This window comes from Lonchura striata, chromosome Z (assembly GCF_046129695.1).
Source record: "Lonchura striata isolate bLonStr1 chromosome Z, bLonStr1.mat, whole genome shotgun sequence".
NCBI classification, from domain to species: domain Eukaryota; kingdom Metazoa; phylum Chordata; class Aves; order Passeriformes; family Estrildidae; genus Lonchura; species Lonchura striata.
Genome location: NC_134642.1, coordinates 59,776,886 through 59,848,040, shown reverse-complemented (window position 1 = coordinate 59,848,040; position 71,155 = coordinate 59,776,886).

Here is a 71,155-nt window from a genome sequence, read left to right as displayed (position 1 = left end):
ATAAAAATCACGCCCCAAAACAGCTAAACAACATGCAGTGAGTGAACATACATGCTGCTGGTTTAGTAAGAGAGCCAGGTTTCTGAGATCAATCTTCAAGCTATTTCTGCCAGGAAGCATTCGTGGGGACAAAATGCAATCTCCTCCTACGCCTCGCAATGGAGTAGGTTGATGTTAATTGAAAGATCCATCTTCTGCCAGAATACTGACCTTTCTAGGTAGGTGACAATATTGGGGTTCTTCATTTCATTCATGACCAGGATTTCCTTCAACACATCCTCGCAGCCCTGGTGCTGGACATTAATTTCCTTTATGGCCACCTACAATGACATGGAAAGCCATTAAGAGCAGACATTACGAGAGCCTCTTTCTCCGTGCACTCACGGGCCTTGATGCCTTGTCACCTCACTAGAAATGACACTAAACCATCAACCACAAAGCGCCAACAGCACTCTCTGCACCTGCAGACGTCTGAAAGCGACTTTTTTTATCCCGACTATTATCATTGACACATGGTTTGCAAGCCAAAAGTAATTTGGCTCCTGTGAAGATAAATTGAAACCACTGGAAATTCATTAGCATTTCTAGGGGCTTTGACCCTAGCCTTTCAGAGATGGCTGCCATTCTTGACTGTGTGCCAAAGTCAATGCGCACATACATGACATGGAAAATGCTGTCCAAAAAAGAAACTCCAAGGCGACTCAAAGTAAAGTTACAACCCTAGCACATCCTAACTTCTTCACTTTGGGTTTTGCAACTCTGAAGAACAACCTTGAAGGTGGTTTACAACATGTAATTATTGTAATTTGTAATTCTTTAGTGGGTTTAAAAATGAATAATCCTTCTGTGCTATGCTACAGGTCATAAAGCAGGGCTTAGGGCTTTTGGACACCTCCTCGACCTCCCTCCAAGAGCAGTTCCTGAGCACAGCACTGCAGGTGGATAAGGAACTACCAGGAAGATGGAGTTGTATTTACTGAGAGCTAGAAACGAGGATTCAGGACTTTGAACTTATAGCCCCGAAGAGCAGCGGCACTCTCCAAGACACCACTGTGTCTGTTCAGTACAAATAGCATCTGTGTAGCGGAATGCCTCCGACACAGGATCAACACAAGGTTGTAAGGTTGTATTATTTAAGGCTCTTCATCAATTTCTTCCCATTGGTCTGTGCGCATGTGTGTGTGTGTGTGTGTGTGTGTGTATGTGTGTGTTTGAACTAGGCTCCCTAGGACTGAAAGACAAAACTGTGCTCCAGGCAAGATCTCTCCTTCTTTAGCTCCTGCATGATATTTGAAAACTGAACCATATGGTGGAAAACAATGGGAAATCCTTTCTGTGTCTGAAGCTGGGCTTAAGAGGAATTGAGACGGAATGATGGCTCTTGCCATCAGCTAATCTATGAATATTTATCCAGTAAATCCAAGCCAGCGCATCCTTCTCTGAAAGACACCACCGCCATCATTGCATTCATTCAGGTAGGGAGGAAGGACAAAGTCTGTCCTCTGCAAGGCCTGCACAGCAGGACAGCCTTTGCAGCAAAGTCAGGTGGCCCAAGGCTTTGGCCATAGATCTCATCACAAGGGAAAGCACTCAAGAGCTGCAAAATCTGCATGGGCTGTTGGCACTTACCGCTCGTCCTGTGGCAGCGTCGAAGGCCTTATAAACGGTCCCAAACCCCCTAGAAACAGAAGAGTGGCAAAAACAGAGAAGTTGGTCAGTGCTGAGAAACAAAAGGCAGCCAAGGCAGGAGCTCTCTGCTTCCTGCAGTGTCTCTAAAACACCAGGCTCTGTCCACTCTTCAGCCAACGGCCCAGCAGCCCAGCAGCCCTCTGCCATGCAGAGTGCCCAAGAGAAAAGCTGGCTGCAAAGGAAGGAGAAGGGCTGCTACAAATCTCAAATGTACACTCTAGATGAAGCATGCGGGCTTTCCTTTGCCTTTCCCTTCTTGTGCCTGTGCCCGTGGGGTGCCTTTCCAATCAATGAAACATACAGTCCTGCTGGGCCTTCTCACCGCTCTCTTTTAATCCTGCCTGCAAAACTCCGGCAACACCACACAGCCTTTCTTCTTTTCCTGACCACTGAAGATTGTTTTCAGCAAAATACTGGAAAGCAATGCTACTGAGAGCTGTTATCTGACGGCTGGCATGTGGGAAGCTGCTCTCTCAGGTTTTTCTTCCTTCATGAGTGTGGCCAAATTACTTTGAATCATACAAAAGCATGGAAAACCTGGGCTTGCAGATCCTGCTGCTGGAGGCAGGCAAGCCATTGTCAGCAACCAGTTATCTTTCGTGATGCCTTGTTCTGCCTCAGCACTGAGACAGGGACAGTCTAAAGCCAGGGTCTGAAGATGCTTGCAGCTTGCCTGACTTCCCACATGATATTGCACCACCAAAAGACCTGGCCCATGGTTCTGTAGAAGTAAGCGTGGCTGCACTCACCCACTGCCAATACGTTTCCATCCAGTGTACTTCTTCTCTGGATCTCCCACATTGACCTCCTGCCCTGAAAGAAACCAAATGCAAGGAGCAAACTTCAAAACAGGGATCCTGGCTTCCGCGAGATCTCAAACCCAGCTCCACTCTCTGGGCCTCTGAGCAATTGATGGTCGCTTGGCTAACAACAGCATCAACAAGAACAACAGCAGCAGCAGCCCCAGCAAGACAGGCAGCTCGGTGGCACAGCTGGCCTGCACAGAGTCTGATTCTCCACACTCCTTTGCAGGGTTACCCTGAGGGGACACTAAGCCCGTGGGAAAACCATCAGAGCAGACAGAGACCAGAAAAGAACAGGCCCCAAGGCAAGTGGTTGTCATCTGCAAACAGGAAGGAGGGCTGAAAAATCTTGACACTTCATTTTCTTGGGAAGAAACACTCTCTTGTGAGATTCAACAGAAGGTTTCATACTTCCACAGTTACAATGCACCCTGGGATCTGGATGAATTTTTAGCAACAGCTGCTTTTTGCAGAGCAGAAAGAAGATTGCAAAGTGAATTCCAGGAGAGGAGGGGACCTTCTCTACCTCTCAGCGGTTTGCCTAAAGAACGCCTTGACATTTTTAGAGAACAGCAGCTCAGTCTCTAACCAAGAACAACGGCTCTAGGAATTAGGACCCTCTTCATTTCTGAGCAGGCTGAGTTCTGGAGATGCCTTTGCCCATTCCCCATTTAGTGAAGAACTACAAGTCCTTGTCTTCAGCCTGGGCTGCAGCAGTCACTAGCACTGGACTCAGCTCCTTGAACACCACCCACGTGCCCCATCTCCCCAAGTGGGCGCAGCCAGGCGGGTAACAAGGACAGCGCCGCTCTTCAGGCGCTGCCGTGACACAGACACCTGCACAAAGGAGATGCTGATCCTTCCACGAGTCCAGGGGAAGCTGCAGCAACGGGACGGCAGCTGAAACCTCACAGCTAAGGAAGGCTCCAGCCTCTGCAGTCACACCGGCTGTCAGCGGCAGGGCAGGCATGACAAAAAGCTTGGCAAAGCCCACAAATGGCCACAGACAGCCGCTGTGAAGAAGCTAGAGCCACATCAAGCCCTGTTTCAAGGTGTTGACCCCTCTCAAGACAGAACATGATTGTCCTTGCCTTCAGGCCCACGGAGGAGTAGATCAATCCACCTTTTGTCCAATGGCAGCTGATAGCAGACACAAAGTAAACTGGGCTCTGTGCTGTACCTGAGCGGTTATTCTCTGGCAGCACTGCACTGGCAGCTATTACCAGTTGCAAGAAGCAACTCAGTTGTACTGCACACTCAGCAGGGCCTTGGTGTGCTTTCCTAGAGTACGATCTGTGCAGGGATTGAGGCCAATGCTTAGTATTCCTGGAGTATTTACCAGCTGGGCATTAGCAGTGACAACGTGCCTGGTACCAGAGGAACATGCAGCAGAGGGGCTGCAGGCTTCCTCCTGAGAATTGCCTGCAGGGCAGCTCTAGCTGACCTGTGTCTCTTTGATGCATCTTCCGAAGAATACCATTAAAATATCAAACAGGCATTGTAAGAAGAGTATCCTGTTCTTCTTCTTTTGGGGCACTTTGAAGAGAGCTCTTCCTCTCTGATTCCTTGAGATTGTTCTAAGAATATATTTTTTTAATTTTTAGGGCATATGGAAAGGATCTCTTCCTCTCTTATTTGTGCTGTCAGCTGCTGTTGTTTTCAAGGAGGCCAGGCTAACCAAAAGGTAGGATTCTTATCAAAACCAGCTGTAGAAGGAGTAGGAGAAGTACTAAGAGTCATAGAAACAACAGCAATATGAAAGCAGCCCTAGAGCAAATCAATTTCTCGGAAGTATTTTGTCTCCAAGGACTGGTGACAAGTCAGGAGTCCACAGGGAAACTAGCAAGCCAACTGTTCTGCTCAGTTTGGCCAGACTAGCACACACAGCTCCTCTGAGTCATTGGCTAGGTGGCAGTCTTCTGCTGCTCCCAAAACAATCCCTGCTTTTGTCTTTACTGTAGAGGGAAGCTCAGGCACAGCCCACCCACGCCCAGCTGCCCTCAGAGACAAAAGGAAGGCCCCAAGCGCTCCCTGCCTGCATCCAAGCACCACGGTGGCTTCTGTAGGGAGTCCAAAATTCCTCTCCCAGCAGCAAAGCAAGGAGGAACATGTGCTACAGTTCTTGCTGAGGCACACACACTAGAATCCACTGCTGGGTCGCACGAAAAATCCCCAGGACGTACTCAGCAGCTTCAGGAACTGCTTCTCTCTTTCCTGGCTTGAGCGGGACGAACCGCTCATGCTCGGGTTTTCAGGCTGCAGAGAGGAGGCTTCTTCGGAGGATGCTGCTGCAGCAACAGCTTTGATGGCGTATCCTGCACTCGTCTGGGACAAGAAATTTGTTTGTGTCAGAAAGGTGCCTGGCAGAGATGCCCCAGACAGAGTATTTCAAAGGCAAGCCCTTAGGAGCAGCACTGGTGTTAGGCTGCAAGTGGAGCTGTCAACTCCTCCCCCTCCAGTCAAACCCAAACCAGCAGTCAGAGACTACAGCTTGTCACAGTCAGCCGTAGTAGAGACTGCGAAAGGGAAAGAACAACTGTACCCTTCACCCCCTTCTGAGGACTGCATTCACCACGGACAGGGACAACTTGTTCAGAATCTGCATGGGTCACCATGCTCGCCTGAACAAACCCCTCAGAAAACAAAGGGAGCACTAAGAGGCCAGCAGAAATACATTCCAAGGATTGCTGGCACACCAGCCCCAGCACTAGCCCTGCTGCCCAGGGCAGCAGCTGAGATTCAGCAAGCCAGCAAGTGTCCTTCTGAGCAGCTGCCATGGAGACCACAGAGCATGGCGGTCAGAGACCTTGGCCCCATGCACCTGCAGCTCTGCAGGGGAAAGGCAACAAGGGCAGAGACCACTTGTTGCATGACTGCAGTGCTTCCTCCTCTTCCACTCACCCGCTTTTGTTCAGCCAGCCTGTACTGCAGCAGGACCTTGTGCATCCTTTCCATTTCTTCATTGTGCCCCTTCTCCATTGCCTTCATCTTGCTCCGAGCTTCCTGCAACTCCGCCTGCAGCTTGTCCTTGATATTCGATCAAGAGGAATCTTACTGGCATCTGCAATCTCACTCAGGTTTCCTCTGTTGCAGTCTCAAAAGCACTTGTGTTCAGCCACTTCCTTCTGCTTCTCTACCCAGCTCTAACCCTTCCATCCTAGCTCTTCTTCCTGGTGCTCAGCACTGGAGCCTGCCAGGCTCTGTGCTTCCAACATGTGTAAGGAAAGGAGAGGTCACCTTCCTTCCCTGCTATCATGGCTGCCTGTCCTCTGGCCCCCCTCTCTTCAGGATTTCTGTCTGTTCTCAGAGGCTCTGTTCTCAAATTCCCCTGCCCTTTGATCAAGGAAAAGCTGCAGATGGACTGCAGGATGAGGACGAGGCCAGCACCTAGATGACCCAGTCACAAGACAGGCCACCAGCTGAAGTACCAGCACCACGGGGCCTGTTGCAACTGCTTCAGGCTCCAAGGGAAGACCTCTGTCCACTGTGGGAGGACAGAAAGCAAGGAACCCAGTTGCTGGGACTGCAGTTGGCAGCAATGTCAGCAGCAGTCTGCTGCATGGCATGTGGCTGTGGGGAAGATGCTGCAGCTTCACTGCCATGCTTTGGGTGGTGACCACCCAGCCTCCTGGGGAACTTGGCTTATGCCCACGCTGAACCTGTGGCTGCCTATACTGTCCCAGCATTGTCCTCTGGCTCTTCACAGGCCATCAAGTATGAGCTCTTGAACTTCTCTGCTGTCTGGCCCAGCAACGTGTAGCCTACAGCAGATGCCTGTGACCATGTCCCATACTCGGGCTGCTCTTCTGCTAAGCCAGCCCTCCAAAGTCACCTGAAAACTTCAGCCATGTATTGTTCCTTACCAGTTTTTCCACCATCTTCCTTTTCTCCGCTTCCTCTGCAGCTTGCCAGAGTCCCAGAGCCTTGCTGCACTGCTCTTCTGCCCAGCGCAGCTGTTGAGCCATGGCCTCACACTGCTGCTTGCTGAAGGATCTTACAGCCAGCAGCTCACCACGAAGGCCCCTCACATCCTCTGCAAACATGACACACGGCAACAATCAGAGGCTACACAAGCAGAGGAATCTGCTGACCTTAAGCCCTTTCAGTTTCAGGCAAGGAGGTACCTGCCCTCAGCTCCTTCACTCCTCACAAGCCCTGCAGACAGAGCGGCCTTTGGGGCGACTGCACCAGGCAGGGCCATCAGCAGAAACAAAGCGCACGAGGCTCTCACCCAGTATCAGCTCCTTGGCCTGCGTGGCTGCGCGCGCTTGGGCTTCCAGGCGGCTCCTGGCCGTCTCCAGCTCTGACACGTGCTGCTGAGCCTCCAGCAGGCTGCTTTGCAGGCTCTCTTTCTCTGACCTACAAGTTGTCAACAGGGAGAGCAATTGTTCCTGGCACACAGGGGCACTTTCTCCAGTAAGCCACATCTTCAGATGTGCTTTAAGATCCCTTTACCTGGCTTCTGCCAGCTGCTCTGAAATGCCTTGTAGCTCCTGCTCCGTGGCTGCCAGTTGGGCTTCCAGGGCAGCGTTCTCTTGCACCAGCACCGCCTTCTCTCTGCACACCTGGGACAGTGTGTGCCCTTGGCAAGAGAACTCCTGGAGCAGCTTCTCCAGGCCCCTGTGGGCTGGCCGCTGCGGGCGGCAAACCTGCAAGTGGGGGGCACCATTTTTCATGTGGAACTACAACAACAACAACTCAGGCTCGGTCTTAACTTGCTGCCACAAGCAGCAATCAGGGGAGTCTGGCTAGGACAAATCCCTCTGCCACAAGTGCTGCCTAGGAATAAGGTGAGCGTACCTTTGGCGCTGCCAGAGGAACCGCTTCCTTCAGCAGATCCCTCTGAGGCTGCGATTCCTCCGCTCTCTGTGCCGCCACTTCAAACACGCTCTCTAGTGAGGAGTGGCGCTTTCTCTCAAATGCAGCCAACTCCTTCCATCTGCGACAAGGGGACAGACAAACAAGCCTTTAAGTGCAACACAAAAGGTTTTGCTCCTTGCAAAACCATCACTGCATACCATGCGCCACATAAGGCAGTCTCAGGGCCTTCCAACAGCCCTCTACTTCCACCTCAAGAGAATGCTGCAATTCCTTCCCTAGACCAGCATCTCTCTTTGACATTCGTGCAGGTGAAAGAGTCGCCACTGAGGAAGTCAAACAAGCTTCCAGAAGGCACAGAACATTTCCAGAAAGCTCAGCTACTCTCAGCGCAACAGCTTCCTGCCTGCTGGCTCTAATGCTCCTTTCTGATACAGTGGGTACCAGACTTGGAAGAGTTTTTCTTTGGCTAAGACACGCTTGGTAAGTCCAAAGGAGCAGTCCCACAATTGCTCTTGCTTTCACTAGTGAAACAAGGAAAGAGCCTGCAAGTGATAGCTTGGGGAGGAGGTGGGTAGGATTTTCCAATTCAATCATCAAAGGATCCCAAGACAGTTTAGGCTGGCAGAGACCCCAGGAAGCCTCTAGCCTGGTCTTCCACTCCAAGCAATTGGGGCCAACCTCTGGACAGGCTGCTCGAGGCTCTATCCACCTGGGGCTTCCAAATTTCAAGGGTGGAATCTGCACATGCTCTCTGAGGCACTTGTTCTGCTGCATGATTGTCTTTGCGGGCCAGTGCTTTGCTGTCCTTAAGCCCAGCCTGAACCTCCCTTGCTTTTACTCTGCTCTACTTCAGAATGCTTTTTGTCAAGGTTTGACAAGTGAGTCCCAGGAGGCAGCTATGCTCTAGGTCGGTCGGCAGCCAGACCTGCCCGTGGCTGCCTTCTCCCGTCTGTGCTGAGCAAGTCAAAGGGTGAAAAGCCAAACTTGTTCTTTGACCCTGGGCCTCCTAAAGCCCAGCAATGCCCAGCCCTGCGCAGAGAAAGTGAGAGAGCTTAACACACACCTCAGCTCCCGGGCGCCGCGCACTCTATCCGTGCTATCGTGCCGCTCTGCCTGTCCTGCCTGGACCGAGGAGTCCTGACTGGCAAGAACCTCTCCTAGCGGGACCTGCAAGGAACGGGCAGGAAAGAAGCACAAACCAGCAATAAGGAGCAGGGAATTTGGCTCCTGCGAGCTGGCAGAAGCAGCAAGCAGAGACAAAGCCCACCTGCAGGCAAAACTTATTGTGTGGGGCTGTTTAGGTGGTGTTTAGGTGGTGTTTTTGTCCCAGCTAACTCTTGAGTTGCTTTGGAAATGTCTGAGTAGAAGCAGGGAACACTTCCCTGCTCCCCTCTGGTCAACTGGCTTCCCCTCAGGATTTCAGGCTTTGGAGAGCAGCCAATAGGAACTGCATTCCAGCCCTTCAGAGACGGACCTTGTCGTGTCAAAGTCAAGGGTGGAGTTGAAGTAGTGACTGTAGCTACCTAGGTAGGGCGTGGACGGGGGTAGGTCCCTGCAGGCAGCAGTGGCTCCTCCGAAGCCCACAAGGCTGGGAAGTGCGCCTTGGCACCTCTCCCTCTGCTGCCAGCAGGGAGCCCGCACAGACTGTGTGCACAAAGGGGCTGACTTTGGCACCAGTAGCACTAAAGGGCATCGTGCTACCGCTTCTCTCACAGCAAGGGAAGTTCACAGTCCCTGTGAGAGTGCCAGGAAAATGATGCCTGCATGTGAAAGTTCAGATCCCATTTGCCACGGGTCAGTGGCTGGGCTGAAGAGCTAGGTCAGGGCAGGACTCCAGGCCACAGCATCTTCAGCCACAAAGGGCAAGTGCGGCCTGCTCAGAAACTTGCAGCTCTGCAGTGCACCAAAGCTTTGCACTGCACCAACCAAAGCTGCCACTTCTCGGTGCAGGGTGCTCAGGCCCCGGACATGCAGGTTTGTCTTCCTTTGACAGGACACCTCCCCTTTAGCCTCTGGAGGAAGAGAGCGAGCCCAGAGGAGGTTCTGCTGCTGCTCTGGTGCTCTGCAGACAGGCAGCAGCCTGAGGGACAGGGAGTAACCTGTCATTTAGAGCCTTACTTCTCCTGAATTCTATCCTCAGCTCTCCTAAGCAGAAGTCAAGAATTTGGAGACAAGTGGGATGCTCAGTCATTAAAACTCAGTTCAAGTGCACTAATGACACTAATGTTTGGATGGGATTGCATATGCTTCTGAAGGAGCTATTTTAGCCTGCCTACAAGCAGCATGCAGCCTCCTGTCTGCAAAGCTTGACTTTCATTAGCTAAAACCTCTTCAGTGGCAAAGGAGGAAACGGATGGACTCCTTTTGGTGGTGTTCATGCACACATTGACTTTGTGGGCTTTCTTTCAGCCTGCCAGGCTGGCGCTCTACTGCAAGGGGCCAAGGCCACAGCTTTCTCCACAATCCTCAGACCCCAGGAATGTCAAGGGTGCCGTCCCACTCACCGAAGCGGGCACTTGACTCCTTCCACCTCTGAGGCGACCTGCCGGGAACAAGGGAAAACCAACCAGGTGCTGTTAGAAATCTGTTGGTGCTGAGGAATCCCACAGAACAAGTCCACCCAAGCAGAGAGCATTTTCCTTCCACAGCATCCCTCCGGGAGCAACACTTCTTTAGCACAGCAAGCGAGAGTGCAGGCCAATAACCTAGGCTGTGTCTACCTTTTGCTCGGCTTTGCCACTAAGGAATTAGAAACTTGGCCGAGAAGATGCAAATTGTTCCTTAGCAGTCAGGGCCTACGTCGGAGCTCACTGTCCAGCCTGCAGCTAAAGCAGCTTTCTTCTCCTCCCTTTCCTGCACTTGCTGTCTCTTTTTGTAAATTGCACGCAGCCTGCCCCCCGCCATTGCTGGAAACAACTCCCCACCAAAGCTCCCACCAAACCCTTCTTAGCGCTTGCAGTTCTGTTGGGACACAGCACAGGCCAGCTCCGGGGTTCAGGAGCTCACACCAACTGCTCGGCAGTTTGCCCTTCAGCGCAAAGCCAATCCCTCTCGTAGCACACACTGCGTGTGCACTTAGACAGGCGCATCCTTGAGGGATGGAATGCAGAAACAGAGATGCCTTTCCTCAGTTCTGAAGAGAACCGAACAGTTTTTAGAAGAACACCTGCAAAGCTCTCCCAGTCGGCATTTTGGAAGTTCCCACACCCTGCTAGGTAAGAGACACCTCCTTTTGAGGTGAAGCTGTTGACAGGAGCTTTACCAAACCTATGGCAACTTTATGACATTTTTGTTTCATTGTGCTGCCCCAAGAAAAAACTTCTATTTACCAGTCAAACGACGAAAAGCTTTCCGAGAAGCCACCAGTGAAAAGGCCCTGCTGACTGCTCTACGGACTCGCTCCATCGTTTGAACACTGCTGCTCACGCCCGTAGGCCAGGGACAAAATAAAGGAAAAAACGCCCTCTTGCACAAGTCCCCAGACTGTGCAAGGAAAAAGGGGAGAAACAGGAGACTTGCACCACTCCACCGACTGTGCAAGAAAATACAGGAACAAAAGGACACCTGCTGTGATGGGAGAACAGCACAGCTGAGGTGATCCTCCTGCAATGAGCGCGCCAAGAGCTGCTCTGGACACTGAGACCTTGCGGGCACCAGGAAAACCTCCTGCTGACAACGCTGTGACGTGGCAGCCCTCTGCTGACATCACAATAGCAGCCATTCCGGCTGGGTTTGTGAATTCATCCATAGCAACCAAGCATTCTCTACAGCTGACACAAAAGAAAATCCCAGAAAGATCTCCTCTGCCTCAAAGCAGCACAAAACTCCCTTGCAGTCCATAACCCACAGCTCAAAGGAACAAGAGTAACACAAAACAGGCACCAAGCCCATACACCCTGTACGCCAAGCTGAACACTGAGAGAGAGCCAGGATGTGAGGAAGCCAAAGGCAATGTGCCCTTTTGGCCACCAGTGCTTCTGACTACAACCAATTTTAAATTTGCTTTGAAATTCTGTGGATGAAATCGTGCTTTGCTAATATCCCAGAGAGTTCCCTAAATAAGGATGCCTGTCATTCCTGCCCATTTACTGTATGGCTAACATCAACCATTGTAGGGTTCAAGGAAGAATGACACCTAAGTGGGGAGAAAAAGCCAAGTCACCAACCTGTGGCACACACAGCACACTGCTGCTGCACAATCACAGCACCTCCAAGAAGCCTTTGGGGCCTGAGACTCACTTCTGGCAGCTTCCTTGCGCACACATCTGGGAGTCACAGACATCTGACTCTAATGGACGCACAGAAAGAAGGGAAATAAAATCAAATCCCCTATGGGGGCAACATAGAAGCTGTTGTGGGGGGGGAACCAATGCAGCAAAATGGGCAAGTCCCACCTAGAAGGGAGGAGACCATGAGGCAGAGACCAAAGAGCTCAGCTGGAGGGCACACCTTAGGAAAGCAGGCTCAGGAAAACAGAGCAACCACAAGCCTTCAAAAGTTCAGAAGCTTCCTTCCAGGCTGTGTATTGTCCTGATGCAAATGCCCTCTGTGTGTCAGACTGAAAGTCAGGGCAATTCTCAAGAAATGTCTGATTAGATGACAAACGCCTTTGGATCTACACACACCGCATTTGTGCCTTACTAGTGTCCTAATCCCAAAGCTTTAAAATGTTGGTGAGTGAGCCTAATTTCCTCAGGGCTGGAGATCAGGGAGTAGTCTCAAACATGCACTACTTACAGAACAGTGCGCAGAGCTATGCGTACTGTTTTCTGCCCACCATTCACAAAACCCTACTGTTTCCTCAAAGGAAAGCAGCAGAAAGCTCTAGCAGCCTGCCCCCACCCCAAGAGTTTCCAACCAATTTTTTCCTCCACTTTCTACATCCTGCGTCTCAGCAAAAGTCCTTTCTGCCAACACAGTGAACTGGAGACGGACCATTGGTTTGTGTGCAAGAGCACGGCTTGGTGTTGCAGCCTGAGAGCTGGAACACAGGAGCTTGGGCAACTGAGCTTTGAGATGCAACAGCAGCCAGAGAATGACCCTGGGGGTGACAGCATGGGGAGGAAAGTGGCCCAGCCATGGCATTGCACACAAGCTGTGGAGGAGGCACTATCAGCATGACAGCCCTAATAAGGCCATACAAACCCTCATAGTTTTACACATGTATTGGAGGCATGTTGCAGATGATAGATAGATATGATTGTTCCCTCAGCTAGCCGGATGTCACTTCTGCCCTTAGATGAATCCTGGAGTGAAATGGACTGTTCCATCCCACCCCCCAAAAGATTGTGGCTCATCCCACACCTCTGTACCTGCCCCTAAAACATCAGCGTCTGTAACCCCATTGGGCCATGCCTTGTTTCGGCCCACATGGGAGCTCCTGATAGGGGGCTCCGAGCGGCCATGCGGTCTCTTGGACTTCCTCCCTCTCTTGGACTTCTGTCCCCCGTGGAAGGGAGGCTTCCCCTCTCCCACCTTTTGTCTCTCCCCTCCCCCACCCTCTTAGGCCCAGCCACGTGCTATGCCTGGGAGAACGAAGCTCGGGCCCTCCTAAACCCATAATAAAACTCTTTTCCCAAGAGCAAGCTTCAGAGATCTCTGCTTCCCTCCACCCCCACCGTGCAGGAGAATAATCTTCACTCAGACGCCGGTTACTCTGCATGTATGTCCATTTTCCTGCCTTGATAACCTTTTGGAAGCAGTCAGAGCTAGCAGGATTCAGCCAGCATCAGGAGCTGATGCAGCCTGGCAATCTGCTGATTTACGGAGGCTTCTGGCTCCCCAGGTGAAGCCAAGGCAAGCCCTGCTGCTGCTGCTGCTGCTCTGCTGCTGCGAAGCAGCGCGAAGGCACCGACGGCACCGTCCGGCCCCAACGCACAGCGCCAGGGCAATGGACAGCGCCCGGGCAAAGCACAGCTGAAGCGCAGGCTGGCCCGGAAGGGAATCCTCCCATGCAGTGCAGGATTTGGGCGTTTTGATTCCACAGCCCTGCCCTGAGCTGGCTGGGCACAAAGCCTCCCCAAGCACGGGTGCCTCCTCTCCAGGCTTCCTGCAGTGCCTTTGCTGACAGGGTCCAGTCAGCCAGGCTGCGGCCAGGCTCAGCTGATGTTACCAAGCAATGCTGTCCAAAAGAGAAGAAGACAAAAGGCAAACCAGAAAGGAAGTATTAGTTGCCATGCTGAGTTCCTGACAGGCAGAGGCAGGATTCCTCTGGTTCCCAGAAAGATGCAGAAACAGGACATCGGGACACTACGTGCCCCTTTCCTTCAGGTCCAGGACCTTGCTATTGCAGGCCAACGTAGCTCACCATTGTATTCAGCCCTTTATCCAGGTGTCATCAGCTTGCTGGGATTTTCCCCCTGAGAGCAGCCTGGGAATGCTGCTTGCTGTCACAGGGCTTTGTTCCTCCCAGGAAACTCCACAGACTCACTCAGCTTCCTCCTTCCTAACACATGGCCCCACTTAACTGCCAGGAGGATAAGCAGTGTAAGCCGTTCCTCAGCAAATGCCAATCCCTTTAAGAAATGCTGATTCCAGTGGGACTTAGGCCCAAGTGGTGTTCTCAAGAGCACTGAAGTTCAGAGTTTCAGCAGCAAGACAAGAGCAGGCAGCTTGGCAGATCTACATCATCTCCAGCAGTCACCTGCCTTGCAAATTCCTCTGCTTCCTGTGGCCATTGGCTGAACTCCTGTTCTTGACCTGCGGCCTTCTCCTGTTACCCCTGAGACTGGCACCTGAGGCAATGAGGCACCTTAGGAGGAAGTCTAGAACAAAATGACAGAGGAGAATTCCACAGAACCTGCACTTTGGATCGTTTGCCAGTTTGGTGCGTGCAGCTGTCCGCAGCAGACGTGGAGTTTGTGGTTCAGCGAGCTGTATGGCCCAGAAAAGAAAAGACTAAGCTCAGGAAAACCAGGATCAATTCACTCAGCTCCTGCAGGCCAAAAATGAGAGTGCAGCAAATGACTGAAAAACACAGTACTACTATGCAGCACACATCTGTGTCAGCGTGGGCATGACACAGATTTCAAACCCACATCCACGGAAGAATCTGACCTGGCAAGTGTCCCACAAGCCAAAGGGAGTGGTTTTTTGCAAAGGCACCAGGAGCTCCGTGGTGGACAGAGAACTTTGTCAAGAGAAGGGCTTACCTGGCAGCTGGTGGGAGTGGAGAGAACAGGCATGGGTGCACCCACAATGTGAGGGCTGCCCCAGGGGCCCCCCGGCCATGCACAGGACGTGGGCAGTGCCCCGTGCACAGGACGTGTCCCTGCCATATTGCCAACATCAACACTGCTCCAGTGTCATGCAAACACATATGGGCCATTTGTTCCTTGGCATCTTTTCCCCACTAAAAAATCGTTCTTCCTTCAGTGAGCCCTACAATTTGCTGGTTGATGTTAGCCATGCAGTAAATGGGCAGGAATGATAGGCATTCCAATTTAGGGAACTAGTTTTAGTCAGAAGCACTGGTGGCAAAAATACAGAGTGTGTGGGCTTGGTGCCTGTTCTGCGTTCCTCTTGGATCCTTTGAGCTACGGGTTGTGCACTGCAAGCGGATTTTGTGTTGCTTTGGGACAGTGTGTGCCCTGTCAAAGGAGTCCTTTTTGTCGCCTGATGCTCTTAAGTCTGTGGACAAATGCAGGCATCCTGGTTTTTTTCTCCTGCAATTGTACGCTGTGCAGGCCTGTGCAGTTGTCTTAATTTTGCCTTCTTCTTATACAGTTGGCCGATTGCTGCGGGTGACCCCTTTTTCCCCTTTTCCTTGCACAGACTGGGGACGTGTGCAAGTGGGTTCTTTTTCCATTTTTGTTTCCTGGCCTGCAGTCGCGAGCAGCACTGATCAAATGATGGAGTGAATTCTCAGAGCAGTTGGCAGGGCTTTCTTGTTGGTGTCATCCTGCAAAGTTTTTAATGGTCTGACAGGTAAGTAAAAGATTTTTGCTGGGCCGAAACAAAAATGACATAAAGATGCCATAAGGTTGGTAAAGCTCCTGGCAACAGCTTCAGCTCAAAAGGGAGTATCTCTTGCCCAGCAGGGTGTCTGAAGGCATTCGTTTTTTTTTATCTCTGTGCTTGTAAGGTCTGCAGACACATGCACGTGTCCTTTTTTCTTCCTTTTTCTTTTACAGTCTGTGAATTTGTGCAGGTGTCCTTTTTTCCCCCCCTGCTTTGCTGTACAGTTAGAGAACTCATGCAAGTGTCCTTTTATCCTCCTTTTTTGGCACAGTCTGCAAACTCATGCAAGCATCCATACTTTTTCATTTTAATTGCATAGTCTGGGGACTTTTGCCAGGGTCCATTGTTTTCATCTTTTCACTGCACACTCTGGGCATTCTTGCAAGCGGGTGATTTTTCTCTTTCTCTTTCACGGACAAGGTGTCCACTGGGTTCCATTCTGTTATTCATCTCTTGGATTGGTGGCAGCTCCCTGACAACTTCTTGTTGGTGATGGAGCAGCCTGAGCACTCTCAGAACCTCTCTGACTTCCTTCTGCCATGGGGGCTCCATGTCGGAGGAGGTGGTGCGGGACTGTTCCTCTGGTGCTGGAGGCCATGCAATATTGCAGCAGCTGTGGGGTCCTGCACCAGGATATCCAAGCAGAGACCATCCTCCTTGACCTGGCCACCGGACAGGCAAAAGTGATGGACTTTGCCTGTGGCACTGACCTGCAAGACACAGTCTGCCCAGACTTAGCAGGTCAGCCTACCCAGGGCTATGCTCCCGGCTGCTCCCAGCATCTCACGGCCCAACCTGGCTATGGCTCCGGGGATTCCCCCGTTTGCTGCCAGTCAGGGGCACACCTATGAGCACAGAGATCTGCCTGTAGGAGACAGAAGGAAAGATCATTAGAACCGTTCCACCTTCTCTCACTGCTAAACCAGTTCTTCCCTTCCTCATAAAGACAAAATGCAGATTTTCTGTGCATCAGTGGCAGCTTATTGCACCTGCAGAGCTGAAAGCCTTTTTCCCCTGCTGCTGTGCTACAGGCAGGTTTAGCAGCATTACCTAACACAGAGATTCACAGAGGGACCACAAGCAATTGACTTTGTGCCACTTATTCTCAAAGGTCACCACCACTCTCAGTGGACACAGATGGAAGAGAGTTGTACACTCACTCCCTGTTTGCCCTGCTGACACACACCTGGCAGGCACAGCTTTACCTGATGGGGAATAACAAGAAGGGACAGCTCCCTCACAGCTGTGCAGCCCAGAGATCTGCAGGGCGCCATCAGCACCTGGCTTCATAAGTGACCAGTTCTGCTGGGATGGAAACCAACCACCAAATCCTCGCTGACTTCAGCAGCGGCAGCAGCAGTGCCTGCATCTGATCCCTAGGTCAGGGGCTGGGCTGCATAAAGGACACACGTGGCACACTGCCCCTGAAGGATGTGATTCTGGAAACAACCACCTACCACTGTCTCCTGTTGTTTGTGCTAGGGTCACACCAGCCTGAGGCACTGGGTAGCCCTCAAGGCCACCTGGGACTGCAGATGACAGGCCCTGGCCTCCGGGACCAAACACAGGGGAGGAAGTCACTCTCCAGATGGAGCTTGCAAATTGAAAAGGCTGCCATGAGCAGGTACCTCAAAGGGCAGACAAATGAGGCCCTCCTGCACTTCAGCTGTGCCACGCAGCCACACAGCCTGGGCAGGCACCGCAGAGCACAGGGACAACAGAAAGCACAGAAAGAGGGACAAACCCAGTCAAGCACAGAGACTTTTCATGATTGCTGAGCCAAGCCAGATACCCCAAGCGTGCCATCACCCACCAGTCCTTTTCTGTTGACAAAGAGCAGGTCCAGCGGGTGCCTTGCCTCGCTGGCCAGGGTCCTGCCAGGCCGTTTCCTCTCTGCTCTCCTGTGCTGCCAGCAGACGTGCCCACCTTCTTCCTTCCACTTGCAGAGCCTCGTACCTATGAGCCATGGCCAGGTGGGAGGCAGGAGCAATCCCAGAGGAGAGGTGCCAGCTACACCGAGCAGGAACCAAAAGCCTCTGAAAGCACAGCTGAAAGCCTGTATCTCCACAGCATGTTTTGCTGCCCTGCTCTTCACTGGGAAATGCAATTGCCCTTCTTCCTCATCCAGAAGTCCACAGCTGGACACAAGCTAGCCAATGGGCAGCATTCCAAAAGCAGTGAAGGTTGGAGCTGATCAAGGAAGAAGAGAGTTGCCAAATCCAAAGCACACCCAAATGCCCTTAAGAGGGACTTTCCATCTTGAAGAAAGAAGGGCCAATTCACAAGTGAACGTAGAGCCTTATTCCATGGCTGACAAGGAAGGGAATTGTCCAACAGGCTTGATGGTGTTTAGGACTTTTATTGTGAGTCCAGTTCCAAGCTGCATTTGGAGGAAGTAGTCCTGAAGTGGTTTCCTCGTCATCTCTTCCGCTTCCTCAATTGCTTCACTGTGAGTTTCCTTTGTTTTCTTGTGAAAAGCCCTTACAGTGGGGATTTAGATGGCAGGGGCCCATGAAATCTGAGGAAGGAATAACAGACGTACAGTCATAGCAACAACAGCAGTATGAAAGCAGCCTAGAGCAAATCAATTTCTCGGAAGTATTTTGTCTCCAAGGACTGGTGACAAGTCAGGAGTCCTAAGGGAATCTAGCAAGGCAACTGTTCTGCATAGTTTGGCCAGACTAGCACACACACCTCCTCTGAGTCATTGGCTTGGTGGCAGCCTTCTGCTGCTCCCAAAACAATCCCTGCTTTTGTCTTTACTGTAGAGGGAAGCTCAGGCACAGCCCACCCACGCCCAGCTGCCCTCAGAGGCAAAAGGAACTCCCCAGGCACTCCCTGCCTGCATCCAAGCACCACGGTGGCTTCTCTAGGGAGTCCAAAATTCCTCTCCCAGCAGCAAAGCAAGGAGGAACACGCGCTACAGTTCTTGCTGAGGCACACACGCTAGAATCCTCTGCTGGATCAGACAAAGAATGCACAGGACGTACTCAGCAGCGTCAGGCACCTCCTCAGCAGCCTGACCGCCAGCCCTCTCGCACAGCTCTAGCCTGGGTCTGCAGGGGGCTTCCTGTGGGACCTCCCTCCTTCTGAGAGGAAGCCCTGGCTTTCCCATTCTCTTTGGGCCTGCAATGCCATTCCTGCCTTCCTCAAACCTGCGCTCTCATAGCCCCTCACCAGACCCGTCCCTGAAGACACAAAGCTCTCTCCAGCACTGTTTACCAAGGGCCAGCTAAGAGACCATGCCACCCAGGCAGACAGCATCCAGAGAAACAGTGCCCAGAGGAGCACAGAGGAGTCCAAAACAACACACAAACTCTCTTTTCACACTCTGTGCCTCTTGACTCTCTCTGGTTCTTATCTTTTCTCATCCAGGTTGCATGATGGCAATTGACTGCTTCATCTTAAGCAACCTGTTCTCCTGCTCCCTCTGGACCTCTGCCAGGAAGTTTTCCTGTTGGGCCAGCAGCTGCTGTGCCTCCAAACACTGCCCTTCCAGCTCCTGGTGAGAGGAGGAAGACACTTCCACATGAAGTGCCAGCCAAGCTGCCCAGATAATCAGTGCAAGCTTCATGCCTCGCACCACCCCGCACTTGAAAAGTGCACAGCAGGAAGTGACTTTGTACCCTCCAGCAATGCTGTCCTAAGGGGAAACTCACAAGCAGGATCAGCAGGTGGGAATAAAGGAGATGCCACCTTTCTTTCCTGCTCTGATGGCTGCCTGTTTCTTGGCCCCTCTCCCCTCAGGATTCCCACCTCTTCTCAGAGGTTCAGTTCTCCAAGTGCTGACGTGGTCCTTGTCCTTCCTGTCAGAAGAGGCTGAAGAGAGGCTCCGCTGACCGGAGAAATGGATGCTGCTCAAAGGGAAAAAGAAACATACCAAACCAATTTAAAAGAGACAAAGAAAAAAGAAACAATTCTTTTCCAAACTCAGTTCCTAAGAGGGTCCAGCTAGCACACAGAAATACACAAACATAGGACTGAGGGCGCCCTCAGTATGTGTGCCTTCATGGCCAGGATGCTGCTAGCACAGGCAAACATGGCCCAGAACTGTGCTAGTCTATTCCTCAAGGTGTCATCACTTGCTGGGATTTTTGTCCTGACAGCACTATGGGATTGCTGCTTGCTGTTCAAAAGGCTTTGTTCCTTTCAGGAAACTCTGAACAGACTTATACCAGCTCCTCTTTTCTACAGAGGTGGGCTATTGGAGTGTCCAAAAGAGATGTGGGGCATAAGACATTCCTCAGGAGACTCCCAAGAGCTGTGAAAAATTTTGATCCCACGTGTTGTTCTCAGGACGCTGGACACGCAGGGTGTCAGCAGCAAGCCAGGAGCAAGGACACAAGCAGCAGGACGCAGATGTGCTCAGCTCCGGCTTGCAGGAAGAGTAGGCCCTGCCTTGGCATGGCCCCCCTCCCTCTTGTGCTGGCCGGCATCTTCCTTCTCAGCAGGAAGAGCCAAGGAAGTGGCCTGGTCACCAGCTCCTCGTCTGCCACAAATCCGGGCAGCAAAGCCGCAGCCATTCTCATCTACGTGACCGGGCCAGGCAGCACATGGGGCTGGCACAACTCCTGCTCAGCTGGCCCTGTTTGTCTGGCAGAAAGCAGAGGCAGAAACCTCTAAGAGTGGGGCAGGAGGGAGCAGCTGAGTGCACTGGGATGCTGACAGTCAGCTGCCCCACAGCCCCCGCCTTCCCACGGAACAATCCAGAACCGCTTGGCAGGGACGGCTTTCGTCGTGTTCTTCAAGCCCCCGTCCCCGGCACTGCAATACTTCAGTTCCTTTGCTACCAGCTCAACCTGAATACACCAGCCGAGAGCAAAAGAGGGCCACAGAAATGACCAGAAGGAGGGAGCTCCCCTCTGAGGAACAGCTGGGAGACTTGTGCAGGTTTAGCCTGGACAAGAGCAAGAACCAAGGAGACCTTTCGATATTTGTAGGGGCTTCAAAAAAAGATGGGGACATAGCTTAAAACCTTGTCCTCTTACAATTAGCCCTACTAAAAGATAAAAGACACTCCATGCAGATTGGCTCTAAGGAAGAAACTGTTTACAAGGAGAGTGCTGAAACACTGGCACAGGCTGCCCAGAGAGCTGGGAGGAGCCCCAAGCCTGGCAACATTCAAGGTCAGCTTGGATGGGACTCTGAGCAACCTGGTCCACTTCAAAGATGTCCTTGCCAGTGGCTGGGGATTTGGATTAAATGACATGCACTGGTCCCTTCTAAGCTCAAACAGCCTTGGATCCTACTTGGTTTTCATTGCAAAAGCACCCAGAGTGTGTATGACTAGATGGGGGGGGGGGGGCATCTGAAGCCCTGGAGATTGGCCGAGGAACAAACCCTGACAGGGAACAGCTGTTTGGGCTGCAGCCGCTTTGCCTTGTACCTGCAGAAGTTCCACGGCAGAGCCTCGCCTGTGCACATCCATCTGCAGGCAGCAGCCCAGAAATTCATACAAGCCAGAGGGCAGCCTGAGCTTGTGCAGATCTCGTACCCCTTGCTTGCCTATCAGGTAGTTAGCCTGAAGCAAAAGGAAACATGAGACTCAATGTGATTCTTCCATATCCTTTGGTGCTCACCCAGAACCCATCTTTTAAGCTCCAGTCTGCAGTGTCAATTTCTTGCCTGGCCAATGGTTAGAGATGAGCCTTCTCTCCCAAAGGAAAAAAGGCTCCAGTGCAGCCCCAGCTATTCCAAGCTGCAACAGGTCTTCCCTTGACAGCTGATGGGAGCCCCAGGCATGTTTTTACAAGTGGGCCTTGGTGGAAGAACTTCAAGCTGTGAGCATGGGATTCTGTCTAATGGACACAGAGCAGCAGGACACCGCTCTGTGAGCAGATTTACACCTTACCCTGTCACTGGGTTCCCTAATGTAAGGAACCTCTCCTTTGGCCATTTCTATTCCCACGATGCCAAGGGACCAGATGTCCACTTTGGGGCCGTATGGCTCTTCTCTCACCACCTCGGGTGCCATCCAGCACGTGGTCCCAACCATCGACCTCCGTTTACTCTGCTCACGGCTGAGCAGAGCACAGAGGCCAAAGTCAGCTGAGGAGAAAAACAAGCACTGCTTCAAGTAGGAAACATAGGAAAAGGCTTCCTCGGGACGCCTATGTCTCAGAAGGGCGTGCTGAATCGAGCTGCAAAAGCAGCTGGGCTCTCTTTCCTCAGGGCTGCAGCCAAGGACATGGGCAATTGTGCACTTCGCAACCCCCCCACGATTCCCACCGTGGCTTTTCCTCAGTCATCTCTCCCTTTGGAAGGAACTCCCACCCAAACCAAAGTTACTGCTGCTACCTTGTTGCTCTCTAGCCCACTCAGCACCTTAGAGCCGCGCCCTGGGCTTGCAGAGTGCTCCCTGCCCTGTTCCCGGCGCCACTGCTGGGCACCCGGCAGCCGCTCCAAAGCAGCCCCACACCGCTCCCCGGAGCGCTGCGCCTGACCAAGAATACCCACCCAGCTTGACGGAGCCATCCCGGCCCAGAAGGATGTTGTCACTTTTGAGGTCTCTGTGGATCACCTGGTTGGCATGCAGGAAAGCCAGGCCTTGCAGGCACTGGGAGAGAAAAAACAAACAGGAGGCCAAAAGTGAGTCTGATCTGATTTCATCACACCCAAAAGGAGACTGCTCCTGAAGAGTCACAGATCTCGAAGGAGCAGTGAGCGCTGGCAAGAGCAAGAGCTCGCTGCTGCAACACTAGGAGAGCAGGATCTTTCCAAGGGAAGGCATATTAGCTTGACGGGGAAACACCAGTCATTGCTCGAGACTGTCCCCTGCAAAGCCAGTCAGAGCGATCCCTGCTGTAGTGGATGTGCTCTCCCCGTCCACAGGACAAACAGTGGTTTGCCAAAAGAGGAAAAGTCCCTGCCTTGGCTACCAAGGGGATCACTGTCGGGTGGGAGACTGGAGGACATGGCCTATAGGGCTTCCTCAACAGCAGTCTTGGAAGTAGCTCATGGGTCAGTTTTCAGTAGCAAGCACCATGGCGGGTGCCATGCCACCCTTTGAAGTTGAGACCTGTGAGAGATGAGTCTCTCTTTGGCTTTGCCACTGGTTTAAAACTTGGACACCAGCATCTTTGTGCTTACAGGCAAAGAAGGTATTGCAGAAAGGTTTTGGGCAAAGGCTTGGAGAGGCAAAGTGCAGAACAGAAAATGACAATGGAAATGAGACAGAGAGTTCAATCATGGCAGAGAAGAGTAAAGAACAGACTATAGTGAGAGCAAGGACACCGGCAGGCAGTTCAGTCCAGGTGCTCTTTCTTCTCTGAAGCATAAGAGCAACACAGAAAGAAAGCTCTGAACATGGAATCACTCATTTTGCAGCGCTTTCAAAGGACGAGCCTGTCCAAGCCATCCCAAGCACAAGCAGGACCCCTTACCTCCCGACACACTGTTGCTATGTGTCCTACAGCCATCCTTTTCATGCAGACCACATCAGCTAAGGAGCCTCCATCCATGTACTCCAACACCACCAGAACAGCCCCACGGACAAGGTAGCTGTAAGACAAAAGCAACCGCGTGGAGCTGAATGTGCACAGCAAAATTGCCGTACGGAAGAAGAGACTAGAGCTGAGTTTTGTTTCCAGGTGCCCGGTTAATGAAGAGGGAATCAAGTGAAGACACACTCCACCTGGGCTATCCAGCACTTGCCATCGGTGCCGTGTAAATGAGGAAGGCACACCCACGGAAAAGGAGACGGCTTAGGTGACAAGCAGGGGAAAACGGCAGTTTTGTGGCAGCAAAGATTAATCTGGAAGCGGACACATCCCAGCAGCTGCTTCATCATCTTCATACACAAATTGCCCCATGAACTCCAGCAGCAAGGAGGCACAGTCTTCACAGCTTTTACTCAGGGCAGGTGGGTGTGCAGCACTGCCAACACCCTTTGGAAAATGGTGCAGAAAGGACAGTGACAAACAGGAAAAGCAATTTCAAACCTGGCAGATTATGGCTCTCCTAGCCTAGTCTTTTGGCATGCAAAGCAATGGAAAACAGCAGGAACAGGGCAAGGGAAATAATTTCTGTGATGCCTTCTCAGCGCTTCTCCTCCGACACTTGGATAAAAATCACGCCCCAAAACAGCTAAACAACATGCAGTGAGTGAACATACATGCTGCAGGTTTAGTAAGAGAGCCAGGTTTCTGAGATCAATCTTCAAGCTATTTCTGCCAGGAAGCATTCGTGGGGACAAAATGCAATCTCCTCCTACGCCTCGCAATGGAGTAGGTTGATGTTAATTGAAAGATCCATCTTCTGCCAGAATACTGACCTTTCTAGGTAGGTGACAATATTGGGGTTCTTCATTTCATTCATGACCAGGATTTCCTTCAACACATCCTCGCAGCCCTGGTGCTGGACATTAATTTCCTTTATGGCCACCTACAATGACATGGAAAGCCATTAAGAGCAGACATTACGAGAGCCTCTTTCTCCGTGCACTCACGGGCCTTGATGCCTTGTCACCTCACTAGAAATGACACTAAACCATCAACCGCAAAGCGCCAACAGCACTCTCTGCACCTGCAGACGTCTGAAAGTGACTTTTTTTATCCCGACTATTATCATTGACACATGGTTTGCAAGCCAAAAGTAATTTGGCTCCTGTGAAGATAAATTGAAACCACTGGAAATTCATTAGCATTTCTAGGGGCTTTGACCCTAGCCTTTCAGAGATGGCTGCCATTCTTGACTGTGTGCCAAAGTCAATGCGCACATACATGACATGGAAAATGCTGTCCAAAAAAGAAACTCCAAGGCGACTCAAAGTAAAGTTACAACCCTAGCACATCCTAACTTCTTCACTTTGGGTTTTGCAACTCTGAAGAACAACCTTGAAGGTGGTTTACAACATGTAATTATTGTAATTTGTAATTATTTAGTGGGTTTAAAAATGAATAATCCTTCTGTGCTATGCTACAGGTCATAAAGCAGGGCTTAGGGCTTTTGGACACCTCCTCGACCTTCCTCCAAGAGCAGTACCTGAGCACAGCACTGCAGGTGGATAAGGAACTACCAGGAAGATGGAGTTGTATTTACTGAGAGCTAGAAACGAGGATTCAGGACTTTGAACTTATAGCCCCGAAGAGCAGCGGCACTCTCCAAGACACCACTGTGTCTGTTCAGTACAAATAGCATCTGTGTAGCGGAATGCCTCCGACACAGGATCAACACAAGGTTGTAAGGTTGTATTATTTAAGGCTCTTCATCAATTTCTTCCCATTGGTCTGTGCGCATGTGTGTGTGTGTGTGTGTGTGTGTGTGTGTGTTTGAACTAGGCTCCTTAGGACTGAAAGACAAAACTGTGCTCCAGGCAAGATCTCTCCTTCTTTAGCTCCTGCATGATATTTGAAAACTGAACCATATGGTGGAAAACAATGGGAAATCCTTTCTGTGTCTGAAGCTGGGCTTAAGAGGAATTGAGACGGAATGATGGCTCTTGCCATCAGCTAATCTATGAATATTTATCCAGTAAATCCAAGCCAGCGCGTCCTTCTCTGAAAGACAGCACCGCCATCCTTGCATTCATTCAGGTAGGGAGGAAGGACAAAGTCTGTCCTCTGCACGGGCTGCACAGCAGGACAGCCTTTGCAGCAAAGTCAGGTGGCCCAAGGCTTTGGCCATAGATCTCATCACAAGGGAAAGCACTCAAGAGCTGCAAAATCTGCATGGGCTGTTGGCACTTACCGCTCGTCCTGTGGCAGCGTCGAAGGCCTTATAAACGGTCCCAAACCCCCTAGAAACAGAAGAGTGGCAAAAACAGAGAAGTTGGTCAGTGCTGAGAAACAAAAGGCAGCCAAGGCAGGAGCTCTCTGCTTCCTGCAGTGTCTCTAAAACACCAGGCTCTGTCCACTCTTCAGCCAACGGCCCAGCAGCCCAGTAGCCCTCTGCCATGCAGAGTGCCCAAGAGAAAAGCTGGCTGCAACAGGAAGGAGAAGGGCTGCTACAAATCTCAAATGTACACTCTAGATGAAGCATGCGGGCTTTCCTTTGCCTTTCCCTTCTTGTGCCTGTGCCCGTGGGGTGCCTTTCCAATCAATGAAACATACAGTCCTGCTGGGCCTTCTCACCGCTCTCTTTTAATCCTGCCTGCAAAACTCCGGCAACACCACACAGCCTTTCTTCTTTTCCTGACCACTGAAGATTGTTTTCAGCAAAATACTGGAAAGCAATGCTACTGAGAGCTGTTATCTGACGGCTGGCATGTGGGAAGCTGCTCTCTCAGGTTTTTCTTCCTTCATGAGTGTGGCCAAATTACTTTGAATCATACAAAAGCATGGAAAACCTGGGCTTGCAGATCCTGCTGCTGGAGGCAGGCAAGCCATTGTCAGCAACCAGTTATCTTTCATGATGCCTTGTACTGCCTCAGCACTGAGACAGGGACAGTCTAAAGCCAGGGTCTGAAGATGCTTGCAGCTTGCATGACTTCCCACATGATATTGCACCACCAAAAGACCTGGCCCATGGTTCTGTAGGATGCACTCACCCACTGCCAATACGTTTCCATCCAGTGTACTTCTTCTCTGGATCTCCCACATTGACCTCCTGCCCTGAAAGAAACCAAATGCAAGGAGCAAACTTCAAAACAGGGATCCTGGCTTCCGCGAGATCTCAAACCCAGCTCCACTCTCTGGGCCTCTGAGCAATTGATGGTCGCTTGGCTAACAACAGCATCAACAAGAACAACAGCAGCAGCAGCCCCAGCAAGACAGGCAGCTCAGTGGCACAGCTGGCCTGCACAGAGTCTTATTCTCCACACTCCTTTGCAGGGTTACCTTGAGGGGACACTAAGCCCGTGGGAAAACCATCAGAGCAGACAGAGACCAGAAAAGAACAGGCCCCAAGGCAAGTGGTTGTCATCTGCAAACAGGAAGGAGGGCTGAAAAATCTTGACACTTCATTTTCTTGGGAAGAAACACTCTCTTGTGAGATTCAACAGAAGGTTTCATACTTCCACAGTTACAATGCACCCTGGGATCTGGATGAATTTTTAGCAACAGCTGCTTTTTGCAGAGCAGAAAGAAGATTGCAAAGTGAATTCCAGGAGAGGAGGGGACCTTCTCTACCTCTCAGCGGTTTGCCTAAAGAACGCCTTGACATTTTTAGAGAACAGCAGCTCACGCTCTAACCAAGAACAACGGCTCTAGGAATTAGGACCCTCTTCATTTCTGAGCAGGCTGAGTTCTGGAGATGCCTTTGCCCATTCCCCATTTAGTGAAGAACTACAAGTCCTTGTCTTCAGCCTGGGCTGCAGCAGTCACTAGCACTGGACTCAGCTCCTTGAACACCACCCACGTGCCCCATCTCCCCAAGTGGGCGCAGCCAGGCGGGTAACAAGGACAGCGCCGCTCCTCAGGCGCTGCCGTGACACAGACACCTGCACAAAGGAGATGCTGATCCTTCCACGAGTCCAGGGGAAGCTGCAGCAACGGGACGGCAGCTGAAACCTCACAGCTAAGGAAGGCTCCAGCCTCTGCAGTCACACCGGCTGTCAGCGGCAGGGCAGGCATGACAAAAAGCTTGGCAAAGCCCACAAATGGCCACAGACAGCCGCTGTGAAGAAGCTAGAGCCACATCAAGCCCTGTTTCAAGGTGTTGACCCCTCTCAAGACAGAACATGATTGTCCTTGCCTTCAGGCCCACGGAGGAGTAGATCAATCCACCTTTTGTCCAATGGCAGCTGATAGCAGACACAAAGTAAACTGGGCTCTGTGCTGTACCTGAGCGGTTATTCTCTGGCAGCACTGCACTGGCAGCTATTACCAGTTGCAAGAAGCAACTCAGTTGTACTGCACACTCAGCAGGGCCTTGGTGTGCTTTCCTAGAGTACGATCTGTGCAGGGATTGAGGCCAATGCTTAGTATTCCTGGAGTATTTACCAGCTGGGCATTAGCAGTGACAACGTGCCTGGTACCAGAGGAACATGCAGCAGAGGGGCTGCAGGCTTCCTCCTGAGAATTGCCTGCAGGGCAGCTCTAGCTGACCTGTGTCTCTTTGATGCATCTTCCGAAGAATACCATTAAAATATCAAACAGGCATTGTAAGAAGAGTATCCTGTTCTTCTTCTTTTGGGGCACTTTGAAGAGAGCTCTTCCTCTCTGATTCCTTGAGATTGTTCTAAGAATATAATTTTTTAATTTTTAGGGCATATGGAAAGGATCTCTTCCTCTCTTATTTGTGCTGTCAGCTGCTGTTGTTTTCAAGGAGGCCAGGCTAACCAAAAGGTAGGATTCTTATCAAAACCAGCTGTAGAAGGAGTAGGAGAAGTACTAAGAGTCATAGAAACAACAGCAATATGAAAGCAGCCCAAGAGCAAATCAATTTCTCGGAAGTATTTTGTCTCCAAGGACTGGTGACAAGTCAGGAGTCCACAGGGAAACTAGCAAGCCAACTGTTCTGCTCAGTTTGGCCAGACTAGCACACACAGCTCCTCTGAGTCATTGGCTAGGTGGCAGTCTTCTGCTGCTCCCAAAACAATCCCTGCTTTTGTCTTTACTGTAGAGGGAAGCTCAGGCACAGCCCACCCACGCCCAGCTGCCCTCAGAGACAAAAGGAAGGCCCCAAGCGCTCCCTGCCTGCATCCAAGCACCACGGTGGCTTCTGTAGGGAGTCCAAAATTCCTCTCCCAGCAGCAAAGCAAGGAGGAACATGTGCTACAGTTCTTGCTGAGGCACACACACTAGAATCCACTGCTGGGTCGCACGAAAAATCCCCAGGACGTACTCAGCAGCTTCAGGAACTGCTTCTCTCTTTCCTGGCTTGAGCGGGACGAACCGCTCATGCTCGGGTTTTCAGGCTGCAGAGAGGAGGCTTCTTCGGAGGATGCTGCTGCAGCAACAGCTTTGATGGCGTATCCTGCACTCGTCTGGGACAAGAAATTTGTTTGTGTCAGAAAGGTGCCTGGCAGAGATGCCCCAGACAGAGTATTTCAAAGGCAAGCCCTTAGGAGCAGCACTGGTGTTAGGCTGCAAGTGGAGCTGTCAATTCCTCCCCCTCCAGTCAAACCCAAACCAGCAGTCAGAGACTACAGCTTGTCACAGTCAGCCGTAGTAGAGACTGCGAAAGGGAAAGAACAACTGTACCCTTCACCCCCTTCTGAGGACTGCATTCACCACGGACAGGGACAACTTGTTCAGAATCTGCATGGGTCACCATGCTCGCCTGAACAAACCCCTCAGAAAACAAAGGGAGCACTAAGAGGCCAGCAGAAATACATTCCAAGGATTGCTGGCACACCAGCCCCAGCACTAGCCCTGCTGCCCAGGGCAGCAGCTGAGATTCAGCAAGCCAGCAAGTGTCCTTCTGAGCAGCTGCCATGGAGACCACAGAGCATGGCGGTCAGAGACCTTGGCCCCATGCACCTGCAGCTCTGCAGGGGAAAGGCAACAAGGGCAGAGACCACTTGTTGCATGACTGCAGTGCTTCCTCCTCTTCCACTCACCCGCTTTTGTTCAGCCAGCCTGTACTGCAGCAGGACCTTGTGCATCCTTTCCATTTCTTCATTGTGCCCCTTCTCCATTGCCTTCATCTTGCTCCGAGCTTCCTGCAACTCCGCCTGCAGCTTGTCCTTGATATTCGATCAAGAGGAATCTTACTGGCATCTGCAATCTCACTCAGGTTTCCTCTGTTGCAGTCTCAAAAGCACTTGTGTTCAGCCACTTCCTTCTGCTTCTCTACCCAGCTCTAACCCTTCCATCCTAGCTCTTCTTCCTGGTGCTCAGCACTGGAGCCTGCCAGGCTCTGTGCTTCCAACATGTGTAAGGAAAGGAGAGGTCACCTTCCTTCCCTGCTATCATGGCTGCCTGTCCTCTGGCCCCCCTCTCTTCAGGATTTCTGTCTGTTCTCAGAGGCTCTGTTCTCAAATTCCCCTGCCCTTTGATCAAGGAAAAGCTGCAGATGGACTGCAGGATGAGGACGAGGCCAGCACCTAGATGACCCAGTCACAAGACAGGCCACCAGCTGAAGTACCAGCACCACGGGGCCTGTTGCAACTGCTTCAGGCTCCAAGGGAAGACCTCTGTCCACTGTGGGAGGACAGAAAGCAAGGAACCCAGTTGCTGGGACTGCAGTTGGCAGCAATGTCAGCAGCAGTCTGCTGCATGGCATGTGGCTGTGGGGAAGATGCTGCAGCTTCACTGCCATGCTTTGGGTGGTGACCACCCAGCCTCCTGGGGAACTTGGCTTATGCCCACGCTGAACCTGTGGCTGCCTATACTGTCCCAGCATTGTCCTCTGGCTCTTCACAGGCCATCAAGTATGAGCTCTTGAACTTCTCTGCTGTCTGGCCCAGCAACGTGTAGCCTACAGCAGATGCCTGTGACCATGTCCCATACTCGGGCTGCTCTTCTGCTAAGCCAGCCCTCCAAAGTCACCTGAAAACTTCAGCCATGTATTGTTCCTTACCAGTTTTTCCACCATCTTCCTTTTCTCCGCTTCCTCTGCAGCTTGCCAGAGTCCCAGAGCCTTGCTGCACTGCTCTTCTGCCCAGCGCAGCTGTTGAGCCATGGCCTCACACTGCTGCTTGCTGAAGGATCTTACAGCCAGCAGCTCACCACGAAGGCCCCTCACATCCTCTGCAAACATGACACACGGCAACAATCAGAGGCTACACAAGCAGAGGAATCTGCTGACCTTAAGCCCTTTCAGTTTCAGGCAAGGAGGTACCTGCCCTCAGCTCCTTCACTCCTCACAAGCCCTGCAGACAGAGCGGCCTTTGGGGCGACTGCACCAGGCAGGGCCATCAGCAGAAACAAAGCGCACGAGGCTCTCACCCAGTATCAGCTCCTTGGCCTGCGTGGCTGCGCGCGCTTGGGCTTCCAGGCGGCTCCTGGCCGTCTCCAGCTCTGACACGTGCTGCTGAGCCTCCAGCAGGCTGCTTTGCAGGCTCTCTTTCTCTGACCTACAAGTTGTCAACAGGGAGAGCAATTGTTCCTGGCACACAGGGGCACTTTCTCCAGTAAGCCACATCTTCAGATGTGCTTTAAGATCCCTTTACCTGGCTTCTGCCAGCTGCTCTGAAATGCCTTGTAGCTCCTGCTCCGTGGCTGCCAGTTGGGCTTCCAGGGCAGCGTTCTCTTGCACCAGCACCGCCTTCTCTCTGCACACCTGGGACAGTGTGTGCCCTTGGCAAGAGAACTCCTGGAGCAGCTTCTCCAGGCCCCTGTGGGCTGGCCGCTGCGGGCGGCAAACCTGCAAGTGGGGGGCACCATTTTTCATGTGGAACTACAACAACAACAACTCAGGCTCGGTCTTAACTTGCTGCCACAAGCAGCAATCAGGGGAGTCTGGCTAGGACAAATCCCTCTGCCACAAGTGCTGCCTAGGAATAAGGTGAGCGTACCTTTGGCGCTGCCAGAGGAACCGCTTCCTTCAGCAGATCCCTCTGAGGCTGCGATTCCTCCGCTCTCTGTGCCGCCACTTCAAACACGCTCTCTAGTGAGGAGTGGCGCTTTCTCTCAAATGCAGCCAACTCCTTCCATCTGCGACAAGGGGACAGACAAACAAGCCTTTAAGTGCAACACAAAAGGTTTTGCTCCTTGCAAAACCATCACTGCATACCATGCGCCACATAAGGCAGTCTCAGGGCCTTCCAACAGCCCTCTACTTCCACCTCAAGAGAATGCTGCAATTCCCTCCCTAGACCAGCATCTCTCTTTGACATTCGTGCAGGTGAAAGAGTCGCCACTGAGGAAGTCAAACAAGCTTCCAGAAGGCACAGAACATTTCCAGAAAGCTCAGCTACTCTCAGCGCAACAGCTTCCTGCCTGCTGGCTCTAATGCTCCTTTCTGATACAGTGGGTACCAGACTTGGAAGAGTTTTTCTTTGGCTAAGACACGCTTGGTAAGTCCAAAGGAGCAGTCCCACAATTGCTCTTGCTTTCACTAGTGAAACAAGGAAAGAGCCTGCAAGTGATAGCTTGGGGAGGAGGTGGGTAGGATTTTCCAATTCAATCATCAAAGGATCCCAAGACAGTTTAGGCTGGCAGAGACCCCAGGAAGCCTCTAGCCTGGTCTTCCACTCCAAGCAATTGGGGCCAACCTCTGGACAGGCTGCTCGAGGCTCTATCCACCTGGGGCTTCCAAATTTCAAGGGTGGAATCTGCACATGCTCTCTGAGGCACTTGTTCTGCTGCATGATTGTCTTTGCGGGCCAGTGCTTTGCTGTCCTTAAGCCCAGCCTGAACCTCCCTTGCTTTTACTCTGCTCTACTTCAGAATGCTTTTTGTCAAGGTTTGACAAGTGAGTCCCAGGAGGCAGCTATGCTCTAGGTCGGTCGGCAGCCAGACCTGCCCTGGGCTGCCTTCTCCCGTCTGTGCTGAGCAAGTCAAAGGGTGAAAAGCCAAACTTGTTCTTTGACCCTGGGCCTCCTAAAGCCCAGCAATGCCCAGCCCTGCGCAGAGAAAGTGAGAGAGCTTAACACACACCTCAGCTCCTGGGCGCCGCGCACTCTATCCGTGCTCTCGTGCCGCTCTGCCTGTCCTGCCTGGACCGAGGAGTCCTGACTGGCAAGAACCTCTCCTAGCGGGACCTGCAAGGAACGGGCAGGAAAGAAGCACAAACCAGCAATAAGGAGCAGGGAATTTGGCTCCTGCGAGCTGGCAGAAGCAGCAAGCAGAGACAAAGCCCACCTGCAGGCAAAACTTATTGTGTGGGGCTGTTTAGGTGGTGTTTAGGTGGTGTTTTTGTCCCAGCTAACTCTTGAGTTGCTTTGGAAATGTCTGAGTAGAAGCAGGGAACACTTCCCTGCTCCCCTCTGGTCAACTGGCTTCCCCTCAGGATTTCAGGCTTTGGAGAGCAGCCAATAGGAACTGCATTCCAGCCCTTCAGAGACGGACCTTGTCGTGTCAAAGTCAAGGGTGGAGTTGAAGTAGTGACTGTAGCTACCTAGGTAGGGCGTGGACGGGGGTAGGTCCCTGCAGGCAGCAGTGGCTCCTCCGAAGCCCACAAGGCTGGGAAGTGCGCCTTGGCACCTCTCCCTCTGCTGCCAGCAGGGAGCCCGCACAGACTGTGTGCACAAAGGGGCTGACTTTGGCACCAGTAGCACTAAAGGGCATCGTGCTACCGCTTCTCTCACAGCAAGGGAAGTTCACAGTCCCTGTGAGAGTGCCAGGAAAATGATGCCTGCATGTGAAAGTTCAGATCCCATTTGCCACAGGTCAGTGGCTGGGCTGAAGAGCTAGGTCAGGGCAGGACTCCAGGCCACAGCATCTTCAGCCACAAAGGGCAAGTGCGGCCTGCTCAGAAACTTGCAGCTCTGCAGTGCACCAAAGCTTTGCACTGCACCAACCAAAGCTGCCACTTCTCGGTGCAGGGTGCTCAGGCCCCGGACATGCAGGTTTGTCTTCCTGTGACAGGACACCTCCCCTTTAGCCTCTGGAGGAAGAGAGCGAGCCCAGAGGAGGTTCTGCTGCTGCTCTGGTGCTCTGCAGACAGGCAGCAGCCTGAGGGACAGGGAGTAACCTGTCATTTAGAGCCTTACTTCTCCTGAATTCTATCCTCAGCTCTCCTAAGCAGAAGTCAAGAATTTGGAGACAAGTGGGATGCTCAGTCATTAAAACTCAGTTCAAGTGCACTAATGACACTAATGTTTGGATGGGATTGCATATGCTTCTGAAGGAGCTATTTTAGCCTGCCTACAAGCAGCATGCAGCCTCCTGTCTGCAAAGCTTGACTTTCATTAGCTAAAACCTCTTCAGTGGCAAAGGAGGAAACGGATGGACTCCTTTTGGTGGTGTTCATGCACACATTGACTTTGTGGGCTTTCTTTCAGCCTGCCAGGCTGGCGCTCTACTGCAAGGGGCCAAGGCCACAGCTTTCTCCACAATCCTCAGACCCCAGGAATGTCAAGGGTGCCGTCCCACTCACCGAAGCGGGCACTTGACTCCTTCCACCTCTGAGGCGACCTGCCGGGAACAAGGGAAAACCAACCAGGTGCTGTTAGAAATCTGTTGGTGCTGAGGAATCCCACAGAACAAGTCCACCCAAGCAGAGAGCATTTTCCTTCCACAGCATCCCTCCGGGAGCAACACTTCTTTAGCACAGCAAGCGAGAGTGCAGGCCAATAACCTAGGCTGTGTCTACCTTTTGCTCGGCTTTGCCACTAAGGAATTAGAAACTTGGCCGAGAAGATGCAAATTGTTCCTTAGCAGTCAGGGCCTACGTCGGAGCTCACTGTCCAGCCTGCAGCTAAAGCAGCTTTCTTCTCCTCCCTTTCCTGCACTTGCTGTCTCTTTTTGTAAATTGCACGCAGCCTGCCCCCCGCCATTGCTGGAAACAACTCCCCACCAAAGCTCCCACCAAACCCTTCTTAGCGCTTGCAGTTCTGTTGGGACACAGCACAGGCCAGCTCCGGGGTTCAGGAGCTCACACCAACTGCTCGGCAGTTTGCCCTTCAGCGCAAAGCCAATCCCTCTCGTAGCACACACTGCGTGTGCACTTAGACAGGCGCATCCTTGAGGGATGGAATGCAGAAACAGAGATGCCTTTCCTCAGTTCTGAAGAGAACCGAACAGTTTTTAGAAGAACACCTGCAAAGCTCTCCCAGTCGGCATTTTGGAAGTTCCCACACCCTGCTAGGTAAGAGACACCTCCTTTTGAGGTGAAGCTGTTGACAGGAGCTTTACCAAACCTATGGCAACTTTATGACATTTTTGTTTCATCGTGCTGCCCCAAGAAAAAACTTCTATTTACCAGTCAAACGACGAAAAGCTTTCCGAGAAGCCACCAGTGAAAAGGCCCTGCTGACTGCTCTACGGACTCGCTCCATCGTTTGAACACTGCTGCTCACGCCCGTAGGCCAGGGACAAAATAAAGGAAAAAACGCCCTCTTGCACAAGTCCCCAGACTGTGCAAGGAAAAAGGGGAGAAACAGGAGACTTGCACCACTCCACCGACTGTGCAAGAAAATACAGGAACAAAAGGACACCTGCTGTGATGGGAGAACAGCACAGCTGAGGTGATCCTCCTGCAATGAGCGCGCCAAGAGCTGCTCTGGACACTGAGACCTTGCGGGCACCAGGAAAACCTCCTGCTGACAACGCTGTGACGTGGCAGCCCTCTGCTGACATCACAATAGCAGCCATTCCGGCTGGGTTTGTGAATTCATCCATAGCAACCAAGCATTCTCTACAGCTGACACAAAAGAAAATCCCAGAAAGATCTCCTCTGCCTCAAAGCAGCACAAAACTCCCTTGCAGTCCATAACCCACAGCTCAAAGGAACAAGAGTAACACAAAACAGGCACCAAGCCCATACACCCTGTACGCCAAGCTGAACACTGAGAGAGAGCCAGGATGTGAGGAAGCCAAAGGCAATGTGCCCTTTTGGCCACCAGTGCTTCTGACTACAACCAATTTTAAATTTGCTTTGAAATTCTGTGGATGAAATCGTGCTTTGCTAATATCCCAGAGAGTTCCCTAAATAAGGATGCCTGTCATTCCTGCCCATTTACTGTATGGCTAACATCAACCATTGTAGGGTTCAAGGAAGAATGACACCTAAGTGGGGAGAAAAAGCCAAGTCACCAACCTGTGGCACACACAGCACACTGCTGCTGCACAATCACAGCACCTCCAAGAAGCCTTTGGGGCCTGAGACTCACTTCTGGCAGCTTCCTTGCGCACACATCTGGGAGTCACAGACATCTGACTCTAATGGACGCACAGAAAGAAGGGAAATAAAATCAAATCCCCTATGGGGGCAACATAGAAGCTGTTGTGGGGGGGGAACCAATGCAGCAAAATGGGCAAGTCCCACCTAGAAGGGAGGAGACCATGAGGCAGAGACCAAAGAGCTCAGCTGGAGGGCACATCTTAGGAAAGCAGGCTCAGGAAAACAGAGCAACCACAAGCCTTCAAAAGTTCAGAAGCTTCCTTCCAGGCTGTGTATTGTCCTGATGCAAATGCCCTCTGTGTGTCAGACTGAAAGTCAGGGCAATTCTCAAGAAATGTCTGATTAGATGACAAACGCCTTTGGATCTACACACACCGCATTTGTGCCTTACTAGTGTCCTAATCCCAAAGCTTTAAAATGTTGGTGAGTGAGCCTAATTTCCTCAGGGCTGGAGATCAGGGAGTAGTCTCAAACATGCACTACTTACAGAACAGTGCGCAGAGCTATGCGTACTGTTTTCTGCCCACCATTCACAAAACCCTACTGTTTCCTCAAAGGAAAGCAGCAGAAAGCTCTAGCAGCCTGCCCCCACCCCAAGAGTTTCCAACCAATTTTTTCCTCCACTTTCTACATCCTGCGTCTCAGCAAAAGTGCTTTCTGTCAACACAGTGAACTGGAGACGGACCATTGGTTTGTGTGCAAGAGCACGGCTTGGTGTTGCAGCCTGAGAGCTGGAACACAGGAGCTTGGGCAACTGAGCTTTGAGATGCAACAGCAGCCAGAGAATGACCCTGGGGGTGACAGCATGGGGAGGAAAGTGGCCCAGCCATGGCATTGCACACAAGCTGTGGAGGAGGCACTATCAGCATGACAGCCCTAATAAGGCCATACAAACCCTCATAGTTTTACACATGTATTGGAGGCATGTTGCAGATGATAGATAGATATGATTGTTCCCTCAGCTAGCCGGATGTCACTTCTGCCCTTAGATGAATCCTGGAGTGAAATGGACTGTTCCATCCCACCCCCCAAAAGATTGTGGCTCATCCCACACCTCTGTACCTGCCCCTAAAACATCAGCGTCTGTAACCCCATTGGGCCATGCCTTGTTTCGGCCCACATGGGAGCTCCTGATAGGGGGCTCCGAGCGGCCATGCGGTCTCTTGGACTTCCTCCCTCTCTTGGACTTCTGTCCCCCGTGGAAGGGAGGCTTCCCCTCTCCCACCTTTTGTCTCTCCCCTCCCCCACCCTCTTAGGCCCAGCCACGTGCTATGCCTGGGAGAACGAAGCTCGGGCCCTCCTAAACCCATAATAAAACTCTTTTCCCAAGAGCAAGCTTCAGAGATCTCTGCTTCCCTCCACCCCCACCGTGCAGGAGAATAATCTTCACTCAGACGCCGGTTACTCTGCATGTATGTCCATTTTCCTGCCTTGATAACCTTTTGGAAGCAGTCAGAGCTAGCAGGATTCAGCCAGCATCAGGAGCTGATGCAGCCTGGCAATCTGCTGATTTACGGAGGCTTCTGGCTCCCCAGGTGAAGCCAAGGCAAGCCCTGCTGCTGCTGCTGCTGCTCTGCTGCTGCGAAGCAGCGCGAAGGCACCGACGGCACCGTCCGGCCCCAACGCACAGCGCCAGGGCAATGGACAGCGCCCGGGCAAAGCACAGCTGAAGCGCAGGCTGGCCCGGAAGGGAATCCTCCCATGCAGTGCAGGATTTGGGCGTTTTGATTCCACAGCCCTGCCCTGAGCTGGCTGGGCACAAAGCCTCCCCAAGCACGGGTGCCTCCTCTCCAGGCTTCCTGCAGTGCCTTTGCTGACAGGGTCCAGTCAGCCAGGCTGCGGCCAGGCTCAGCTGATGTTACCAAGCAATGCTGTCCAAAAGAGAAGAAGACAAAAGGCAAACCAGAAAGGAAGTATTAGTTGCCATGCTGAGTTCCTGACAGGCAGAGGCAGGATTCCTCTGGTTCCCAGAAAGATGCAGAAACAGGACATCGGGACACTACGTGCCCCTTTCCTTCAGGTCCAGGACCTTGCTATTGCAGGCCAACGTAGCTCACCATTGTATTCAGCCCTTTATCCAGGTGTCATCAGCTTGCTGGGATTTTCCCCCTGAGAGCAGCCTGGGAATGCTGCTTGCTGTCACAGGGCTTTGTTCCTCCCAGGAAACTCCACAGACTCACTCAGCTTCCTCCTTCCTAACACATGGCCCCACTTAACTGCCAGGAGGATAAGCAGTGTAAGCCGTTCCTCAGCAAATGCCAATCCCTTTAAGAAATGCTGATTCCAGTGGGACTTAGGCCCAAGTGGTGTTCTCAAGAGCACTGAAGTTCAGAGTTTCAGCAGCAAGACAAGAGCAGGCAGCTTGGCAGATCTACATCATCTCCAGCAGTCACCTGCCTTGCAAATTCCTCTGCTTCCTGTGGCCATTGGCTGAACTCCTGTTCTTGACCTGCGGCCTTCTCCTGTTACCCCTGAGACTGGCACCTGAGGCAATGAGGCACCTTAGGAGGAAGTCTAGAACAAAATGACAGAGGAGAATTCCACAGAACCTGCACTTTGGATCGTTTGCCAGTTTGGTGCGTGCAGCTGTCCGCAGCAGACGTGGAGTTTGTGGTTCAGCGAGCTGTATGGCCCAGAAAAGAAAAGACTAAGCTCAGGAAAACCAGGATCAATTCACTCAGCTCCTGCAGGCCAAAAATGAGAGTGCAGCAAATGACTGAAAAACACAGTACTACTATGCAGCACACATCTGTGTCAGCGTGGGCATGACACAGATTTCAAACCCACATCCACGGAAGAATCTGACCTGGCAAGTGTCCCACAAGCCAAAGGGAGTGGTTTTTTGCAAAGGCACCAGGAGCTCCGTGGTGGACAGAGAACTTTGTCAAGAGAAGGGCTTACCTGGCAGCTGGTGGGAGTGGAGAGAACAGGCATGGGTGCACCCACAATGTGAGGGCTGCCCCAGGGGCCCCCCGGCCATGCACAGGACGTGGGCACTGCCCCGTGCACAGGACGTGTCCCTGCCATATTGCCAACATCAACACTGCTCCAGTGTCATGCAAACACATATGGGCCATTTGTTCCTTGGCATCTTTTCCCCACTAAAAAATCGTTCTTCCTTCAGTGAGCCCTACAATTTGCTGGTTGATGTTAGCCATGCAGTAAATGGGCAGGAATGATAGGCATTCCAATTTAGGGAACTAGTTTTAGTCAGAAGCACTGGTGGCAAAAATACAGAGTGTGTGGGCTTGGTGCCTGTTCTGCGTTCCTCTTGGATCCTTTGAGCTACGGGTTGTGCACTGCAAGCGGATTTTGTGTTGCTTTGGGACAGTGTGTGCCCTGTCAAAGGAGTCCTTTTTGTCGCCTGATGCTCTTAAGTCTGTGGACAAATGCAGGCATCCTGGTTTTTTTCTCCTGCAATTGTACGCTGTGCAGGCCTGTGCAGTTGTCTTAATTTTGCCTTCTTCTTATACAGTTGGCCGATTGCTGCGGGTGACCCCTTTTTCCCCTTTTCCTTGCACAGACTGGGGACGTGTGCAAGTGGGTTCTTTTTCCATTTTTGTTTCCTGGCCTGCAGTCGCGAGCAGCACTGATCAAATGATGGAGTGAATTCTCAGAGCAGTTGGCAGGGCTTTCTTGTTGGTGTCATCCTGCAAAGTTTTTAATGGTCTGACAGGTAAGTAAAAGATTTTTGCTGGGCCGAAACAAAAATGACATAAAGATGCCATAAGGTTGGTAAAGCTCCTGGCAACAGCTTCAGCTCAAAAGGGAGTATCTCTTGCCCAGCAGGGTGTCTGAAGGCATTCGTTTTTTTTATCTCTGTGCTTGTAAGGTCTGCAGACACATGCACGTGTCCTTTTTTCTTCCTTTTTCTTTTACAGTCTGTGAATTTGTGCAGGTGTCCTTTTTTCCCCCCCTGCTTTGCTGTACAGTTAGAGAACTCATGCAAGTGTCCTTTTATCCTCCTTTTTTGGCACAGTCTGCAAACTCATGCAAGCATCCATACTTTTTCATTTTAATTGCATAGTCTGGGGACTTTTGCCAGGGTCCATTGTTTTCATCTTTTCACTGCACACTCTGGGCATTCTTGCAAGCGGGTGATTTTTCTCTTTCTCTTTCACGGACAAGGTGTCCACTGGGTTCCATTCTGTTATTCATCTCTTGGATTGGTGGCAGCTCCCTGACAACTTCTTGTTGGTGATGGGCAGCCTGAGCACTCTCAGAACCTCTCTGACTTCCTTCTGCCATGGGGGCTCCATGTCGGAGGAGGTGGTGCGGGACTGTTCCTCTGGTGCTGGAGGCCATGCAATATTGCAGCAGCTGTGGGGTCCTGCACCAGGATATCCAAGCAGAGACCATCCTCCTTGACCTGGCCACCGGACAGGCAAAAGTGATGGACTTTGCCTGTGGCACTGACCTGCAAGACACAGTCTGCCCAGACTTAGCAGGTCAGCCTACCCAGGGCTATGCTCCCGGCTGCTCCCAGCATCTCACGGCCCAACCTGGCTATGGCTCCGGGGATTCCCCCGTTTGCTGCCAGTCAGGGGCACACCTATGAGCACAGAGATCTGCCTGTAGGAGACAGAAGGAAAGATCATTAGAACCGTTCCACCTTCTCTCACTGCTAAACCAGTTCTTCCCTTCCTCATAAAGACAAAATGCAGATTTTCTGTGCATCAGTGGCAGCTTATTGCACCTGCAGAGCTGAAAGCCTTTTTCCCCTGCTGCTGTGCTACAGGCAGGTTTAGCAGCATTACCTAACACAGAGATTCACAGAGGGACCACAAGCAATTGACTTTGTGCCACTTATTCTCAAAGGTCACCACCACTCTCAGTGGACACAGATGGAAGAGAGTTGTACACTCACTCCCTGTTTGCCCTGCTGACACACACCTGGCAGGCACAGCTTTACCTGATGGGGAATAACAAGAAGGGACAGCTCCCTCACAGCTGTGCAGCCCAGAGATCTGCAGGGCGCCATCAGCACCTGGCTTCATAAGTGACCAGTTCTGCTGGGATGGAAACCAACCACCAAATCCTCGCTGACTTCAGCAGCGGCAGCAGCAGTGCCTGCATCTGATCCCTAGGTCAGGGGCTGGGCTGCATAAAGGACACACGTGGCACACTGCCCCTGAAGGATGTGATTCTGGAAACAACCACCTACCACTGTCTCCTGTTGTTTGTGCTAGGGTCACACCAGCCTGAGGCACTGGGTAGCCCTCAAGGCCACCTGGGACTGCAGATGACAGGCCCTGGCCTCCGGGACCAAACACAGGGGAGGAAGTCACTCTCCAGATGGAGCTTGCAAATTGAAAAGGCTGCCATGAGCAGGTACCTCAAAGGGCAGACAAATGAGGCCCTCCTGCACTTCAGCTGTGCCACGCAGCCACACAGCCTGGGCAGGCACCGCAGAGCACAGGGACAACAGAAAGCACAGAAAGAGGGACAAACCCAGTCAAGCACAGAGACTTTTCATGATTGCTGAGCCAAGCCAGATACCCCAAGCGTGCCATCACCCACCAGTCCTTTTCTGTTGACAAAGAGCAGGTCCAGCGGGTGCCTTGCCTCGCTGGCCAGGGTCCTGCCAGGCCGTTTCCTCTCTGCTCTCCTGTGCTGCCAGCAGACGTGCCCACCTTCTTCCTTCCACTTGCAGAGCCTCGTACCTATGAGCCATGGCCAGGTGGGAGGCAGGAGCAATCCCAGAGGAGAGGTGCCAGCTACACCGAGCAGGAACCAAAAGCCTCTGAAAGCACAGCTGAAAGCCTGTATCTCCACAGCATGTTTTGCTGCCCTGCTCTTCACTGGGAAATGCAATTGCCCCTTCTTCCTCATCCAGAAGTCTACAGCTGGACACAAGCTGCCAATGGGCGGCATTCCAAAAGCAGTGAAGGTTGGAGCTGATCAAGGAAGAAGAGAGTTGCCAAATCCAAAGCACACCCAAATGCCCTTAAGAGGGACTTTCCATCTTGAAGAAAGAAGGGCCAATTCACAAGTGAACGTAGAGCCTTATTCCATGGCTGACAAGGAAGGGAATTGTCCAACAGGCTTGATGGTGTTTAGGACTTTTATTGTGAGTCCAGTTCCAAGCTGCATTTGGAGGAAGTAGTCCTGAAGTGGTCCTGGTCATCTCTTCCACTTCCTTGATTGCTTCACTGCGAGTTTCCTTTTTTTTCTTCTGAAAAGCCCTTACAGTGGGGATTTAGATGGCAGGGGCCCATGAAATCTGAGGAAGGAATAACAGACGTACAGTCATAGCAACAACAGCAGTATGAAAGCAGCCTAGAGCAAATCAATTTCTCGGAAGTATTTTGTCTCCAAGGACTGGTGACAAGTCAGGAGTCCTAAGGGAATCTAGCAAGGCAACTGTTCTGCATAGTTTGGCCAGACTAGCACACACACCTCCTCTGAGTCACTGGCTTGGTGGCAGCCTTCTGCTGCTCCCAAAACAATCCCTGCTTTTGTCTTTACTGTAGAGGGAAGCTCAGGCACAGCCCACCCACGCCCAGCTGCCCTCAGAGGCAAAAGGAACTCCCCAGGCACTCCCTGCCTGCATCCAAGCACCACGGTGGCTTCTGTAGGGAGTCCAAAATTCCTCTCCCAGCAGCAAAGCAAGGAGGAACACGCGCTACAGTTCTTGCTGAGGCACACACGCTAGAATCCTCTGCTGGATCAGACAAAGAATGCACAGGACGTACTCAGCAGCGTCAGGCACCTCCTCAGCAGCCTGACCGCCAGCCCTCTCGCACAGCTCTAGCCTGGGTCTGCAGGGGGCTTCCTGTGGGACCTCCCTCCTTCTGAGAGGAAGCCCTGGCTTTCCCATTCTCTTTGGGCCTGCAATGCCATTCCTGCCTTCCTCAAACCTGCGCTCTCATAGCCCCTCACCAGACCCGTCCCTGAAGACACAAAGCTCTCTCCAGCACTGTTTACCAAGGGCCAGCTAAGAGACCATGCCACCCAGGCAGACAGCATCCAGAGAAACAGTGCCCAGAGGAGCACAGAGGAGTCCAAAACAACACACAAACTCTCTTTTCACACTCTGTGCCTCTTGACTCTCTCTGGTTCTTATCTTTTCTCATCCAGGTTGCATGATGGCAATTGACTGCTTCATCTTAAGCAACCTGTTCTCCTGCTCCCTCTGGACCTCTGCCAGGAAGTTTTCCTGTTGGGCCAGCAGCTGCTGTGCCTCCAAACACTGCCCTTCCAGCTCCTGGTGAGAGGAGGAAGACACTTCCACATGAAGTGCCAGCCAAGCTGCCCAAATAATCAGTGCAAGCTTCATGCCTCGCACCACCCCCCACTTGAAAAGTGCACAGCAGGAAGTGACTTTGTACCCTCCAGCAATGCTGTCCTAAGGGGAAACTCACAAGCAGGATCAGCAGGTGGGAATAAAGGAGATGCCACCTTTCTTTCCCGCTCTGATGGCTGCCTGTTTCTTGGCCCCTCTCCCCTCAGGATTCCCACCTCTTCTCAGAGGTTCAGTTCTCCAAGTGCTGACGTGGTCCTTGTCCTTCCTGTCAGAAGAGGCTGAAGAGAGGCTCCGCTGACCGGAGAAATGGATGCTGCTCAAAGGGAAAAAGAAACATACCAAACCAATTTAAAAGAGACAAAGAAAAAAGAAACAATTCTTTTCCAAACTCAGTTCCTAAGAGGGTCCAGCTAGCACACAGAAATACACAAACATAGGACTGAGGGCGCCCTCACTATGTGTGCCTTCATGGCCAGGATGCTGCTAGCACAGGCAAACATGGCCCAGAACTGTGCTAGTCTATTCCTCAAGGTGTCATCACTTGCTGGGATTTTTGTCCTGACAGCACTATGGGATTGCTGCTTGCTGTTCAAAAGGCTTTGTTCCTTTCAGGAAACTCTGAACAGACTTATACCAGCTCCTCTTTTCTACAGAGGTGGGCTATTGGAGTGTCCAAAAGAGATGTGGGGCATAAGACATTCCTCAGGAGACTCCCAAGAGCTGTGAAAAATTTTGATCCCACGTGTTGTTCTCAGGACGCTGGACACGCAGGGTGTCAGCAGCAAGCCAGGAGCAAGGACACAAGCAGCAGGACGCAGATGTGCTCAGCTCCGGCTTGCAGGAAGAGTAGGCCCTGCCTTGGCATGGCCCCCCTCCCTCTTGTGCTGGCCGGCATCTTCCTTCTCAGCAGGAAGAGCCAAGGAAGTGGCCTGGTCACCAGCTCCTCGTCTGCCACAAATCCGGGCAGCAAAGCCGCAGCCATTCTCATCTACGTGACCGGGCCAGGCAGCACATGGGGCTGGCACAACTCCTGCTCAGCTGGCCCTGTTTGTCTGGCAGAAAGCAGAGGCAGAAACCTCTAAGAGTGGGGCAGGAGGGAGCAGCTGAGTGCACTGGGATGCTGACAGTCAGCTGCCCCACAGCCCCCGCCTTCCCACGGAACAATCCAGAACCGCTTGGCAGGGACGGCTTTCGTCGTGTTCTTCAAGCCCCCGTCCCCGGCACTGCAATACTTCAGTTCCTTTGCTACCAGCTCAACCTGAATACACCAGCCGAGAGCAAAAGAGGGCCACAGAAATGACCAGAAGGAGGGAGCTCCCCTCTGAGGAACAGCTGGGAGACTTGTGCAGGTTTAGCCTGGACAAGAGCAAGAACCAAGGAGACCTTTCGATATTTGTAGGGGCTTCAAAAAAAGATGGGGACATAGCTTAAAACCTTGTCCTCTTACAATTAGCCCTACTAAAAGATAAAAGACACTCCATGCAGATTGGCTCTAAGGAAGAAACTGTTTACAAGGAGAGTGCTGAAACACTGGCACAGGCTGCCCAGAGAGCTGGGAGGAGCCCCAAGCCTGGCAACATTCAAGGTCAGCTTGGATGGGACTCTGAGCAACCTGGTCCACTTCAAAGATGTCCTTGCCAGTGGCTGGGGATTTGGATTAAATGACATGCACTGGTCCCTTCTAAGCTCAAACAGCCTTGGATCCTACTTGGTTTTCATTGCAAAAGCACCCAGAGTGTGTATGACTAGATGGGGGGGGGGGGGCATCTGAAGCCCTGGAGATTGGCCGAGGAACAAACCCTGACAGGGAACAGCTGTTTGGGCTGCAGCCGCTTTGCCTTGTACCTGCAGAAGTTCCACGGCAGAGCCTCGCCTGTGCACATCCATCTGCAGGCAGCAGCCCAGAAATTCATACAAGCCAGAGGGCAGCCTGAGCTTGTGCAGATCTCGTACCCCTTGCTTGCCTATCAGGTAGTTAGCCTGAAGCAAAAGGAAACATGAGACTCAATGTGATTCTTCCATATCCTTTGGTGCTCACCCAGAACCCATCTTTTAAGCTCCAGTCTGCAGTGTCAATTTCTTGCCTGGCCAATGGTTAGAGATGAGCCTTCTCTCCCAAAGGAAAAAAGGCTCCAGTGCAGCCCCAGCTATTCCAAGCTGCAACAGGTCTTCCCTTGACAGCTGATGGGAGCCCCAGGCATGTTTTTACAAGTGGGCCTTGGTGGAAGAACTTCAAGCTGTGAGCATGGGATTCTGTCTAATGGACACAGAGCAGCAGGACACCGCTCTGTGAGCAGATTTACACCTTACCCTGTCACTGGGTTCCCTAATGTAAGGAACCTCTCCTTTGGCCATTTCTATTCCCACGATGCCAAGGGACCAGATGTCCACTTTGGGGCCGTATGGCTCTTCTCTCACCACCTCGGGTGCCATCCAGCACGTGGTCCCAACCATCGACCTCCGTTTACTCTGCTCACGGCTGAGCAGAGCACAGAGGCCAAAGTCAGCTGAGGAGAAAAACAAGCACTGCTTCAAGTAGGAAACATAGGAAAAGGCTTCCTCGGGACGCCTATGTCTCAGAAGGGCGTGCTGAATCGAGCTGCAAAAGCAGCTGGGCTCTCTTTCCTCAGGGCTGCAGCCAAGGACATGGGCAATTGTGCACTTCGCAACCCCCCCACGATTCCCACCGTGGCTTTTCCTCAGTCATCTCTCCCTTTGGAAGGAACTCCCACCCAAACCAAAGTTACTGCTGCTACCTTGTTGCTCTCTAGCCCACTCAGCACCTTAGAGCCGCGCCCTGGGCTTGCAGAGTGCTCCCTGCCCTGTTCCCGGCGCCACTGCTGGGCACCCGGCAGCCGCTCCAAAGCAGCCCCACACCGCTCCCCGGAGCGCTGCGCCTGACCAAGAATACCCACCCAGCTTGACGGAGCCATCCCGGCCCAGAAGGATGTTGTCACTTTTGAGGTCTCTGTGGATCACCTGGTTGGCATGCAGGAAAGCCAGGCCTTGCAGGCACTGGGAGAGAAAAAACAAACAGGAGGCCAAAAGTGAGTCTGATCTGATTTCATCACACCCAAAAGGAGACTGCTCCTGAAGAGTCACAGATCTCGAAGGAGCAGTGAGCGCTGGCAAGAGCAAGAGCTCGCTGCTGCAACACTAGGAGAGCAGGATCTTTCCAAGGGAAGGCATATTAGCTTGACGGGGAAACACCAGTCATTGCTCGAGACTGTCCCCTGCAAAGCCAGTCAGAGCGATCCCTGCTGTAGTGGATGTGCTCTCCCCGTCCACAGGACAAACAGTGGTTTGCCAAAAGAGGAAAAGTCCCTGCCTTGGCTACCAAGGGGATCACTGTCGGGTGGGAGACTGGAGGACATGGCCTATAGGGCTTCCTCAACAGCAGTCTTGGAAGTAGCTCATGGGTCAGTTTTCAGTAGCAAGCACCATGGCGGGTGCCATGCCACCCTTTGAAGTTGAGACCTGTGAGAGATGAGTCTCTCTTTGGCTTTGCCACTGGTTTAAAACTTGGACACCAGCATCTTTGTGCTTACAGGCAAAGAAGGTATTGCAGAAAGGTTTTGGGCAAAGGCTTGGAGAGGCAAAGTGCAGAACAGAAAATGACAATGGAAATGAGACAGAGAGTTCAATCATGGCAGAGAAGAGTAAAGAACAGACTATAGTGAGAGCAAGGACACCGGCAGGCAGTTCAGTCCAGGTGCTCTTTCTTCTCTGAAGCATAAGAGCAACACAGAAAGAAAGCTCTGAACATGGAATCACTCATTTTGCAGCGCTTTCAAAGGACGAGCCTGTCCAAGCCATCCCAAGCACAAGCAGGACCCCTTACCTCCCGACACACTGTTGCTATGTGTCCTACAGCCATCCTTTTCATGCAGACCACATCAGCTAAGGAGCCTCCATCCATGTACTCCAACACCACCAGAACAGCCCCACAGACAAGGTAGCTGTAAGACAAAAGCAACCGCGTGGAGCTGAATGTGCATAGCAAAATTGCCGTACGGAAGAAGAGACTAGAGCTGAGTTTTGTTTCCAGGTGCCCGGTTAATGAAGAGGGAATCAAGTGAAGACACACTCCACCTGGGCTATCCAGCGCTTGCCATCGGTGCCGTGTAAATGAGGAAGGCACACCCACGGAAAAGGAGACGGCTTAGGTGACAAGCAGGGGAAAACAGCAGTTTTGTGACAGCAAAGATTAATCTGGAAGCGGACACATCCCAGCAGCTGCTTCATCATCTTCATACACAAATTGCCCCATGAACTCCAGCAGCAAGGAGGCACAGTCTTCACAGCTTTTACTCAGGGCAGGTGGGTGTGCAGCACTGCCAACACCCTTTGGAAAACCATGCAGAAAGGACAGCGATAAACAGGAAAAACAATTTCAAACCTGGCAAATTATGGCTCTCCTAGCCTAGTCTTTTGGCATGCAAAGCAATGGAAAACAGTGGGAACAGGGCAAGGGAAATAATTTCTGTGATGCCTTCTCAGCGCTTCTCCTCCGACACTTGGATAAAAATCACGCCCCAAAACAGCTAAACAACATGCAGTGAGTGAACATACATGCTGCAGGTTTAGTAAGAGAGCCAGGTTTCTGAGATCAATCTTCAAGCTATTTCTGCCAGGAAGCATTCGTGGGGACAAAATGCAATCTCCTCCTACGCCTCGCAATGGAGTAGGTTGATGTTAATTGAAAGATCCATCTTCTGCCAGAATACTGACCTTTCTAGGTAGGTGACAATATTGGGGTTCTTCATTTCATTCATGACCAGGATTTCCTTCAACACATCCTCGCAGCCCTGGTGCTGGACATTAATTTCCTTTATGGCCACCTACAATGACATGGAAAGCCATTAAGAGCAGACATTACGAGAGCCTCTTCCTCCGTGCACTCACGGGCCTTGATGCCTTGTCACCTCACTAGAAATGACACTAAGCCATCAACCGCAAAGCGCCAACAGCACTCTCTGCACCTGCAGACATCTGAAAGCGACTTTTTTTATCCCGACTATTATCATTGACACATGGTTTGCAAGCCAAAAGTAATTTGGCTCCTGTGAAGATAAATTGAAACCACTGGAAATTCATTAGCATTTCTAGGAGCTTTGACCCTAGCCTTTCAGAGATGGCTGCCATTCTTGACTGTGTGCCAAAGTCAATGTGCACATACATGACATGGAAAATGCTGTCCAAAAAAGAAACTCCAAGGCGACTCAAAGTAAAGTTACAACCCTAGCACATCCTAACTTCTTCACTTTGGGTTTTGCAACTCTGAAGAACAACCTTGAAGGTGGTTTACAACATGTAATTATTGTAATTTGTAATTATTTAGTGGGTTTAAAAATGAATAATCCTTCTGTGCTATGCTACAGGTCATAAAGCAGGGCTTAGGGCTTTTGGACACCTCCTCGACCTCCCTCCAAGAGCAGTTCCTGAGCACAGCACTGCAGGTGGATAAGGAACTACCAGGAAGATGGAGTTGTATTTACTGAGAGCTAGAAACGAGGATTCAGGACTTTGAACTTATAGCCCCGAAGAGCAGCGGCACTCTCCAAGACACCACTGTGTCTGTTCAGTACAAATAGCATCTGTGTAGCGGAATGCCTCCGACACAGGATCAACACAAGGTTGTAAGGTTGTATTATTTAAGGCTCTTCATCAATTTCTTCCCATTGGTCTGTGCGCATGTGTGTGCGTGTGTGTGTGTGTGTATGTGTGTGTTTGAACTAGGCTCCCTAGGACTGAAAGACAAAACTGTGCTCCAGGCAAGATCTCTCCTTCTTTAGCTCCTGCATGATATTTGAAAACTGAACCATATGGTGGAAAACAATGGGAAATCCTTTCTGTGTCTGAAGCTGGGCTTAAGAGGAATTGAGACGGAATGATGGCTCTTGCCATCAGCTAATCTATGAATATTTATCCAGTAAATCCAAGCCAGCGCATCCTTCTCTGAAAGACACCACCACCATCCTTGCATTCATTCAGGTAGGGAGGAAGGACAAAGTCTGTCCTCTGCACGGGCTGCACAGCAGGACAGCCTTTGCAGCAAAGTCAGGTGGCCCAAGGCTTTGGCCATAGATCTCATCACAAGGGAAAGCACTCAAGAGCTGCAAAATCTGCATGGGCTGTTGGCACTTACCGCTCGTCCTGTGGCAGCGTCGAAGGCCTTATAAACGGTCCCAAACCCCCTAGAAACAGAAGAGTGGCAAAAACAGAGAAGTTGGTCAGTGCTGAGAAACAAAAGGCAGCCCAGGCAGGAGCTCTCTGCTTCCTGCAGTGTCTCTAAAACACCAGGCTCTGTCCACTCTTCAGCCAACGGCCCAGCAGCCCAGCAGCCCTCTGCCATGCAGAGTGCCCAAGAGAAAAGCTGGCTGCAAAGGAAGGAGAAGGGCTGCTACAAATCTCAAATGTACACTCTAGATGAAGCATGCGGGCTTTCCTTTGCCTTTCCCTTCTTGTGCCTGTGCCTGTGGGGTGCCTTTCCAATCAATGAAACATACAGTCCTGCTGGGCCTTCTCACCGCTCTCTTTTAATCCTGCCTGCAAAACTCCGGCAACACCACACAGCCTTTCTTCTTTTCCTGACCACTGAAGATTGTTTTCAGCAAAATACTGGAAAGCAATGCTACTGAGAGCTGTTATCTGACAGCTGGCATGTGGGAAGCTGCTCTCAGGTTTTTCTTCCTTCATGAGTGTGGCCAAATTACTTTGAATCATACAAAAGCATGGAAAACCTGGGCTTGCAGATCCTGCTGCTGGAGGCAGGCAAGCCATTGTCAGCAACCAGTTATCTTTCGTGATGCCTTGTTCTGCCTCAGCACTGAGACAGGGACAGTCTAAAGCCAGGGTCTGAAGATGCTTGCAGCTTGCCTGACTTCCCACATGATATTGCACCACCAAAAGACCTGGCCCATGGTTCTGTAGAAGTAAGCGTGGCTGCACTCACCCACTGCCAATACGTTTCCATCCAGTGTACTTCTTCTCTGGATCTCCCACATTGACCTCCTGCCCTGAAAGAAACCAAATGCAAGGAGCAAACTTCAAAACAGGGATCCTGGCTTCCGCGAGATCTCAAACCCAGCTCCACTCTCTGGGCCTCTGAGCAATTGATGGTCGCTTGGCTAACAACAGCATCAACAAGAACAACAGCAGCAGCAGCCCCAGCAAGACAGGCAGCTCAGTGGCACAGCTGGCCGGCACAGAGTCTGATTCTCCACACTCCTTTGCAGGGTTACCTTGAGGGGACACTAAGCCCGTGGGAAAACCATCAGAGCAGACAGAGACCAGAAAAGAACAGGCCCCAAGGCAAGTGGTTGTCATCTGCAAACAGGAAGGAGGGCTGAAAAATCTTGACACTTCATTTTCTTGGGAAGAAACACTCTCTTGTGAGATTCAACAGAAGGTTTCATACTTCCACAGTTACAATGCACCCTGGGATCTGGATGAATTTTTAGCAACAGCTGCTTTTTGCAGAGCAGAAAGAAGATTGCAAAGTGAATTCCAGGAGAGGAGGGGACCTTCTCTACCTCTCAGCGGTTTGCCTAAAGAACGCCTTGACATTTTTAGAGAACAGCAGCTCACGCTCTAACCAAGAACAACGGCTCTAGGAATTAGGACCCTCTTCATTTCTGAGCAGGCTGAGTTCTGAAGATGCCTTTGCCCATTCCCCATTTAGTGAAGAACTACAAGTCCTTGTCTTCAGCCTGGGCTGCAGCAGTCACTAGCACTGGACTCAGCTCCTTGAACACCACCCACGTGCCCCATCTCCCCAAGTGGGCGCAGCCAGGCGGGTAACAAGGACAGCGCCGCTCCTCAGGCGCTGCCGTGACACAGACACCTGCACAAAGGAGATGCTGATCCTTCCACGAGTCCAGGGGAAGCTGCAGCAACGGGACGGCAGCTGAAACCTCACAGCTAAGGAAGGCTCCAGCCTCTGCAGTCACACCGGCTGTCAGCGGCAGGGCAGGCATGACAAAAAGCTTGGCAAAGCCCACAAATGGCCACAGACAGCCGCTGTGAAGAAGCTAGAGCCACATCAAGCCCTGTTTCAAGGTGTTGACCCCTCTCAAGACAGAACATGATTGTCCTTGCCTTCAGGCCCACGGAGGAGTAGATCAATCCACCTTTTGTCCAATGGCAGCTGATAGCAGACACAAAGTAAACTGGGCTCTGTGCTGTACCTGAGCGGTTATTCTCTGGCAGCACTGCACTGGCAGCTATTACCAGTTGCAAGAAGCAACTCAGTTGTACTGCACACTCAGCAGGGCCTTGGTGTGCTTTCCTAGAGTACGATCTGTGCAGGGATTGAGGCCAATGCTTAGTATTCCTGGAGTATTTACCAGCTGGGCATTAGCAGTGACAACGTGCCTGGTACCAGAGGAACATGCAGCAGAGGGGCTGCAGGCTTCCTCCTGAGAATTGCCTGCAGGGCAGCTCTAGCTGACCTGTGTCTCTTTGATGCATCTTCCGAAGAATACCATTAAAATATCAAACAGGCATTGTAAGAAGAGTATCCTGTTCTTCTTCTTTTGGGGCACTTTGAAGAGAGCTCTTCCTCTCTGATTCCTTGAGATTGTTCTAAGAATATAATTTTTTAATTTTTAGGGCATATGGAAAGGATCTCTTCCTCTCTTATTTGTGCTGTCAGCTGCTGTTGTTTTCAAGGAGGCCAGGCTAACCAAAAGGTAGGATTCTTATCAAAACCAGCTGTAGAAGGAGTAGGAGAAGTACTAAGAGTCATAGAAACAACAGCAATATGAAAGCAGCCCTAGAGCAAATCAATTTCTCGGAAGTATTTTGTCTCCAAGGACTGGTGACAAGTCAGGAGTCCACAGGGAAACTAGCAAGCCAACTGTTCTGCTCAGTTTGGCCAGACTAGCACACACAGCTCCTCTGAGTCATTGGCTAGGTGGCAGTCTTCTGCTGCTCCCAAAACAATCCCTGCTTTTGTCTTTACTGTAGAGGGAAGCTCAGGCACAGCCCACCCACGCCCAGCTGCCCTCAGAGACAAAAGGAAGGCCCCAAGCGCTCCCTGCCTGCATCCAAGCACCACGGTGGCTTCTGTAGGGAGTCCAAAATTCCTCTCCCAGCAGCAAAGCAAGGAGGAACATGTGCTACAGTTCTTGCTGAGGCACACACACTAGAATCCACTGCTGGGTCGCACGAAAAATCCCCAGGACGTACTCAGCAGCTTCAGGAACTGCTTCTCTCTTTCCTGGCTTGAGCGGGACGAACCGCTCATGCTCGGGTTTTCAGGCTGCAGAGAGGAGGCTTCTTCGGAGGATGCTGCTGCAGCAACAGCTTTGATGGCGTATCCTGCACTCGTCTGGGACAAGAAATTTGTTTGTGTCAGAAAGGTGCCTGGCAGAGATGCCCCAGACAGAGTATTTCAAAGGCAAGCCCTTAGGAGCAGCACTGGTGTTAGGCTGCAAGTGGAGCTGTCAACTCCTCCCCCTCCAGTCAAACCCAAACCAGCAGTCAGAGACTACAGCTTGTCACAGTCAGCCGTAGTAGAGACTGCGAAAGGGAAAGAACAACTGTACCCTTCACCCCCTTCTGAGGACTGCATTCACCACGGACAGGGACAACTTGTTCAGAATCTGCATCCATGCTCGCCTGAACAAACCCCTCAGAAAACAAAGGGAGCACTAAGAGGCCAGCAGAAATACATTCCAAGGATTGCTGGCACACCAGCCCCAGCACTAGCCCTGCTGCCCAGGGCAGCAGCTGAGATTCAGCAAGCCAGCAAGTGTCCTTCTGAGCAGCTGCCATGGAGACCACAGAGCATGGCGGTCAGAGACCTTGGCCCCATGCACCTGCAGCTCTGCAGGGGAAAGGCAACAAGGGCAGAGACCACTTGTTGCATGACTGCAGTGCTTCCTCCTCTTCCACTCACCCGCTTTTGTTCAGCCAGCCTGTACTGCAGCAGGACCTTGTGCATCCTTTCCATTTCTTCATTGTGCCCCTTCTCCATTGCCTTCATCTTGCTCCGAGCTTCCTGCAACTCCGCCTGCAGCTTGTCCTTGATATTCGATCAAGAGGAATCTTACTGGCATCTGCAATCTCACTCAGGTTTCCTCTGTTGCAGTCTCAAAAGCACTTGTGTTCAGCCACTTCCTTCTGCTTCTCTACCCAGCTCTAACCCTTCCATCCTAGCTCTTCTTCCTGGTGCTCAGCACTGGAGCCTGCCAGGCTCTGTGCTTCCAACATGTGTAAGGAAAGGAGAGGTCACCTTCCTTCCCTGCTATCATGGCTGCCTGTCCTCTGGCCCCCCTCTCTTCAGGATTTCTGTCTGTTCTCAGAGGCTCTGTTCTCAAATTCCCCTGCCCTTTGATCAAGGAAAAGCTGCAGATGGACTGCAGGATGAGGACGAGGCCAGCACCTAGATGACCCAGTCACAAGACAGGCCACCAGCTGAAGTACCAGCACCACGGGGCCTGTTGCAACTGCTTCAGGCTCCAAGGGAAGACCTCTGTCCACTGTGGGAGGACAGAAAGCAAGGAACCCAGTTGCTGGGACTGCAGTTGGCAGCAATGTCAGCAGCAGTCTGCTGCATGGCATGTGGCTGTGGGGAAGATGCTGCAGCTTCACTGCCATGCTTTGGGTGGTGACCACCCAGCCTCCTGGGGAACTTGGCTTATGCCCACGCTGAACCTGTGGCTGCCTATACTGTCCCAGCATTGTCCTCTGGCTCTTCACAGGCCGTCAAGTATGAGCTCTTGAACTTCTCTGCTGTCTGGCCCAGCAACGTGTAGCCTACAGCAGATGCCTGTGACCATGTCCCATACTCGGGCTGCTCTTCTGCTAAGCCAGCCCTCCAAAGTCACCTGAAAACTTCAGCCATGTATTGTTCCTTACCAGTTTTTCCACCATCTTCCTTTTCTCCGCTTCCTCTGCAGCTTGCCAGAGTCCCAGAGCCTTGCTGCACTGCTCTTCTGCCCAGCGCAGCTGTTGAGCCATGGCCTCACACTGCTGCTTGCTGAAGGATCTTACAGCCAGCAGCTCACCACGAAGGCCCCTCACATCCTCTGCAAACATGACACACGGCAACAATCAGAGGCTACACAAGCAGAGGAATCTGCTGACCTTAAGCCCTTTCAGTTTCAGGCAAGGAGGTACCTGCCCTCAGCTCCTTCACTCCTCACAAGCCCTGCAGACAGAGCGGCCTTTGGGGCGACTGCACCAGGCAGGGCCATCAGCAGAAACAAAGCGCACGAGGCTCTCACCCAGTATCAGCTCCTTGGCCTGCGTGGCTGCGCGCGCTTGGGCTTCCAGGCGGCTCCTGGCCGTCTCCAGCTCTGACACGTGCTGCTGAGCCTCCAGCAGGCTGCTTTGCAGGCTCTCTTTCTCTGACCTACAAGTTGTCAACAGGGAGAGCAATTGTTCCTGGCACACAGGGGCACTTTCTCCAGTAAGCCACATCTTCAGATGTGCTTTAAGATCCCTTTACCTGGCTTCTGCCAGCTGCTCTGAAATGCCTTGTAGCTCCTGCTCCGTGGCTGCCAGTTGGGCTTCCAGGGCAGCGTTCTCTTGAACCAGCACCGCCTTCTCTCTGCACACCTGGGACAGTGTGTGCCCTTGGCAAGAGAACTCCTGGAGCAGCTTCTCCAGGCCCCTGTGGGCTGGCCGCTGCGGGCGGCAAACCTGCAAGTGGGGGGCACCATTTTTCATGTGGAACTACAACAACAACAACTCAGGCTCGGTCTTAACTTGCTGCCACAAGCAGCAATCAGGGGAGTCTGGCTAGGACAAATCCCTCTGCCACAAGTGCTGCCTAGGAATAAGGTGAGCGTACCTTTGGCGCTGCCAGAGGAACCGCTTCCTTCAGCAGATCCCTCTGAGGCTGCGATTCCTCCGCTCTCTGTGCCGCCACTTCAAACACGCTCTCTAGTGAGGAGTGGCGCTTTCTCTCAAATGCAGCCAACTCCTTCCATCTGCGACAAGGGGACAGACAAACAAGCCTTTAAGTGCAACACAAAAGGTTTTGCTCCTTGCAAAACCATCACTGCATACCATGCGCCACATAAGGCAGTCTCAGGGCCTTCCAACAGCCCTCTACTTCCACCTCAAGAGAATGCTGCAATTCCCTCCCTAGACCAGCATCTCTCTTTGACATTCGTGCAGGTGAAAGAGTCGCCACTGAGGAAGTCAAACAAGCTTCCAGAAGGCACAGAACATTTCCAGAAAGCTCAGCTACTCTCAGCGCAACAGCTTCCTGCCTGCTGGCTCTAATGCTCCTTTCTGATACAGTGGGTACCAGACTTGGAAGAGTTTTTCTTTGGCTAAGACACGCTTGGTAAGTCCAAAGGAGCAGTCCCACAATTGCTCTTGCTTTCACTAGTGAAACAAGGAAAGAGCCTGCAAGTGATAGCTTGGGGAGGAGGTGGGTAGGATTTTCCAATTCAATCATCAAAGGATCCCAAGACAGTTTAGGCTGGCAGAGACCCCAGGAAGCCTCTAGCCTGGTCTTCCACTCCAAGCAATTGGGGCCAACCTCTGGACAGGCTGCTCGAGGCTCTATCCACCTGGGGCTTCCAAATTTCAAGGGTGGAATCTGCACATGCTCTCTGAGGCACTTGTTCTGCTGCATGATTGTCTTTGCGGGCCAGTGCTTTGCTGTCCTTAAGCCCAGCCTGAACCTCCCTTGCTTTTACTCTGCTCTACTTCAGAATGCTTTTTGTCAAGGTTTGACAAGTGAGTCCCAGGAGGCAGCTATGCTCTAGGTCGGTCGGCAGCCAGACCTGCCCGTGGCTGCCTTCTCCCGTCTGTGCTGAGCAAGTCAAAGGGTGAAAAGCCAAACTTGTTCTTTGACCCTGGGCCTCCTAAAGCCCAGCAATGCCCAGCCCTGCGCAGAGAAAGTGAGAGAGCTTAACACACACCTCAGCTCCCGGGCGCCGCGCACTCTATCCGTGCTATCGTGCCGCTCTGCCTGTCCTGCCTGGACCGAGGAGTCCTGACTGGCAAGAACCTCTCCTAGCGGGACCTGCAAGGAACGGGCAGGAAAGAAGCACAAACCAGCAATAAGGAGCAGGGAATTTGGCTCCTGCGAGCTGGCAGAAGCAGCAAGCAGAGACAAAGCCCACCTGCAGGCAAAACTTATTGTGTGGGGCTGTTTAGGTGGTGTTTAGGTGGTGTTTTTGTCCCAGCTAACTCTTGAGTTGCTTTGGAAATGTCTGAGTAGAAGCAGGGAACACTTCCCTGCTCCCCTCTGGTCAACTGGCTTCCCCTCAGGATTTCAGGCTTTGGAGAGCAGCCAATAGGAACTGCATTCCAGCCCTTCAGAGACGGACCTTGTCGTGTCAAAGTCAAGGGTGGAGTTGAAGTAGTGACTGTAGCTACCTAGGTAGGGCGTGGACGGGGGTAGGTCCCTGCAGGCAGCAGTGGCTCCTCCGAAGCCCACAAGGCTGGGAAGTGCGCCTTGGCACCTCTCCCTCTGCTGCCAGCAGGGAGCCCGCACAGACTGTGTGCACAAAGGGGCTGACTTTGGCACCAGTAGCACTAAAGGGCATCGTGCTACCGCTTCTCTCACAGCAAGGGAAGTTCACAGTCCCTGTGAGAGTGCCAGGAAAATGATGCCTGCATGTGAAAGTTCAGATCCCATTTGCCACGGGTCAGTGGCTGGGCTGAAGAGCTAGGTCAGGGCAGGACTCCAGGCCACAGCATCTTCAGCCACAAAGGGCAAGTGCGGCCTGCTCAGAAACTTGCAGCTCTGCAGTGCACCAAAGCTTTGCACTGCACCAACCAAAGCTGCCACTTCTCGGTGCAGGGTGCTCAGGCCCCGGACATGCAGGTTTGTCTTCCTTTGACAGGACACCTCCCCTTTAGCCTCTGGAGGAAGAGAGCGAGCCCAGAGGAGGTTCTGCTGCTGCTCTGGTGCTCTGCAGACAGGCAGCAGCCTGAGGGACAGGGAGTAACCTGTCATTTAGAGCCTTACTTCTCCTGAATTCTATCCTCAGCTCTCCTAAGCAGAAGTCAAGAATTTGGAGACAAGTGGGATGCTCAGTCATTAAAACTCAGTTCAAGTGCACTAATGACACTAATGTTTGGATGGGATTGCATATGCTTCTGAAGGAGCTATTTTAGCCTGCCTACAAGCAGCATGCAGCCTCCTGTCTGCAAAGCTTGACTTTCATTAGCTAAAACCTCTTCAGTGGCAAAGGAGGAAACGGATGGACTCCTTTTGGTGGTGTTCATGCACACATTGACTTTGTGGGCTTTCTTTCAGCCTGCCAGGCTGGCGCTCTACTGCAAGGGGCCAAGGCCACAGCTTTCTCCACAATCCTCAGACCCCAGGAATGTCAAGGGTGCCGTCCCACTCACCGAAGCGGGCACTTGACTCCTTCCACCTCTGAGGCGACCTGCCGGGAACAAGGGAAAACCAACCAGGTGCTGTTAGAAATCTGTTGGTGCTGAGGAATCCCACAGAACAAGTCCACCCAAGCAGAGAGCATTTTCCTTCCACAGCATCCCTCCGGGAGCAACACTTCTTTAGCACAGCAAGCGAGAGTGCAGGCCAATAACCTAGGCTGTGTCTACCTTTTGCTCGGCTTTGCCACTAAGGAATTAGAAACTTGGCCGAGAAGATGCAAATTGTTCCTTAGCAGTCAGGGCCTACGTCGGAGCTCACTGTCCAGCCTGCAGCTAAAGCAGCTTTCTTCTCCTCCCTTTCCTGCACTTGCTGTCTCTTTTTGTAAATTGCACGCAGCCTGCCCCCCGCCATTGCTGGAAACAACTCCCCACCAAAGCTCCCACCAAACCCTTCTTAGCGCTTGCAGTTCTGTTGGGACACAGCACAGGCCAGCTCCGGGGTTCAGGAGCTCACACCAACTGCTCGGCAGTTTGCCCTTCAGCGCAAAGCCAATCCCTCTCGTAGCACACACTGCGTGTGCACTTAGACAGGCGCATCCTTGAGGGATGGAATGCAGAAACAGAGATGCCTTTCCTCAGTTCTGAAGAGAACCGAACAGTTTTTAGAAGAACACCTGCAAAGCTCTCCCAGTCGGCATTTTGGAAGTTCCCACACCCTGCTAGGTAAGAGACACCTCCTTTTGAGGTGAAGCTGTTGACAGGAGCTTTACCAAACCTATGGCAACTTTATGACATTTTTGTTTCATCGTGCTGCCCCAAGAAAAAACTTCTATTTACCAGTCAAACGACGAAAAGCTTTCCGAGAAGCCACCAGTGAAAAGGCCCTGCTGACTGCTCTACGGACTCGCTCCATCGTTTGAGCACTGCTGCTCACGCCCGTAGGCCAGGGACAAAATAAAGGAAAAAACGCCCTCTTGCACAAGTCCCCAGACTGTGCAAGGAAAAAGGGGAGAAACAGGAGACTTGCACCACTCCACCGACTGTGCAAGAAAATACAGGAACAAAAGGACACCTGCTGTGATGGGAGAACAGCACAGCTGAGGTGATCCTCCTGCAATGAGCGCGCCAAGAGCTGCTCTGGACACTGAGACCTTGCGGGCACCAGGAAAACCTCCTGCTGACAACGCTGTGACGTGGCAGCCCTCTGCTGACATCACAATAGCAGCCGTTCCGGCTGGGTTTGTGAATTCATCCATAGCAACCAAGCATTCTCTACAGCTGACACAAAAGAAAATCCCAGAAAGATCTCCTCTGCCTCAAAGCAGCACAAAACTCCCTTGCAGTCCATAACCCACAGCTCAAAGGAACAAGAGTAACACAAAACAGGCACCAAGCCCATACACCCTGTACGCCAAGCTGAACACTGAGAGAGAGCCAGGATGTGAGGAAGCCAAAGGCAATGTGCCCTTTTGGCCACCAGTGCTTCTGACTACAACCAATTTTAAATTTGCTTTGAAATTCTGTGGATGAAATCGTGCTTTGCTAATATCCCAGAGAGTTCCCTAAATAAGGATGCCTGTCATTCCTGCCCATTTACTGTATGGCTAACATCAACCATTGTAGGGTTCAAGGAAGAATGACACCTAAGTGGGGAGAAAAAGCCAAGTCACCAACCTGTGGCACACACAGCACACTGCTGCTGCACAATCACAGCACCTCCAAGAAGCCTTTGGGGCCTGAGACTCACTTCTGGCAGCTTCCTTGCGCACACATCTGGGAGTCACAGACATCTGACTCTAATGGACGCACAGAAAGAAGGGAAATAAAATCAAATCCCCTATGGGGGCAACATAGAAGCTGTTGTGGGGGGGGAACCAATGCAGCAAAATGGGCAAGTCCCACCTAGAAGGGAGGAGACCATGAGGCAGAGACCAAAGAGCTCAGCTGGAGGGCACACCTTAGGAAAGCAGGCTCAGGAAAACAGAGCAACCACAAGCCTTCAAAAGTTCAGAAGCTTCCTTCCAGGCTGTGTATTGTCCTGATGCAAATGCCCTCTGTGTGTCAGACTGAAAGTCAGGGCAATTCTCAAGAAATGTCTGATTAGATGACAAACGCCTTTGGATCTACACACACCGCATTTGTGCCTTACTAGTGTCCTAATCCCGAAGCTTTAAAATGTTGGTGAGTGAGCCTAATTTCCTCAGGGCTGGAGATCAGGGAGTAGTCTCAAACATGCACTACTTACAGAACAGTGCGCAGAGCTATGCGTACTGTTTTCTGCCCACCATTCACAAAACCCTACTGTTTCCTCAAAGGAAAGCAGCAGAAAGCTCTAGCAGCCTGCCCCCACCCCAAGAGTTTCCAACCAATTTTTTCCTCCACTTTCTACATCCTGCGTCTCAGCAAAAGTCCTTTCTGCCAACACAGTGAACTGGAGACGGACCATTGGTTTGTGTGCAAGAGCACGGCTTGGTGTTGCAGCCTGAGAGCTGGAACACAGGAGCTTGGGCAACTGAGCTTTGAGATGCAACAGCAGCCAGAGAATGACCCTGGGGGTGACAGCATGGGGAGGAAAGTGGCCCAGCCATGGCATTGCACACAAGCTGTGGAGGAGGCACTATCAGCATGACAGCCCTAATAAGGCCATACAAACCCTCATAGTTTTACACATGTATTGGAGGCATGTTGCAGATGATAGATAGATATGATTGTTCCCTCAGCTAGCCGGATGTCACTTCTGCCCTTAGATGAATCCTGGAGTGAAATGGACTGTTCCATCCCACCCCCCAAAAGATTGTGGCTCATCCCACACCTCTGTACCTGCCCCTAAAACATCAGCGTCTGTAACCCCATTGGGCCATGCCTTGTTTCGGCCCACATGGGAGCTCCTGATAGGGGGCTCCGAGCGGCCATGCGGTCTCTTGGACTTCCTCCCTCTCTTGGACTTCTGTCCCCCGTGGAAGGGAGGCTTCCCCTCTCCCACCTTTTGTCTCTCCCCTCCCCCACCCTCTTAGGCCCAGCCACGTGCTATGCCTGGGAGAACGAAGCTCGGGCCCTCCTAAACCCATAATAAAACTCTTTTCCCAAGAGCAAGCTTCAGAGATCTCTGCTTCCCTCCACCCCCACCGTGCAGGAGAATAATCTTCACTCAGACGCCGGTTACTCTGCATGTATGTCCATTTTCCTGCCTTGATAACCTTTTGGAAGCAGTCAGAGCTAGCAGGATTCAGCCAGCATCAGGAGCTGATGCAGCCTGGCAATCTGCTGATTTACGGAGGCTTCTGGCTCCCCAGGTGAAGCCAAGGCAAGCCCTGCTGCTGCTGCTGCTGCTCTGCTGCTGCGAAGCAGCGCGAAGGCACCGACGGCACCGTCCGGCCCCAACGCACAGCGCCAGGGCAATGGACAGCGCCCGGGCAAAGCACAGCTGAAGCGCAGGCTGGCCCGGAAGGGAATCCTCCCATGCAGTGCAGGATTTGGGCGTTTTGATTCCACAGCCCTGCCCTGAGCTGGCTGGGCACAAAGCCTCCCCAAGCACGGGTGCCTCCTCTCCAGGCTTCCTGCAGTGCCTTTGCTGACAGGGTCCAGTCAGCCAGGCTGCGGCCAGGCTCAGCTGATGTTACCAAGCAATGCTGTCCAAAAGAGAAGAAGACAAAAGGCAAACCAGAAAGGAAGTATTAGTTGCCATGCTGAGTTCCTGACAGGCAGAGGCAGGATTCCTCTGGTTCCCAGAAAGATGCAGAAACAGGACATCGGGACACTACGTGCCCCTTTCCTTCAGGTCCAGGACCTTGCTATTGCAGGCCAACGTAGCTCACCATTGTATTCAGCCCTTTATCCAGGTGTCATCAGCTTGCTGGGATTTTCCCCCTGAGAGCAGCCTGGGAATGCTGCTTGCTGTCACAGGGCTTTGTTCCTCCCAGGAAACTCCACAGACTCACTCAGCTTCCTCCTTCCTAACACATGGCCCCACTTAACTGCCAGGAGGATAAGCAGTGTAAGCCGTTCCTCAGCAAATGCCAATCCCTTTAAGAAATGCTGATTCCAGTGGGACTTAGGCCCAAGTGGTGTTCTCAAGAGCACTGAAGTTCAGAGTTTCAGCAGCAAGACAAGAGCAGGCAGCTTGGCAGATCTACATCATCTCCAGCAGTCACCTGCCTTGCAAATTCCTCTGCTTCCTGTGGCCATTGGCTGAACTCCTGTTCTTGACCTGCGGCCTTCTCCTGTTACCCCTGAGACTGGCACCTGAGGCAATGAGGCACCTTAGGAGGAAGTCTAGAACAAAATGACAGAGGAGAATTCCACAGAACCTGCACTTTGGATCGTTTGCCAGTTTGGTGCGTGCAGCTGTCCGCAGCAGACGTGGAGTTTGTGGTTCAGCGAGCTGTATGGCCCAGAAAAGAAAAGACTAAGCTCAGGAAAACCAGGATCAATTCACTCAGCTCCTGCAGGCCAAAAATGAGAGTGCAGCAAATGACTGAAAAACACAGTACTACTATGCAGCACACATCTGTGTCAGCGTGGGCATGACACAGATTTCAAACCCACATCCACGGAAGAATCTGACCTGGCAAGTGTCCCACAAGCCAAAGGGAGTGGTTTTTTGCAAAGGCACCAGGAGCTCCGTGGTGGACAGAGAACTTTGTCAAGAGAAGGGCTTACCTGGCAGCTGGTGGGAGTGGAGAGAACAGGCATGGGTGCACCCACAATGTGAGGGCTGCCCCAGGGGCCCCCCGGCCATGCACAGGACGTGGGCACTGCCCCGTGCACAGGACGTGTCCCTGCCATATTGCCAACATCAACACTGCTCCAGTGTCATGCAAACACATATGGGCCATTTGTTCCTTGGCATCTTTTCCCCACTAAAAAATCGTTCTTCCTTCAGTGAGCCCTACAATTTGCTGGTTGATGTTAGCCATGCAGTAAATGGGCAGGAATGATAGGCATTCCAATTTAGGGAACTAGTTTTAGTCAGAAGCACTGGTGGCAAAAATACAGAGTGTGTGGGCTTGGTGCCTGTTCTGCGTTCCTCTTGGATCCTTTGAGCTACGGGTTGTGCACTGCAAGCGGATTTTGTGTTGCTTTGGGACAGTGTGTGCCCTGTCAAAGGAGTCCTTTTTGTCGCCTGATGCTCTTAAGTCTGTGGACAAATGCAGGCATCCTGTTTTTTTTCTCCTGCAATTGTACGCTGTGCAGGCCTGTGCAGTTGTCTTAATTTTGCCTTCTTCTTATACAGTTGGCCGATTGCTGCGGGTGACCCCTTTTTCCCCTTTTCCTTGCACAGACTGGGGACGTGTGCAAGTGGGTTCTTTTTCCATTTTTGTTTCCTGGCCTGCAGTCGCGAGCAGCACTGATCAAATGATGGAGTGAATTCTCAGAGCAGTTGGCAGGGCTTTCTTGTTGGTGTCATCCTGCAAAGTTTTTAATGGTCTGACAGGTAAGTAAAAGATTTTTGCTGGGCCGAAACAAAAATGACATAAAGATGCCATAAGGTTGGTAAAGCTCCTGGCAACAGCTTCAGCTCAAAAGGGAGTATCTCTTGCCCAGCAGGGTGTCTGAAGGCATTCGTTTTTTTTTATCTCTGTGCTTGTAAGGTCTGCAGACACATGCACGTGTCCTTTTTTCTTCCTTTTTCTTTTACAGTCTGTGAATTTGTGCAGGTGTCCTTTTTTCCCCCCCTGCTTTGCTGTACAGTTAGAGAACTCATGCAAGTGTCCTTTTATCCTCCTTTTTTGGCACAGTCTGCAAACTCATGCAAGCATCCATACTTTTTCATTTTAATTGCATAGTCTGGGGACTTTTGCCAGGGTCCATTGTTTTCATCTTTTCACTGCACACTCTGGGCATTCTTGCAAGCGGGTGATTTTTCTCTTTCTCTTTCACGGACAAGGTGTCCACTGGGTTCCATTCTGTTATTCATCTCTTGGATTGGTGGCAGCTCCCTGACAACTTCTTGTTGGTGATGGAGCAGCCTGAGCACTCTCAGAACCTCTCCGACTTCCTTCTGCCATGGGGGCTCCATGTCGGAGGAGGTGGTGCGGGACTGTTCCTCTGGTGCTGGAGGCCATGCAATATTGCAGCAGCTGTGGGGTCCTGCACCAGGATATCCAAGCAGAGACCATCCTCCTTGACCTGGCCACCGGACAGGCAAAAGTGATGGACTTTGCCTGTGGCACTGACCTGCAAGACACAGTCTGCCCAGACTTAGCAGGTCAGTCTACCCAGGGCTATGCTCCCGGCTGCTCCCAGCATCTCACGGCCCAACCTGGCTATGGCTCCGGGGATTCCCCCGTTTGCTGCCAGTCAGGGGCACACCTATGAGCACAGAGATCTGCCTGTAGGAGACAGAAGGAAAGATCATTAGAACCGTTCCACCTTCTCTCACTGCTAAACCAGTTCTTCCCTTCCTCATAAAGACAAAATGCAGATTTTCTGTGCATCAGTGGCAGCTTATTGCACCTGCAGAGCTGAAAGCCTTTTTCCCCTGCTGCTGTGCTACAGGCAGGTTTAGCAGCATTACCTAACACAGAGATTCACAGAGGGACCACAAGCAATTGACTTTGTGCCACTTATTCTCAAAGGTCACCACCACTCTCAGTGGACACAGATGGAAGAGAGTTGTACACTCACTCCCTGTTTGCCCTGCTGACACACACCTGGCAGGCACAGCTTTACCTGATGGGGAATAACAAGAAGGGACAGCTCCCTCACAGCTGTGCAGCCCAGAGATCTGCAGGGCGCCATCAGCACCTGGCTTCATAAGTGACCAGTTCTGCTGGGATGGAAACCAACCACCAAATCCTCGCTGACTTCAGCAGCGGCAGCAGCAGTGCCTGCATCTGATCCCTAGGTCAGGGGCTGGGCTGCATAAAGGACACACGTGGCACACTGCCCCTGAAGGATGTGATTCTGGAAACAACCACCTACCACTGTCTCCTGTTGTTTGTGCTAGGGTCACACCAGCCTGAGGCACTGGGTAGCCCTCAAGGCCACCTGGGACTGCAGATGACAGGCCCTGGCCTCCGGGACCAAACACAGGGGAGGAAGTCACTCTCCAGATGGAGCTTGCAAATTGAAAAGGCTGCCATGAGCAGGTACCTCAAAGGGCAGACAAATGAGGCCCTCCTGCACTTCAGCTGTGCCACGCAGCCACACAGCCTGGGCAGGCACCGCAGAGCACAGGGACAACAGAAAGCACAGAAAGAGGGACAAACCCAGTCAAGCACAGAGACTTTTCATGATTGCTGAGCCAAGCCAGATACCCCAAGCGTGCCATCACCCACCAGTCCTTTTCTGTTGACAAAGAGCAGGTCCAGCGGGTGCCTTGCCTCGCTGGCCAGGGTCCTGCCAGGCCGTTTCCTCTCTGCTCTCCTGTGCTGCCAGCAGACGTGCCCACCTTCTTCCTTCCACTTGCAGAGCCTCGTACCTATGAGCCATGGCCAGGTGGGAGGCAGGAGCAATCCCAGAGGAGAGGTGCCAGCTACACCGAGCAGGAACCAAAAGCCTCTGAAAGCACAGCTGAAAGCCTGTATCTCCACAGCATGTTTTGCTGCCCTGCTCTTCACTGGGAAATGCAATTGCCCTTCTTCCTCATCCAGAAGTCCACAGCTGGACACAAGCTAGCCAATGGGCAGCATTCCAAAAGCAGTGAAGGTTGGAGCTGATCAAGGAAGAAGAGAGTTGCCAAATCCAAAGCACACCCAAATGCCCTTAAGAGGGACTTTCCATCTTGAAGAAAGAAGGGCCAATTCACAAGTGAACGTAGAGCCTTATTCCATGGCTGACAAGGAAGGGAATTGTCCAACAGGCTTGATGGTGTTTAGGACTTTTATTGTGAGTCCAGTTCCAAGCTGCATTTGGAGGAAGTAGTCCTGAAGTGGTTTCCTCGTCATCTCTTCCGCTTCCTCAATTGCTTCACTGTGAGTTTCCTTTGTTTTCTTGTGAAAAGCCCTTACAGTGGGGATTTAGATGGCAGGGGCCCATGAAATCTGAGGAAGGAATAACAGACGTACAGTCATAGCAACAACAGCAGTATGAAAGCAGCCTAGAGCAAATCAATTTCTCGGAAGTATTTTGTCTCCAAGGACTGGTGACAAGTCAGGAGTCCTAAGGGAATCTAGCAAGGCAACTGTTCTGCATAGTTTGGCCAGACTAGCACACACACCTCCTCTGAGTCATTGGCTTGGTGGCAGCCTTCTGCTGCTCCCAAAACAATCCCTGCTTTTGTCTTTACTGTAGAGGGAAGCTCAGGCACAGCCCACCCACGCCCAGCTGCCCTCAGAGGCAAAAGGAACTCCCCAGGCACTCCCTGCCTGCATCCAAGCACCACGGTGGCTTCTCTAGGGAGTCCAAAATTCCTCTCCCAGCAGCAAAGCAAGGAGGAACACGCGCTACAGTTCTTGCTGAGGCACACACGCTAGAATCCTCTGCTGGATCAGACAAAGAATGCACAGGACGTACTCAGCAGCGTCAGGCACCTCCTCAGCAGCCTGACCGCCAGCCCTCTCGCACAGCTCTAGCCTGGGTCTGCAGGGGGCTTCCTGTGGGACCTCCCTCCTTCTGAGAGGAAGCCCTGGCTTTCCCATTCTCTTTGGGCCTGCAATGCCATTCCTGCCTTCCTCAAACCTGCGCTCTCATAGCCCCTCACCAGACCCGTCCCTGAAGACACAAAGCTCTCTCCAGCACTGTTTACCAAGGGCCAGCTAAGAGACCATGCCACCCAGGCAGACAGCATCCAGAGAAACAGTGCCCAGAGGAGCACAGAGGAGTCCAAAACAACACACAAACTCTCTTTTCACACTCTGTGCCTCTTGACTCTCTCTGGTTCTTATCTTTTCTCATCCAGGTTGCATGATGGCAATTGACTGCTTCATCTTAAGCAACCTGTTCTCCTGCTCCCTCTGGACCTCTGCCAGGAAGTTTTCCTGTTGGGCCAGCAGCTGCTGTGCCTCCAAACACTGCCCTTCCAGCTCCTGGTGAGAGGAGGAAGACACTTCCACATGAAGTGCCAGCCAAGCTGCCCAGATAATCAGTGCAAGCTTCATGCCTCGCACCACCCCGCACTTGAAAAGTGCACAGCAGGAAGTGACTTTGTACCCTCCAGCAATGCTGTCCTAAGGGGAAACTCACAAGCAGGATCAGCAGGTGGGAATAAAGGAGATGCCACCTTTCTTTCCTGCTCTGATGGCTGCCTGTTTCTTGGCCCCTCTCCCCTCAGGATTCCCACCTCTTCTCAGAGGTTCAGTTCTCCAAGTGCTGACGTGGTCCTTGTCCTTCCTGTCAGAAGAGGCTGAAGAGAGGCTCTGCTGACCAGAGAAATGGATGCTGCTCAAAGGGAAAAAGAAACATACCAAACCAATTTAAAAGAGACAAAGAAAAAAGAAACAATTCTTTTCCAAACTCAGTTCCTAAGAGGGTCCAGCTAGCACACAGAAATACACAAACATAGGACTGAGGGCGCCCTCAGTATGTGTGCCTTCATGGCCAGGATGCTGCTAGCACAGGCAAACATGGCCCAGAACTGTGCTAGTCTATTCCTCAAGGTGTCATCACTTGCTGGGAATTTTGTCCTGACAGCACTATGGGATTGCTGCTTGCTGTTCAAAAGGCTTGTTCCTTTCAGGAAACTCTGAACAGACTTATACCAGCTCCTCTTTTCTACAGAGGTGGGCTATTGGAGTGTCCAAAAGAGATGTGGGGCATAAGACATTCCTCAGGAGACTCCCAAGAGCTGTGAAAAATTTTGATCCCACGTGTTGTTCTCAGGACGCTGGACACGCAGGGTGTCAGCAGCAAGCCAGGAGCAAGGACACAAGCAGCAGGACGCAGATGTGCTCAGCTCCGGCTTGCAGGAAGAGTAGGCCCTGCCTTGGCATGGCCCCCCTCCCTCTTGTGCTGGCCGGCATCTTCCTTCTCAGCAGGAAGAGCCAAGGAAGTGGCCTGGTCACCAGCTCCTCGTCTGCCACAAATCCGGGCAGCAAAGCCGCAGCCATTCTCATCTACGTGACCGGGCCAGGCAGCACATGGGGCTGGCACAACTCCTGCTCAGCTGGCCCTGTTTGTCTGGCAGAAAGCAGAGGCAGAAACCTCTAAGAGTGGGGCAGGAGGGAGCAGCTGAGTGCACTGGGATGCTGACAGTCAGCTGCCCCACAGCCCCCGCCTTCCCACGGAACAATCCAGAACCGCTTGGCAGGGACGGCTTTCGTCGTGTTCTTCAAGCCCCCGTCCCCGGCACTGCAATACTTCAGTTCCTTTGCTACCAGCTCAACCTGAATACACCAGCCGAGAGCAAAAGAGGGCCACAGAAATGACCAGAAGGAGGGAGCTCCCCTCTGAGGAACAGCTGGGAGTCTTGTGCATGTTTAGCCTGGACAAGAGCAAGAACCAAGGAGACCTTTCGATATTTGTAGGGGCTTCAAAAAAAGATGGGGACATAGCTTAAAACCTTGTCCTCTTACAATTAGCCCTACTAAAAGATAAAAGACACTCCATGCAGATTGGCTCTAAGGAAGAAACTGTTTACAAGGAGAGTGCTGAAACACTGGCACAGGCTGCCCAGAGAGCTGGGAGGAGCCCCAAGCCTGGCAACATTCAAGGTCAGCTTGGATGGGACTCTGAGCAACCTGGTCCACTTCAAAGATGTCCTTGCCAGTGGCTGGGGATTTGGATTAAATGACATGCACTGGTCCCTTCTAAGCTCAAACAGCCTTGGATCCTACTTGGTTTTCATTGCAAAAGCACCCAGAGTGTGTATGACTAGATGGGGGTGGGGGGGCATCTGAAGCCCTGGAGATTGGCCGAGGAACAAACCCTGACAGGGAACAGCTGTTTGGGCTGCAGCCGCTTTGCCTTGTACCTGCAGAAGTTCCACGGCAGAGCCTCGCCTGTGCACATCCATCTGCAGGCAGCAGCCCAGAAATTCATACAAGCCAGAGGGCAGCCTGAGCTTGTGCAGATCTCGTACCCCTTGCTTGCCTATCAGGTAGTTAGCCTGAAGCAAAAGGAAACATGAGACTCAATGTGATTCTTCCATATCCTTTGGTGCTCACCCAGAACCCATCTTTTAAGCTCCAGTCTGCAGTGTCAATTTCTTGCCTGGCCAATGGTTAGAGATGAGCCTTCTCTCCCAAAGGAAAAAAGGCTCCAGTGCAGCCCCAGCTATTCCAAGCTGCAACAGGTCTTCCCTTGACAGCTGATGGGAGCCCCAGGCATGTTTTTACAAGTGGGCCTTGGTGGAAGAACTTCAAGCTGTGAGCATGGGATTCTGTCTAATGGACACAGAGTAGCAGGACACCGCTCTGTGAGCAGATTTACACCTTACCCTGTCACTGGGTTCCCTAATGTAAGGAACCTCTCCTTTGGCCATTTCTATTCCCACGATGCCAAGGGACCAGATGTCCACTTTGGGGCCGTATGGCTCTTCTCTCACCACCTCGGGTGCCATCCAGCACGTGGTCCCAACCATCGACCTCCGTTTACTCTGCTCACGGCTGAGCAGAGCACAGAGGCCAAAGTCAGCTGAGGAGAAAAACAAGCACTGCTTCAAGTAGGAAACATAGGAAAAGGCTTCCTCGGGATGCCTATGTCTCAGAAGGGCGTGCTGAATCGAGCTGCAAAAGCAGCTGGGCTCTCTTTCCTCAGGGCTGCAGCCAAGGACATGGGCAATTGTGCACTTCGCAACCCCCCCACGATTCCCACCGTGGCTTTTCCTCAGTCATCTCTCCCTTTGGAAGGAACTCCCACCCAAACCAAAGTTACTGCTGCTACCTTGTTGCTCTCTAGCCCACTCAGCACCTTAGAGCCGCGCCCTGGGCTTGCAGAGTGCTCCCTGCCCTGTTCCCGGCGCCACTGCTGGGCACCCGGCAGCCGCTCCAAAGCAGCCCCACACCGCTCCCCGGAGCGCTGCGCCTGACCAAGAATACCCACCCAGCTTGACGGAGCCATCCCGGCCCAGAAGGATGTTGTCACTTTTGAGGTCTCTGTGGATCACCTGGTTGGCATGCAGGAAAGCCAGGCCTTGCAGGCACTGGGAGAGAAAAAACAAACAGGAGGCCAAAAGTGAGTCTGATCTGATTTCATCACACCCAAAAGGAGACTGCTCCTGAAGAGTCACAGATCTCGAAGGAGCAGTGAGCGCTGGCAAGAGCAAGAGCTCGCTGCTGCAACACTAGGAGAGCAGGATCTTTCCAAGGGAAGGCATATTAGCTTGACGGGGAAACACCAGTCATTGCTCGAGACTGTCCCCTGCAAAGCCAGTCAGAGCGATCCCTGCTGTAGTGGATGTGCTCTCCCCGTCCACAGGACAAACAGTGGTTTGCCAAAAGAGGAAAAGTCCCTGCCTTGGCTACCAAGGGGATCACTGTCGGGTGGGAGACTGGAGGACATGGCCTATAGGGCTTCCTCAACAGCAGTCTTGGAAGTAGCTCATGGGTCAGTTTTCAGTAGCAAGCACCATGGCGGGTGCCATGCCACCCTTTGAAGTTGAGACCTGTGAGAGATGAGTCTCTCTTTGGCTTTGCCACTGGTTTAAAACTTGGACACCAGCATCTTTGTGCTTACAGGCAAAGAAGGTATTGCAGAAAGGTTTTGGGCAAAGGCTTGGAGAGGCAAAGTGCAGAACAGAAAATGACAATGGAAATGAGACAGAGAGTTCAATCATGGCAGAGAAGAGTAAAGAACAGACTATAGTGAGAGCAAGGACACCGGCAGGCAGTTCAGTCCAGGTGCTCTTTCTTCTCTGAAGCATAAGAGCAACACAGAAAGAAAGCTCTGAACATGGAATCACTCATTTTGCAGCGCTTTCAAAGGACGAGCCTGTCCAAGCCATCCCAAGCACAAGCAGGACCCCTTACCTCCCGACACACTGTTGCTATGTGTCCTACAGCCATCCTTTTCATGCAGACCACATCAGCTAAGGAGCCTCCATCCATGTACTCCAACACCACCAGAACAGCCCCACGGACAAGGTAGCTGTAAGACAAAAGCAACCGCGTGGAGCTGAATGTGCACAGCAAAATTGCCGTACGGAAGAAGAGACTAGAGCTGAGTTTTGTTTCCAGGTGCCCGGTTAATGAAGAGGGAATCAAGTGAAGACACACTCCACCTGGGCTATCCAGCGCTTGCCATCGGTGCCGTGTAAATGAGGAAGGCACACCCACGGAAAAGGAGACGGCTTAGGTGACAAGCAGGGGAAAACGGCAGTTTTGTGGCAGCAAAGATTAATCTGGAAGCGGACACATCCCAGCAGCTGCTTAATCATCTTCATACACAAATTGCCCCATGAACTCCAGCAGCAAGGAGGCACAGTCTTCACAGCTTTTACTCAGGGCAGGTGGGTGTGCAGCACTGCCAACACCCTTTGGAAAACCATGCAGAAAGGACAGCGATAAACAGGAAAAACAATTTCAAACCTGGCAAATTATGGCTCTCCTAGCCTAGTCTTTTGGCATGCAAAGCAATGGAAAACAGTGGGAACAGGGCAAGGGAAATAATTTCTGTGATGCCTTCTCAGCGCTTCTCCTCCGACACTTGGATAAAAATCACGCCCCAAAACAGCTAAACAACATGCAGTGAGTGAACATACATGCTGCTGGTTTAGTAAGAGAGCCAGGTTTCTGAGATCAATCTTCAAGCTATTTCTGCCAGGAAGCATTCGTGGGGACAAAATGCAATCTCCTCCTACGCCTCGCAATGGAGTAGGTTGATGTTAATTGAAAGATCCATCTTCTGCCAGAATACTGACCTTTCTAGGTAGGTGACAATATTGGGGTTCTTCATTTCATTCATGACCAGGATTTCCTTCAACACATCCTCGCAGCCCTGGTGCTGGACATTAATTTCCTTTATGGCCACCTACAATGACATGGAAAGCCATTAAGAGCAGACATTACGAGAGCCTCTTTCTCCGTGCACTCACGGGCCTTGATGCCTTGTCACCTCACTAGAAATGACACTAAACCATCAACCGCAAAGCGCCAACAGCACTCTCTGCACCTGCAGACATCTGAAAGCGACTTTTTTTATCCCGACTATTATCATTGACACATGGTTTGCAAGCCAAAAGTAATTTGGCTCCTGTGAAGATAAATTGAAACCACTGGAAATTCATTAGCATTTCTAGGGGCTTTGACCCTAGCCTTTCAGAGATGGCTGCCATTCTTGACTGTGTGCCAAAGTCAATGCGCACATACATGACATGGAAAATGCTGTCCAAAAAAGAAACTCCAAGGCGACTCAAAGTAAAGTTACAACCCTAGCACATCCTAACTTCTTCACTTTGGGTTTTGCAACTCTGAAGAACAACCTTGAAGGTGGTTTACAACATGTAATTATTGTAATTTGTAATTATTTAGTGGGTTTAAAAATGAATAATCCTTCTGTGCTATGCTACAGGTCATAAAGCAGGGCTTAGGGCTTTTGGACACCTCCTCGACCTTCCTCCAAGAGCAGTACCTGAGCACAGCACTGCAGGTGGATAAGGAACTACCAGGAAGATGGAGTTGTATTTACTGAGAGCTAGAAACGAGGATTCAGGACTTTGAACTTATAGCCCCGAAGAGCAGCGGCACTCTCCAAGACACCACTGTGTCTGTTCAGTACAAATAGCATCTGTGTAGCGGAATGCCTCCGACACAGGATCAACACAAGGTTGTAAGGTTGTATTATTTAAGGCTCTTCATCAATTTCTTCCCATTGGTCTGTGCGCATGTGTGTG